General features: G+C 31.6%; 5 protein-coding genes across 6 annotated transcripts in view; 4 read left to right on the plus strand and 1 right to left on the minus strand.

Annotated features, from left to right (window-relative positions):
* Positions 1-4,929: 4,929 nt before the first annotated feature.
* LOC134687192 (E3 ubiquitin-protein ligase XIAP-like) lies at positions 4,930-15,096 on the plus strand. Of its 2 annotated transcripts, none has more exons than XM_063547285.1 (6): positions 4,930-5,082; positions 10,324-11,214; positions 11,523-11,683; positions 12,507-12,537; positions 13,408-13,515; positions 14,353-15,096. In XM_063547285.1, exons 2-6 carry the CDS (start codon positions 10,395-10,397, stop codon positions 14,454-14,456), a joined length of 1,224 nt encoding a protein of 407 aa, XP_063403355.1. In that variant the 5' UTR covers positions 4,930-5,082; positions 10,324-10,394; the 3' UTR covers positions 14,457-15,096. The 2 variants fall into 2 exon arrangements, with proteins under 2 accessions (XP_063403355.1, XP_063403356.1); XM_063547286.1 differs by lacking the exon at positions 4,930-5,082 and having other exon boundaries at positions 10,462-10,541; positions 11,027-11,214.
* A 3,814-nt stretch (positions 15,097-18,910) lies between these two features.
* On the plus strand, positions 18,911-23,563 carry LOC134687193 (uncharacterized). The gene is made up of 3 exons (XM_063547287.1): positions 18,911-19,175; positions 20,671-20,743; positions 21,417-23,563. Exons 2-3 carry the CDS (start codon positions 20,682-20,684, stop codon positions 22,525-22,527), a joined length of 1,173 nt encoding a protein of 390 aa, XP_063403357.1. The 5' UTR covers positions 18,911-19,175; positions 20,671-20,681; the 3' UTR covers positions 22,528-23,563.
* Positions 23,564-35,437: 11,874 nt separating this feature from the next.
* On the plus strand, positions 35,438-42,865 carry LOC134687804 (uncharacterized). The gene is made up of 4 exons (XM_063548260.1): positions 35,438-35,501; positions 40,124-41,274; positions 41,893-42,047; positions 42,830-42,865. Exons 2-4 carry the CDS (start codon positions 40,659-40,661, stop codon positions 42,863-42,865), a joined length of 807 nt encoding a protein of 268 aa, XP_063404330.1. The 5' UTR covers positions 35,438-35,501; positions 40,124-40,658.
* Positions 42,866-47,857: 4,992 nt separating this feature from the next.
* On the minus strand, positions 47,858-50,598 carry LOC134686159 (uncharacterized). Its single transcript, XM_063545832.1, has 2 exons — positions 50,076-50,598; positions 47,858-48,313 (listed from the first exon to the last, which is right to left on the minus strand). The coding sequence occupies exons 1-2, from the start codon at positions 50,494-50,496 to the stop codon at positions 47,907-47,909; spliced, it is 828 nt and encodes a 275-aa protein (XP_063401902.1). The 5' UTR covers positions 50,497-50,598; the 3' UTR covers positions 47,858-47,906.
* A 16,559-nt stretch (positions 50,599-67,157) lies between these two features.
* Positions 67,158-72,089, plus strand: part of LOC134687805 (baculoviral IAP repeat-containing protein 3-like) — a 5,122-nt gene continuing 190 nt past the window's right edge. Inside the window, exons 1-5 of the mRNA XM_063548261.1 lie at positions 67,158-67,164; positions 67,332-67,489; positions 68,653-68,683; positions 70,642-70,752; positions 71,212-72,089. The exon at positions 71,212-72,089 is cut by the window's right edge and continues 190 nt beyond it. Of these exons, the coding sequence (XP_063404331.1) occupies positions 67,158-67,164; positions 67,332-67,489; positions 68,653-68,683; positions 70,642-70,752; positions 71,212-71,282 (378 nt within the window). The 3' untranslated portion in view covers positions 71,283-72,089. The remainder of the gene's footprint in view (positions 67,165-67,331; positions 67,490-68,652; positions 68,684-70,641; positions 70,753-71,211) is intronic.

The following is a 72,089-nucleotide window of genomic DNA, read 5'->3' on the forward strand; positions in this document are numbered from 1 at the left end:
GATCCTTAACATCGCAATTCTATTTCTTCTTCTGGTCTGTACGCAAGCTGATGCAGCCTACGTTTTTAATGCGTAATCGAGACATCTGAGTCAATTTTTTTCCGGCGAAAGTTTATATTTATTTATTTTTTCTATGGTACCGATTGAATATTTGACACTATAATGTATGTGCAAACTTTGGATTCAGAACATTTGTTCATTTTAATCATCTGTATGACCCGATTATTTTTAAAAATCAAATTGTGGTAAAATCACCCCCCCCCCCCTTTTTTAAGTCAAATGGTCGTTCCATAACTGCTAGAAAAGTTGTTCGAAAATTTGAATTCTGTTCTACGTAATGAACATTACGGCGAGGGAAGAACCAAACATTTGCGAAAGCAAATTTAAAGATCTAACATTGTTGGGTTGATGTTTAGACGAGTTGTATATAAATATATATATATATATATATATATATATATAAGTGTCTAAGAATGTAACTTTAACACACTAATGAGTGTTATAAAATTAGGTGTTATATTTTATATATTATTCACGCAATATTTCGCTAAACAAATTAGCTTCATCGGGCGTGTGCATCTATCAAGGTGAAATCGGATGCATGACAAAAAATATCTTTGTAGCTTGAGCTACACAAAAGTTTAACATATTGATTAATGATCTGTATAAAACAAATTTTTGCCGTTTATTGTACATAAACATTTTTTTCAAAAATTAAAACATCTTAGGTCCGAGTACACAGTTATTTCGTAGTGCATTTCTTTTAGACAATAAATGTAAATAAAAAAAATCCCACCTGCGCTTTCTCAATAATATTTTTACAGTGTGTTGTACTACTTTTGGGACAAATTATATCAAAATTATAGAAAACTTCATCAGCTCTAACTCAAAATATGGACAATTTTGTGTTAAGGGGGCCATGAAATCTTTTGACAGCTTCCAAAGTGCTAATTTTTGACCTTTTTCAGCTGGACCTAATCACTACTTTACCTAAATATTTATGACCCAAATTTTTTTACAGTGTCATTTCATCCCCCAACTTGCTATATGAGGCATAAAACATGGAGAATTAAATTTGGAAGGCGTATAACAAAAATTGGCAAGTAACACACTGTCCAAACTAAGGACTATATTCGTGGACAACGAAAATCAAAGGACGATAACTGTGTACTCGGACCTAATAGGATAGAAAAAGTTGACCAATCTTTATAAAACTTGGTATGACAAAAGCCTAATATATTATAAGACTGCTTACAAAGTTTCATAGCAATAGGATATATATTATAGACACTATGATTAATTCTATATTCAACTTTATGTGTTAAATTTGGACGTTAAAATTGAGAAATTTCAATTATCAACATTTGGGGCTTTTAAAATTAAAATATTGCAAAAAAATACTTTTAAAATGCCTTAATATATAATACATCATGTATTTAAAGCAATTGAGTACTCATTTGATATATCAGACTTAGCATAATTTTTCAAAAGTCAAATTTATATGAGCCTGTACCTAAAAATGGAGGTTTTCCAATGAAGGGGAGCCTTACATGAAGATGTAATATTTTCCAGCAATTTTAAATTTGTGAAGCTTTTTGATTATAAACAATCCTTACATATGTACTTAATGTACTTTAAATGGAAAGAAAACTTACAAATAACATATCATATTAGTTTAAAAGGGTCTTAGGCCAAGTATGACTAAAACAAATTTTGGGTTAATTTAGGCCGTAGCACATATTTACATTTAAAAATGCATATTGAAGCTATAGGAAATAAAAAATTGTGTTTTTTCTATCATTTCTATACTCAGGTGACATAATACAATAAATCTGAGCACAAAAAGGCTCTTACATTCAACTTTTTGAGCAGACAGTATGGTCTGATACAAAGATTTTTCACTTTTTAGTGAAAAACTTGCATGCAATTTTAGTCTCATCAGGCTTATATTCGAACCACATGGTATCCTACAGAGGTAAAGAAAGATATTATGAAATTAAACAGGTACAAAAGACATTGTTAAATGCTTTTTACACAAATTTAGTGAGGTCTTTATTATGGACTTCAACTTTTATGTGCCATGCTCCTCATATTTGACTTGATCCAAACAGGGCGTTAGATGAGGGTCATTTATACAACACACTTTGCTCATATTGTCTGAGATAATCTTCTTTTCTGTAGATTCAGAGTTCACAAATGAGTAATACAACTGGATTAAAGCATAGAAACACAAAAATTGACACATGAAAACATGTCAGATAGAAAGTCAAAATGCCACTTATGCATCAAAATTGAAAAAGCTATGAAATGCTTATTTTGACCATATAATGCCAAAATTGGTCATTTTTGCAGAAATTCTATCAAATAAAAGTTTAAATCCTTTAGTTTTATCCTATATGACAAATTGATGCCATCAAATCATTCAGGGAAGTTTCCAAAGTACAGATTCTATATTTCCTGGTTTCACCTCTTAGGTCCGAGTACACAGTTATTTCGTAGTGCATTTCTTTTAGACAATAAATGTAAATAAAAAAAATCCCGCTTTCTCAATAATATTTTTACAGTGTGTTGTACTACTTTTGGGACAAATTATATCAAAATTATAGAAAACTTCATCAGCTCTAACTCAAAATATGGACAATTTTATGTTAAGGGGGCCATGAAATCTTTTGACAGCTTCCAAAGTGCTAATTTTTGACCTTTTTCAGCTGGACCTAATCACTACTTTACCTAAATATTTATGACCCAAATTTTTTTACAGTGTCATTTCATCCCCCAACTTGCTATATGAGGCATAAAACATGGAGAATTAAATTTGGAAGGCGTATAACAAAAATTGGCAAGTAACACACTGTCCAAACTAAGGACTATATTCGTGGACAACGAAAATCAAAGGACGATAACTGTGTACTCGGACCAAATAGTTGTTTTAGTTAAATAGAAGTAAAATTTATGAGTTATTCCTTTGCTTTCGGGTAGAACTGTTTTTCATCCCTCTCATTAAGTCCATCAGGTTCAAGAGTACGTAGCTGATGCATCCAGAACCTTTCTCTCTTTTTTTCTCATTTCTGAGTCCCAATTTTGGTTTACCTCAATTATTTGAAAGGTGATATTTTCAAAAGTATGTCCTGTTCTTAAGAGGTGTCTCGTAATTGGACAGTTTCTTCCTTTTGTATAAAACGACCGATGATTGTTTAGTCTGATGTTAAATGTGGTTTCTGTTTCACCAACATACTTCAGCTTCCAAGTTCCACAAGTAAGAATATAAATACTATTTTCCGTTTTGCAATTAGATGTAACATAGATGTTGTATCGCTGCTTTGTTACTGTCCTGCTGAAGGAGTGGTCAGTGTTGGCGGCTTTACAGCACTTACAGTTCCTTCTACCGCATTGTTTGTAACACCCAAATTTTGAAGTTTCTTGTTTCTTGTTTCTTAATTCAATTTAGTAACTGCATCAGTTTATTTACAAACTGATCCACACCTAGATAGATTGAATGTTGATTGTTGCTATTTTTAGACACTATATATATATATATATATATATATTAGTTGATACAAAATAACAAACAAACTGACACAAATTTTTCAAACAATTTACTAAAGAATTTCTTTAAAAAAAATAGTTATCTTTCTTTGTATAGAAATAAGGCTTAACATAGTACTCTAACATTAGATATGAATTTTTTTATGGACCATAACTCTAGACTAAATCATCAGAATGGAGTAAAATTCGAAATGGATCTATAATTTGTCATGATAAAACCATATAATAAATACTAAATCAATATCTTAAAGAACGAAGAAAAAAGTGTGGAAAGCTGATTTGCCGGACTGATGGATGGACAGACAGACAGACGGACGGAGTGCAAACCTAAAGTCCCCTTCGAAATCGTCTGTAGGGGACTAAAAATTATATGTATATCCCCACCAGCAGTTCAAATTTTTAAATTATAAAAGTGGATGTTTGATATATGTTGGTCGGAATGGACCTTTAAAGGGAAAAAATCATGGGCACAAAAAAATATAGAAAAGAGAATAAAATGGTGCTTACGTATAAAGAATAGAGAAAAATAGGCATATCATATTATGCATCGGACAAAATGCCTTAAAATAAAGAATACAGAAATAAGGCCGACCCGTCCAGAGTAAGACCTTAATAGGTACGGAAAATATTATTACGTTAGACCCATCACTTAAACATGTAAGCTTCGTACTAAATATGTTATAATTTTGTTCAGCAATCATGGCAATACTAAAAAATATGATACGAAGTATTTTAAGTGCATTTAACATTTAACAGGAAATATTATATGTCGACATTTTGGACAAAAATGTTGAAACTACATCTTATCGTTGTGAAACGGCTGACCAGGTATCAGATCTGTTAACTTTAAAAATTACTAAAACAGTCTAAACGTATCAAAATATAAGAAAACAGAAAGCTACATAGAGGCGGATTCAGAACTTTTGATAAGGGAGAATGGCTGACTGACCCAAAAGGGGGCGATCCAGTCATGCTCCAGTGATTCCCTATATTATCAACCAAATTTTCCCCACAAAAAGATATAAAGTAAGTGTGATTATACCATGACATAGAATAAAGGAAAGAACAGTTAACTTCAGGGAAATGACTCAGACAAAAGACCATATCCCCTCCCTCTTACAAATTAAAAAGTTGCTGTCTAGAAAACATATTAATGTTTAAAAAAATCATTTAAATACTACATGTATGTCTGTAGTATTCATTGAAGTCAGATTAAAATGTAAGTTGTTATTCCTCTTTTTGAATTTGCCTTGTACTTTATAATTTTACATACATTTCATTACACTGTGTCTATATATAATAAACCAATGAAAAATCAGTTGAAAAATGTCATGGTGTTAGTTTTAGTTTATTTTTAAAGTCCTATAATCAACATGTGACAGACTAGTATCTTCTCGAATGTTCCAATCTATGACGTAAACTTCTAGAAGATTCACATTGTTTGTAAACATTATGAATAAGTCAACGATTGAAACTTATAATATGTATTATCCTGAACGAGAAGGTCCTGGATCATTCTTGAAATACACGAAAGAGGTAAGTTTCAATATAAATGGAAAATCGTGTTAAATTTGATCTTAAAATGTTTGTTTATTAAACATATTAAATATAAACCGAAAACAGTTTATAACTATTGTTAAATGCCTTATTTAATGTCACTATGTAGTATTTTGTTTTCATTTCTTGTGTATTAAACATGCCGTTGAATTGTTTCATGTTGTCATATCGGTACCTCATAAAGCTGACTGTATGGTATGGAATTTGTGCATTGTTGAAGATTGTACGGTGACCTATATAATAGATTACACCACATTTATTTGGATACCAAATATTTTATTTATATAAATATATTTAAATCAGAAAAGAATATCTAAGTTTATTGTCAGGTCAGTTGATCTGAAGAAAATGTCGATGTTGCATCCATTGGTTTAGGCAATAGACCGACAAATGTACATTATTGTTACGCGTCTATTTTTAGTTATAAAATCAAAATATTGATATTCATTGATAAATTTCAAGCTTATATCTAAAGTATTTGATTAAAAATGGGTCGGTTAAGATTGTGGGTGACCTCAATTTGAATACACGAAATTTAAAATCAATAATTTTAACTTGAATTAATTTTGTATGTGGAAAATAAAAGTTGGTTTACGTCTGTCAATTAAAAAGCTAATAGGGAAGTGATTTAAAGCATCTACTGTTAATTATATGGTTTATTGTGAGTTGGGACGTTACCCTATGTTTATAGAAAGATATTGTCGAATGTTAAAATATTGGTTAAGCTATTATGTTCTGATAACTGTATTCTTAAATGTTGTTATGAAGAAATGCTCGAGAGATGTATTAAAAAACCAAACGACAAATATAACTGGGCCTGTCGAATTAGAGACATATTATACATGTATGGGTTCCAGGATGTATGGTTATATCAGGGTGTAATAAATGTGGATTTGTTTTTAAGTGAATTCAAAGATAGAGTAAAGGGTAGCTTTCATAGCTTTCATAGTGAAATGAACTCATTTTTTGAAGACTCACCAAAATGTATGTTGTATAGATATGTATTTGACCCCAACATGTTACAATTTTATTTAGATCATGCTGTAAATTATATTTATAAACCATTTATTTGTAAATATCGCATATCTGCTCACTGTTTGAATATAGAGACTGGTCGATTTTATAATATTGAGAGACATCTGAGATTTTGTAATATGTGTGATAAACAAGAAGTTGAAGATGAGTATCATTTTATTTTAGTTTGTGAAAAGTACAATGAACTTCGAATGAAATTTATAAAACCTTATTATTGGAGAAAACCTTCTAATTTTAAACTCATACAACTGCTATCTGTTTGTAATGTAAAGGAACTTAACAATTTAGGGAAGTTTTTATTTCTTGCCGAGAAGGCACGTAATTAATTTAATCATTATAAATGCTTAATATGTGTTCTGTTTTATCATACTCTGCTGTACTGTTATATGGGTATACTTACTTATATGATTATTTGTCTAATTGTTTAAATGTAAATATATTTCATTGATGTAATTGAATACTTGTAATATTTATATTCTATAAGCTGTATTGCTTTCGAATAAAGATTATTATTCTAGATTGATAATACAATAAGGATTTCATGGTCGTATGCACCTTTTTGGATAAATTCATCTGATCCTAACTTTAATACTGCCTTGAATAAATAAGAAGTTTGAGCTTGCACACAGTCTTGTCGATAAGAAAGCTTGCATATAACATACATAAAATCTTTAAAAACAAATCTGGTTTTGAATAGAGGACATTCTTGTACATATACCCTAACCAAAAAAAGTAAAACCATAAAATTAATACTCATTCTAAGTTGTTGATGGTTTCGAAATTCTATTTAATTTGTTCTAAAATTGTTTGGAATTGCTAACTTTTTGTCTTTTAAATCTTCGATGGTAGATTTATTGTTTGTTGCTTAGCGTTAAGTGTTTAGCTTTTCGTGAATATTTAGCACGATGTAGAGGCTGTTTTTTTGGCTAATGAGTCGACTTAACATTACCAATGTCCTCCCACAATTACACGTCTTACAAAGGAAAAAGAAAAACTCACCAACAGGTTGCATTTATGTAGATATTGACAATGCAATGGCTAAATCTGTACTACTTTTACTATGATGTTTTGAAAAAAATGTTATCCTAGAATTGAAAGTTCATATGCGCTACAATTGTTTTTCAAAGGTCAAAATATAGGGCTGTGCGGCATATTTTCAACGTGTATATGCCCTGAACTTTTCAGAGTTTAAACTACAGTTAACTATTAATTTTCTTAACAACCCCTACCTCGAATGAGAATTACCACAGATTTCAAAGTAAACAATATGCACATATATGTTTTCTGGTAACATTCCTTAGAGATTCGAACACACGGAGCATAACTGGGAATTAATTTTCTATGAATATTCTAAACCACCCTAAAAGAGACGTGGTTTAAGAAACAGCTGTATATACAAAGTGCAACCTAAAACGCAAACAACATTGTATTTAGATTTTGTAGTTAAATAATTGACCAATTAAAGTATACAAAACAACATCTTAAGCCTTTTATTCATCGTTTTATAGTAATTGCACAACTTTGTGTCGGTTAATTTTTAAAAATAACTTCGTCACACATACTGAACTTTATATAATAAGATTTGTGATTCATGATATTACTGTATATTATCATCTCAAGAATCATACACAATCGAAGGGCCGTTATAATCGGAAGTGCACGTAGGTAATTTCGTCTACGGGAAAAGGAAAGCAGGTTTTTGTTGTGTTAACTGTGAGTTGATACTATAAGTAATTTAGACATTTATTTGGTACACCAGATCTAGATTTCGACAATATATGTCTCTTCAGTGATGTTAGGGATCGAAACGGTATTTGGAAGGCCATATAATTTACTCTCAATTTAAGATTGACTATTGAATTTAAGAGTCAATATAGGATGAACGGATCATATAAACCGGAGGGAAAATATGATACATGCCCAAACAAAATATATATATAAACGAGTCTAAATTGAAAACTACGTTCAAACCTATGATTGCGTTGGATAAAAACCGCAATTTTTATACGTGTGCATGTCAAACAAATTTCGTTGTAGAAGGGTCTAAAAACAGCACAAACAACATTTTCCAAAAGACCAACAAAGTGAAAAAAAGTATATTTAAACAAAACGCATTTGACTAACAGGTCGAACAACTGATGTTCTTTAACCCTGCTGACTGCCATTCGCGACTGCCAAATAAAATTGGTCACAAGATGTAACAAACTGGATCTTAATATAAATTTAATACGTCATAGAAAAAAAAAATTGTTAACTTGTGGCCACGATGTTGCGCCGCAAACATTCGGTGTCAATATTTCTTTAGTACACCAGATCTAGATTTCGACAATATATGTCTCTTCAGTGATGTTAGGGATCAAAACGGTATTTGGAAGGCCATATAATTTACTCTCAATTTAAGATTGACTATTGAATTTAAGAGTCAATATAGGATGAACAGATCATATAAACCGGAGTGAAAATATAATACATGCCCAAACAAAAAATATATATAAACGAGTCTCAATTGAAAACTACGTTCAAACCTATGATTGCGTTGGATAAAAACCGCAATTGTTATACGTGTGCATGTCAAACAAATTTCGTTGTAGAAGGGTCAAAACAGCACAAACAACATTTTCCAAAAGACCAACAAAGTGAAAAAAGTATATTTAAACAAAACGCATTTGACTAACAGGTCGAACAACTGATGTTCTTTAACCCATATATATATATAAATCGTCTAAACATCAACCCAACAATGTTAGATCTGTAAATTTGCTTTCGAAATTTTTTTGTTCTTCCCTCGACGGGATTCAAACCCATGCTACTATGATATCGTGACACCAAATCGTCTGCACTGTAGCCGTCCCGCTAGACCACACGACCACCTGGGCTTCACAAAAGTAAAGCTTTCGGTGGTCGTGTGTTACCTTTCCTCGTCAGTTTTAATCTAGCGTCGTACTACAGTACATGATATATAAGGCAGGGAGATGTTATTGTTACAGATCAGCTCAATTATCTATAGTAAAGGATCCTACAAATCAATGGAAGATACAGTCACAGAAAATCATTATATTTATAAGTACGTCTGAGTCAGTGACAACTCTACAACAGATTTATCCATCGGATCACCAGCAATGATGGTGATACATGGCTATGTACATTATGTATATACAACTCGTCTAAACATCAACCCAACAATGTTAGATCTGTAAATTTGCTTTCGCGTCTAGCGGGACGGCTACAGTGCAGGCGATTTGGTGTCACGATTTCTCAGTAGAATGGGTTTCGAATCCCGGTGAGGGAAGAACAAAAAATTTGCGAAAGCAAATTTACAGATCTAACATTGGTGGGTTGATGTTTAGACGAGTTGTATATAGTATTGACAATTGCAAAAGTTTTTATATCCTAGGCATCTGTTCAAATTCATTTTTTGACCGTGTTCAGATTAGGAGTGACTATTTTGGTATGGGTTCTAGTCATTTTATTTGGCGGTAGCCTATTGTTCTTAATTTCTGTGTCATTGGGTCACTCATGGAGAGTTTTCTAATTGGCAATAATACTACATCTTGTTTTGATCTTACTTTGATTTTTAATGACGAATAACATATTTGCATTGGCAAATAACCAATCAAAGAACAATTCATATTACAAGTACATTTACTGAAGTTTTTTTTTTTACTGACAGTGCTAATTAAGATTTGTAGAATAAAATGTGATTCCTTGTAATATAGAAATTATTGATAAAGACGTATGGATATGGAAGTTAAAAGCCCTATGTGTGAATCGTTTTATACAGATGTCAACACACTTACTATCAACTAATATCTAATGACTTTGACTGGCTCTCTTGTATATGTTTATCTACTTTTATAAGTTAGATTTATATTTGGGAATTGTGAATATCTGAGATAAATGAGACTGAGAGGGGCCCTCAAACTCATAAGCAATAAACTGGATGACTTATTTGCACAAATAGAGACAGAATAGTTTAGTAGTTTGTTTGCTTTTCTTTTCATCTGAGTTTTGATATATAGATTGCTGCAAAACTGCAAAATACAACACCAATACTATGTTCCCTTTAGAGGCTTCTTCTTTGCTAAAGTATGTCACTGTATTTTTTTTAAAGTTTTTTTCACAATATGTATGAATTAGTATATTAATGAAGAACCATAAGCTAATGTTCTTCTTTATTCTTTTCAGTTAAAACATATCGTAAGAAACTGGTTTAACCACATTTCAGTCTGCAGTTTTCATCTTTTTTGGTTTTTGAAATGACGGATATCAATACATTTGAAACAACCCAGAGACTTGCGTCATTCCACAACTGGCCACATTCTCCATATTCACCTGTCATAATTGTTAGAACGGGATTCTCATACACCGGCAATGGATTCGTAGTAGAATGCAAGTTTTGCAAGGTAAAAGTAGACATGAGTCGGGTGGACAATGTTATTTCACTCGCTGATGAGCATGACAATAGTTGTAGAAGAAAAGCAAATCCGAAAGATAACGTTGAAATTCCAGTAACGTTACACAATACAACTGTTCAGGCAGAAGAGGGGACCAACAATCAGAATAATCATTCGTCAGTTTCATCTTTTAATGATGATGCCAATTTTGATAGTAGAAACACAACTGAACATAGAGCGAATGAAAGATCAGAACATAATAGCGTTGAAACTTCATCAGTAGGTACAACAAGCATTGCACAATCATGCATGTTATCCCAACCTACGAATGCAATACCAGAACCAGGAAAACCTCAAACAATCGTGCAATCAAATAAACGTATTTGTAGTGATTTATCTATATATTCTAATTATCAGTCAATCAAATCGGCTCCATGTTGTTATTGTCCCTGCAGGCTCTGCAGATACAACAACACTATTCCTATATTTTGCAGTAAAAATAAAACTTGTATGTATGGATTCTCGAAAATGAATGTTGGAACTCTGATGCTACGTCTACGAGAAAGAGTGTCGAGTGGCCCACTTCATCCAGACTTTAAAACATTAGAAGCAAGGAAAAGAAATCTTAATGGAATTATTGACCCATATTCAAGCGTAGCAGAAGCAGGTTTCTTTGCTGATAGTAAGTAAAATTCTTTGTGTACATGTTGGTATATACGAATATAATAGTTATATCAAAACAACATCGATGTAATCGTTAAAACTTTTTAAAAAAGATTTGCATCCTTCTGTCTTCGAATAAATAAACATTTATAAAGAAACAATGTTTGTTATAAGAAAATAAAAAATAAATATCATTATAAGATAAGCTTTTGAATTTGATAGCCTATTTGGCGTTTTGTTGTGTGTAGAAATAAAGACAAATTGTTTTAGTTATAACACACGATACTTATATACTTTTTAAAACATATCTCCGAAAACTTTTCATAGGTTCCTGTGGAAAAGAAAGAATATGTTGCTTTTACTGTGATGGCAATCTAAGAAACCAACTGTTGAGTTATAATCCATTTAGAGAACACTCACGCTGGTTTCCTGTATGTCCATTCATCTTACAACAGAAAGGAGAAAAATATATTCACACCGTGTCACAGGTTTATTTTCCTTTCATTTTCTTTGTCGTCAATAGTATGAGCCTAATATTTTCTGGTATAAGTGTCCGTCTGTTCGTTCCAATGGGCATGAAAATGCATAATGCAAAGGGTGTCAAATTTATATATTATCTTATAATTACATTAGATGTATGTTTCATTATAATGCTTTATTTTGATTGGCTAATTGCACATCCATTGTTATTCTGTAAGCAATTGCATCACTCAATAAAACTTTTCATTCATGATTACACGTGGTCCCACAATAAAGTGCACAGGTAAATAAAATACAAAAATTGTAAAATTCGTGTTTTCATGATCAGATGCTAAAAACTGAAATTATAAGTATTGAATGCTTCTTTTTGTAACTTTATAGGGTTGTAAAAGCGTTGACTGTGCGCACATTTTTAGTATGAAGCGCTTCCGCGCTTCATACAAAATGTACTTCGGTCAACGCTTTTACACCCCAATAAATTTACGAAAAGAAGCATTCAATTCTTAAATGAGTTTATTTCGTTATCTTCACTGTTTGTTTATTCATGAATATATCCCTTACACTTATCTGTCAATCGTATCCGTTACTTTATTGAGAACATGAATAATATAATCAAGAAGACGGCAATATTTGTTTTTTTCTGTCTTTATTTATATTTTCGTATAATTTTTAGTAACTGGACCGAGTTGTAGAATGAAGTTATCACCATTGACCAACTAATCGTTTTAAAGTATAATATGAACTTTTATCACATCTGTTAGATGTAGAATTGGTATTCATGTCCTCCTATTTATACCCTTCGTCTAATCTACTTTCACGTTTTTTTTGCAGGATACGAATATTCTCAAGACTTTCCTGAAAAGTGAGTTAACGTATTTTTAATAAGAATTTTGAAAAATCTTAAAGGTTTATACAGTTCATTTGTTCTTGTCTCTGTTTGTTTTGAATTCATTTATGTAAATTATTTTGATTTGTTGTTATCCCATGTGTCTCCATTTCATGTATTGATTAGTGAGATTTAAAACATGCATACTACATTGTTTGTACAAAGGAATCAAACCATAAATGATGCGAGAACAAGTAATTCATTTTTTTACATAAATAAGGCTGTTAGTTTTCTCGTTTGAACTGATCTACATTGTCTAATCGGGGCCTTTTATAGCTGCCTATATGCGGTATTGGCTTTGCTCATTGTTGAAGGCCGTACGGTGACCTATAATTGTTATGTTTGTGTCCCCATTAACGAAATATTGATTAAGTAACCAACCATATCTTTTCCTTCTACTTTTAAATATTGAATAGACATGGATTTTTTTATATCAAATTATTTCCACTACACTTTTATGCTCCACCTACGTTGGTAGAGGGGCATAATGTTTTCTGGTATGTTGGTCCGTTAGTTCGTCCGTGCGTCCGTCAGTTCGTTCGTCAGTTTGTCAGTTTGTTCTTCCGTCTATCCCGCTTCAGAGATTCGTTTTGGGTCAAAGTAGTTTGTGATAAAGTTAAAGTCCACAACTTTTTACACATGTTCCCTATCATATGATCTTTCTAATTATAATGACAAAATAAGAGATTTTTTTCTCATTTTCATGGTCCACTGAACATAGAAAATGATAATGCGAGTGGGGCATCCGTGAATTATGGGAACATTCTTGTTTTGTATAGGGTCGTCACATCTCTTAATCACTTGATTTGAAATGTAAAACATATATCTAACTTTCTCTTGTTTCAGATAAAATGAGAACGTCTTGCATGGACACAAACGTTGTGGTAGAAGCTATGCAGGTATATCCACAGTATGCAATAGGCAAAATTGTAGAGGAATACTTTATAGACAATGGTAATGAATGTTATATTTTTACCTTAAACGTGTGAAAAAAATGTATTTACAATACACGATTTACGGTTTATCTTACATTTATGTATATGATACGGATTAGGTTCTCATATATTTTAGGACATTATTATACGAAACCCCTAACGGGAGGGAGTGTGCTTGATTTGCAATCCGGGTGTGTAATGGACACATAATCTTTCAATCTGTTTAAAGAGAGACGGTCATACTCATAGATGAAAAAACTGACAAAGCCATGGCCAAAAGTAAAAAGACATTTTCATTTCAGTTGCAACAACAGAAATGTCAATCTCAAAAGTCTGACATAAATCATTTTTTTCCAATTTAACAAGAGAAAATAATTCGATTATGCAACAATGTATGGTGAAAAAGTAAAAAAAACTTATTTTAACAATAATTAAGAACTATGATTTTTGAGACGTTAAAAATTTAAATTCAGCATATTTTCATTTTCTGATAATTTAATGTTTATGGATTCAGACAAGATATGACAAAATTTTGACTCATTTCTTTCATCTTTTCCTGTCAAACAATTTCATTTCTATTATACATATTTTGTTCATATTTATTCAAAATATCAATGCATTTTTATTTTAAATTTCTGTGAATGTAATATGAATGATAATCATTTCTACAGTTTTGTAATTTTGCACCCGTGAGAGGGTCGACTTATTAAAGTAAGTAAAATTAATATAACTGTTTGAGAGGAATAATACACAAAAAACGTAATGTAAAAACGCTCACAGAATTCACATCAAATGTCTTCTGTAGGCAGCAAACGCAAACGGAATAATGTGAATATGTTTTGTTTTGTTTATCTAGGTTACTTTCCGTGTCGTGAAGATCTCTTTGAATCTCTTGAAAATTTACAACTATGGAAGACTTCTGAAACATATGATTACTGCCGAGTCGAAAACAGAAGATGATGTTGAAGTACAATGCTATATGTGCCTATCTTTCCAAAATATCCAGAACTAATTAAAAATGATTAACACTCATGAAAAGAAGACATGGATACTATTTGCCAACGTTTGAATTTTAGTTTTTTCTTAGAGGGAATAATACATATGCAGTTGCGTTGAATCGAAAAGGGGACGTTTAATCTGAGAGCGCCATGCTCTATGTACTTTCAAGAACAACACTTTGCTACATCTCTTTGAGAGATCAATAGAAACCGTGTATATTGTATGCCCATATTGAATATATTCTAATTTACATTGGCCATGCAAATATCAATTCCTTAACGTTGATCAACAAGTGAGAACCTATCTAGTGCTTTAATTGTTAATTGTTTCTCGTCTTGAATAGGCATTAATTATTTGCCATTTGCCATTCAAAGTTCGCAACAGTCGACAAATATTTGTGTATAATTATAGCGATCAATATCAAAGTTCAGTTTCCAAAAGAACCGATCAATTCATATACTATTTTGCTTTAAATTTTAAAAACATTATCTGAGCAATGTGCAATGTGCATAGCAAAAAGTAAAATTACAAAAATGCTGAAGCAATTGTACACATTAGAATTACATGAAAATCAAAATAATTTCTCAATTTCAGTATTATCTATTTGTTAGTTTTTCTATATGTATGTATTCATCATGATGTCAGCATTACGTTAATTTAATACTGGTGTGTAGTTGTTAAGTTTTTTTTTCTATTTACTGTTTCCTTTTTTATTTTATGTTCCCTTCGCCTCTCCATTTTAGACCGTAAAGTAAGGTGAAAACATAAGTCCCTGTAATACAGGATGTGACAGAGTTGGCAAAGTAAACTACTGAACACCAATTTTATTCTTTTCTAAAAGAAAATCATTAAAAACTGGTAATTTACCGGGAATTGCAGGTTGCAGCAGTTATTAAAATGGCTTTGAACTAGCTGTCAGTAACGATTAGTGCTCTCAGATCTTTATTTCGTGTCTTTTTTGTAGTTTTGATGTCCAATACCTGGTCACATCCTTTCTGTGTTGTATTGTCAAATGTATTTCTATGTGTATCGATATGATGTATAGATTAGTTAATCTTTTTCAAATGAGTTTTACAGTTTGTTTTTATTTTGTACTGCCACACCACTGTCCCAGATTAAGTAAGGGGATGGAATCCCGCGAACATATTTAACATCGCCACATTATGTGTATACATTATGTATAAGTACGTCTGAGCCAGTGACAACTCTTCAACAGATTTATCCATCGGATCACCAGCAGTAATGGTGATACATGGCTGTGTACATAATGTATATACTACTCGTCAAAACATCAACCCAACAATGTTAGATCTGTAAATTTTCTTTCGCAAATTTTTCTGTTCTTCCCTCGCCGAGATTCGAACCCATGCTTCTGAGATATCGTGACACCATATCGCCTGCACTGTAGCCGTCCCGCTAGACCACACGAGTATATATACATACATGTGCCTGTCCAAAGTCAGAAGCCTGTTATTCGGTGGTTTCCGTTTGCTGGTGTGTTACATATTTGGCTGTGTTTCATTTTTTGTACATAAATTAGACCGTTAGTTTTCTCATTTGAATTGCGTTACGTTTGTCACTTCGGGGCTTTCATAGCTGACAATACGATAATAGCTTTGATCATTGTTAAAGCATATACGATGACCTACAGTTGAAAATATCTGTGAAAAGTTGTCTCATTCGCAATTACAAATCATGTTTTTAAAAATCATAAGAGACACGAACTTTCTTTACCATATATTTGATATAAGAAAATGATGTCACAAATCGTAAAGTTGAAATAAGGTATAAAGTAATTATTTCAACTGGAATGTCCTATAAAATACCAGAGCTTTCATATACATGTAGTAACTTATTACTTAATTATGAAAAAATACAATTTTACAAATCATTTTTTTTTTATTTGAGGTATTCATAGATTCAATTATTGGCTATATATATTCTGAAATGAGTGGCGGGGTGAATCAAATGCATGTATGCAGCCGCCGATCCTTCTCTTTACTCCCCTATGTCCCAATCTGTGAACTGTGATCTTGTCTTACACAAAAACAAAATATGTGAAGATGTAAAAAATATAAAAACCAGCAAAAATCGACAACCACGCAATTACAGAGCCCTAAATTAGGACAGGCATGTATGAAATGTTGCAGCGTATTCATGTTCTTTTTCTTGTGACCAACCCTTCCCTAAATGGAAAAGGGGTGTAAGAGTACAACGTAAGATAAAATCATTTGAAAAGGACTTAACTTATCCGATAGATTAAACGCTCGAAAACAATTTTTTAACTGTGGACTAGACGAGGAAGGCAATGTATACACCCCACAACGAAAAAAGAGCGGATCTAAGAAGACTATATGCAGTTTCTGCCAGCTAGATGAAATATATAAGAAAACAACTACTAAAAAACATTCATTAGTTGTCATGCAACATCCAGTGAGTTTGTTGTAAATCATTAAAAGACAAAAACGTTACATTTAGCTATGCCGAAATATTGGTAACGGATTGTACTTGATTGTCATATGATGAAGATAAAATCCATCAGTATGTTTTATTTATGTCTGGTGCTGGCATGTCAGTAACAGCTAGTAGACCTTCGATAATTTTTGCATCTATTTCATTTTGCTTATTTTCTTTTGTTACAATGTACAGTTTAGTATGACATTCATTTTCAATGATATAGTTCAAATTTGTATGTTGGAGTCAGTAGAAGCACGCCTCCGGGTGCTGGACTTCCCGTTCTGTGTTGAAGACCCACTGTTGGCCTTCGGCTGTTTTCTTTTCTTTGGTCGGGTTGTTGTCTCTTTGACATATTTCCCATTTCCATTCTCAATTTTACTAATTATTTGTTTAAGAATGTGTGTAAGCTGTCGCTATAACTCATGATTTAAATAAGAGTACAAATCAAGGTAAAACATAAGACGAGCGGTTATCAATCTCTATTATGAACCTGACCTGGTGCTCTTTGGATTTAAATTCATTTCTGTCTGATACCACTTCAAAAAACAAATACCGCACCACATATTTACAAACGAGAGACGAAAGATATCAAAACGTGAGTCAAACTCATAATAAATAATTGACAACGCCATGGCTGAAAAAGAACAAGACAAACAGACATAAATAGTACGCAAGAGAAATGCAGTGAAATATTCATTTGCGAGGCGACAACGGAAATGATAATGTCAAAAGAAAAGAAAATTCAAAAGTCTCACATAAGTAATTTTCTAATTCAACAAGAGAAAAGAATTCGATTATGAAACATTTTCAGTTTGAAAGGTACACACGACATATTTGAACAATAATTTGGCTATTTTTGAGATATCAAAAATTCTTAATCAGCATGTTTTCATTTCACAGAAGACTTAAAGGGCCACTTGCTACGAGATGTATAAAAAATCAAATAAACTATTTTTGCTAAATCAATAGAAAAGTAGTGATACATTAATTCGCTTTTAGCCGCCAGTATATGTAGTTCAATTTTGTCAAAATAAGCTATACACATTGATTATGACTCATTGAACCCGTATCCATGTGAACTTCAATTAAATCTTTTAGCTTTTTCATTCTTATACAGGTAAAAACGATGATAAACATTTATTTTTCATCTATAATATGAAATTAAATAGACCTAGAGTAATCTCATAGCACGAGTTTGCTTAGTCTATTTATATCTATATTTATGTTTACATCGCTTATATGGTCATCGGATGACTTTAGAGGTCAACTCGATAATTAATTAGATGGTGTCTTGAATAAAATACACACGAAACGAAGCTACATATTTGCATGTCCGTCTCCTGTTAATTGTTTATTTTTAGACTTTTAATAGTTTCGATAAATGTTTTACATTGTTATAAATCAAATATGAGAATGTGATTAAATTCGGTGAACATTGTTATATGTAAGCTCATCGTTTTAGGAAGAGTATAATCAGGACATTACGAATATTTGTAGCCATGGTTTAAGATTTTTTATTGACCTCTAGTTATTTTAATAATGTTATTGCTGTTACAGTGTTTTCGCAATAACACAAAACATCCCCTCATTTTTACAATATTTAGCTCATATTTTACTCATCAGAGGAGTTGTGGTACTATTGCCAAGTTCAAATGAAAAGGATATGCAAGCTTGCAGGTGATCATATCAACCCTTTGAATATAAAATCAGACAGACAAAGAATATATGTAGCCAAATTTTTGTTGGAAACGAAATAATCGTATTGTATATTAAAACGAATTAACACGGGATAAATCACGATTTATATTTTCAAATTATTTGACATGTTATAGTAAATCAAATATTTACTCCAAATTTTCTTTCACACACACACATTTTAATCATTTCATTTTGATTAATGTATTGATTATAAAAAAATATACAAGGATACATAATTATAAAGAAGACATATGTGTGATAACATTTTTTCTATACCGAAGCCGATTAAACATGTTAAACACAAAATGAAATAACGGTATTCAAATTGAAAGAAAGGTCTTTTAGTGCAATTTTATCTTTTATCATTAATGCATATCATTATTCACACTACTTTCATAAAATGATACAAGTGCTGTTCCATGGAAGTTGAGCGCCTTGCAATTTTCGCAAAATTGCCTGGTTAACCTGGATCTAAATATAGACAAACTGATTGCCACGTATATGTTGTTACAAGATTTACTAACGGTAAGTGCATATCTCTCTGCAAAAACTATACTTTACATGGCAGATAAGTAATGAACACATTAAACATGTTTAATTTCAGAAAATTTATAAGTAATTAAATGTTTAACAATACCTAGTTTATTTAAACTTAAAAAAATAAGAAGAAATTATGTCAAGAGGGTAGACAAGGTCGTAATACATAAACACACTAAACTCATTGGATGTTAGATGTGTATTGCATGTTATTTAAGTGTATACTATCAAATCTTTTTTCCAGTGTTATTCATGTTATTTGCTTTGTACTAGCTTCCCATAACTGCAAGCACTGTGAGATCTGTCTGCTGTGTTCTTTTGGGCTTTATAAAAATTTGATAAAACACTTGAGCTAAGCTGGTTTAAACTGATTGTATGGTTTGTTTTTATGTTACACCACTATCCTAGGTTTGTTTGGCGTTTGGTGTCTGTATGTCCAACCTCACCATATTCAGTATGTACGGTCCCAACTCAGGAAACGGTAATTGTTTGTTGGTTTTTGCTGATGTCTATCATTTTTTATTACAATCATATTTGTGTACAGTTTTTTTCTTGGATTGTGCTGTTACACCACTGTCCTATGTTCGGGATTGGCTAAGCACAAACAAATATGTTTAACACTTCCACATTCTGTATGTGCTTGTCTTTAATTCATGAGCCTACCAGCATCCAGTACTTGTAAGTTGATGTTGTTTATCATTTTTGATTTTCATTTATTATTTTGTACATATACTTTGGCGTTAGTTGTTCTCGTTAGAGATGCTTTACCATGTTAACAGCAGGCCTGTTGTGTCATTTATAGTTGACTCAGTGCTATGGGTGTTGCTTATTATTGAATGTCGTACATAGACCTATTGTTGTTAAAGTCATTTGAGTTCTGGATGAGAGTTTTCTCTGACAAAATACACAGAAGGTAGCCGAAAGATTCGTGCGCCTTAGGCAGTTTGCGTGTTTCAGGAATGTTCAAACCTGAACAATTGAATGCCAATTAAGGATGCAAGAATACCTGAATAATTAAATAAAAAAGACTATGATTATGACACTATACCATGTATAAACATCTCTTCCCTTATCTGATTTTTGTGTCGATACCAGTTTTTAAGAATAATTTCATTGGCAGAGAGACATTGGTTAAACCTTCTTGTTAAATATCATTTTCAAAAAACGTGTAAAGCATAATCCCAGAGAAAAATGACCTACTGATGGCAAAAGGTGCATTTATGTTATTACTTGGGTGTTTTGGGGGTATTTTGTCGGTATTTTATCATTATGATAATGTGTCCCATTTAACACTAATGTTATCTAACCTAAACACATTATGTATTATAAGTATTTTGTTTTCGGCATGTAACTGTGTACCTATGATTGTATTGTTTTTAGAGAAAACAGTTGTTGAAAAACGTCGTTGATACTAAGCATATGATTCTCCTATTAAAATATCCACAATTATAATATGTACAACATGTTTAATTTTATTTTGAAGACGTATACAAAATGAAGGTATTCAGTGGTAGTTGTCGTCCTGCGTGTGTTATCATTTTAACATGTATTCTCAGGTAAGTTGAATTTCTTATGTTGCAAGAAAATTGGTACCGTTAATCTTATTGCAATGTATATTGAAAACAAAATTATTCTTATACCGAATTGGGAACACCCTTTGACATTCACACATGTGATATTCATTAGTGTGTGCTTTAAACGTTTAAAACAAAACAAGTAACATATCACCTATATTCATATTTCATTATAAGGGTACTTTAAGGCTTTTTTTTCGAATTCTTACATTAAAGATTTACATTAATTAACAAACTAAAATATGGTCCAATTGAAATGCCTTATTTATAATTTGTCATCATGAGTAGGTGTGTTTCAAATTTCAAAATATTTGGTAAAGGGCGTGTTAATTTCAAAAGTTTTCTAATAAATACCTCAACGCAAAATCTGACATCTCGATCAACACATCATATTTTAAAGGGGCACTAGCAACGAAATAAATATGAAAAACCTATTTATTTTTTTGATCAATCAGTTATGGAAAAAAAAATAGTGAAAGAATAATTAATCAAATATGAGAATATGATTAGAATCGGTGAACATAAATTTGACAGCTAGTGCCCCTTTAATGAAAATTAGTTTTAAATCAAATAAAAGCAATAAATATTTACTACGAAGCTGGTATTTGGCTAAATTTCATGATTATTATAAAAACAGATATTTCATGTGTTCTAGGACGTTTGAAGCAGGAATGGAAACGAAAGATATGTCTAGGCTCAACTTTATAGAGAGAGCTAAAAAGATAGCTGACACAGAAATCGCACCTTACACGCGCTTGACCACTCTGTTAACCTCACCTCCTCAGGCAATAGCTTTGATGGGCCATTTATTGCTTATAGCAACTGGAAATGACTTCACACTTAAAACGAAATCTTTCAAAAACCAGTTTGAATATTTGAAATACCCCGATTCATTCCGTGCATCAATGGTGCAATTAACAAATATTGAATGGAATGCATTTAATGAGGCGCATATAAGTATGGACTCAATGAAGTTGCATATGAAAAATATTGATAGACATTTGAAATTACTAGTTAATGTCATGAAAGAGGGCACAAATGATGAAGTGCAATATTTCAGTACAAAAACTCTGAAGAAAATTGGATTAATCTCAGATGAGTGTCTCAAGCTGTCTCTCGATGTTGAAGCGCGTTTTCTTCTCTTCATGAATGTTACAACTGAACTTCTAGAAGCTAGCACAGTGGCAAAAAGCTTTTATGAGGAGAAGGCTAAAGATACAAAAATGGCTATTCGAGCCGCGAAGGAAGAGGTAAATAAATCAAAAGAAGAAAAAGAGAGATTGGCTAAAAGATTTGAGGAAATCGAGGAGGAGATTAAAAGTGCATCAGAAGATTTTAAAAAAGCACTTGATGATATACCGTCTTTGATTAAGCTGATGGCGCTTTCCATAGTTGATGGATCTTTTGGAGTTGTAAACAAATTACTATTTAGAAGAGGTCATTCAATGTACGATCAATCTCATGACACAAGAAAAACAGAATCAGCAGAGGACAAGGGAAAAAATCGTGCATTCAGATTTGCAGAAGATCTAAACCTAGCAGTTGATCAATTGGTTGAAATAGCCACTGCTGGTAGTAAAAATGGACAAAAAGAACCCGACTGGATTCAAATAGATGACGTAAGAGGTTTAAAACATACTTTCTCATATATTGACAAAAAGCTTAAGAAGGATTCAGAACATACAGATGCTCATCATCAGGGTATAAAGATAATCAAGAATGCATTCGAATGTAGCGATAAATTAATTGAACTTGAAAAGAGATGATGAGAGATGACGATGAAGTGAAACAAGTAGTCATAAACATTGAAGATATTCATCTTGACGTTCAACAATTTTTGGCAGATGCAAAAGAACATATGTATAAAACTCGAGCTGGACTTTGGCAAACAATATTAAGCTCGGACACATTGGTTCAGCATGAAATAACGAGATCAAATATAAAAGTCGAAAGTTCAAGAGATGCATTAAAAGACTCCAGACGTAGTAAAGAGGAAACTTTCCAAAACATATTTAAAACTAACGAGAGGATAACAGATACTTTGAAAGAATTAGAGAGCTTCAAAATAGAAGAAGTTAATTTTGACGACATACGCAAAATGTTAGCTAAAGGTTTGAATTCAATATCAGAAGTTCGCTCTGAATGGGGAAATATGGTTAGGGTTTTCCAAACTATTTCTAGAATAATAAAAATGAAATTTCACGAGAACGTGCACAGTTTAGTAGATGATATGACATTTGCAGTTGATTCAAAGTTGAAACAAGGAAAAATAAACGAAATTGTAAATAAACTTATATTTGAAGAACTGTTCGAGGTTAGCACTATGACGTATGCTATTCATGCCATAACATCCACATACGTTGAAGTATCAGACAAGCATTTATTGGACCAAGTTAACAGATTGGGTAGTCTTGTCGCACTAGATCCAACCACGGATAAAGAAGAAATTGAACGTCGTCGAGCAGAATTGAATGAACAAAGTAAAAAAGCAAGTGACGATATTGGTCTCCTTGTTCTGAAAAAACACAAAGAATATTTTGAAAAAGTTGAAGAAAATATACGTGAGATAGATTATCACAAATCGAATGGAAATTGACTTGCTTGAGTTAATGTGTTTTTGTGTGTGTGTGTGTGTGACTAGATGCATCGCTTGTTAAATCGAAGGCTTCACATATGATTCATCCCGCCACTCATTTCAGTATGCAAAAAGCCAACAATTGCATCTGGCTATACCATTTAAATCATATTTTTAATTGAATTTCAATCTTGTATATGCGCATGAATGTATAGGTTCTTCAAATAAAAAATTGTAACGTAAATTTGTGTTTATCTTAACATGTTCAACCCAGTTTGATACATGTAGTAAATCAAGAAGATTAAAGTCATGGAAAGAGCAAAGCAGCTATAAATAAATTAAATTGCTTAAGGATGTTTCTGTTAAAACAATAATTTACTGCATCTAAAAGCTCAGGCAATTTATAGTATGATTTAATTGAAATTACTACTTTATACTGTGTATACTGTGTTTAACTTTACGATCTACGACTTCATTTTCCTATTTCAAATAAACGGTAAAGAAAATTCTGATCACTTCCAGATGATTCTAAAAAAGGAGATATGATGCGATTGCCACAAAAAAAAGTCTTCAAAAAAGACCAAAATGACACACAAATTAACAATTATTGGTCACTGTATGTCTTTCAATATAGTCAGCTATGAAAGGCCCCGAAATGATATGTAAAACTATTGAAACAAAAAACTAACGGCATCATTTATGTACACAAACTTTTTAAAAAATTACATGCTCATGACTTGGAACAGGCACATGTATACAAATAGAATATGGCGGGGTTAAACTTTTTAGCGGGATACCAACCGTCTTCCTAACCTAGGACGACGGTGTAACAGTACCACATGAAAGTGAACTGTAGAAATCAGTTGAAAAAAGGCTTTACTCATCTTTTCTTCATATCATGAATGGTAAAAAAGGTAAATTACCAAGGGACAAACAACAGCATGCAACGCACAGTATACAAAACTAAAGACTGAGCAATACAAAACCCACCAAAAGGCTGGAGTAATCTCATGTCACTTTCCGAAGGGTAAGCAGAACCTATCGCATATGTGGCACAAGTCGAGCTGTCATTGTTAGTACAATCCCGGTGAAAATTTTAAACCACTAGGTCAATTCTTGGAAATTTTTAAAGATTGTGGTTACGACGATTGGACCATATATATCATAATCTGTGAATCTTTTGAGACTTTTCGAATTATTGAATGTTGCGTACGTTGTTAATATATTTATCCTTTATTAGTTATTGATACCAATATTTATCGTTTTTTCACAAACAGTTTCTTTGATCTTGATGGCTGGTACTTTTTTTTCTCAGCGCAGTCGAGTGAAATAAAAAAAATTGAAAAACTATCGCTAGAAATTAAGGGTACACGTGGAGTTGCTAATGAAATTGACATGAAATGGACAACGGCGTTCTATGGGGACGAAGTCCCCTATTAAAGTAAAAAAATCAATAAAAAAAGAAAGAAAAAAAAATCGGGAAAATTTCCCGAATTTTTATTTGAACTAATAGACTCAAAATCGTTAATTATTTTTTTTTGCGCTTTTTGAATTTCAAGATCTGCGCTGAAATCTACTTCCGCTTCCGGTCTTTTTTACATGAGACTTTGAATAAAATGTATATTTATCAGTCTAAGAAAAGAACTAAATACTTAATTCATTTTAAAAATAATGTTTGTGATTAAAAAACCGTTACATAATGACAGCTTTTTTTTGTTTACATTGCATATGACGTCATAACTTAAATGACGTCACAACAACTAAAAATCCCCAACAACAGAACCAAATTCGGAAACGTTACAGTATTTCCGTTTCTCTTTATAACATTGTTGATTTAAACAAAAATCATAGACTTCGTCTCCATTCACAGGTAATGCCTGCCTCATATTAGGTTTAAAAGCAATAAACAGTTATCATTGGTCATCTCAACTCATTGAGATAACTGGCGAAGTGAGAAAAGCAATCGAGTGGAGATGATCGACGATTTTCCATAACTATCTCTCTCCTCGTTTGTTTCGTGTGTTTGTTTTCATCGATATCGGGAAGTCGTTGGTTCACGCCTCGACCTAGTCTAACACAGACGTAAACAATATATTGGCTGTTTTTGTTAGATACCCGGCCGTAATTTCAATTGTTGACATTATTTGTATATTCCGAAGGCATACTGGAAATTTTTCGGGCGAATCAAGCTATTGCTGTTTCAATGCTTTACTAGCGGTATTTAACAGTCAGGGAAAATAAATTGAACAAAGATACGAGGATTTTAATTAAATATAAGAGCAAAGACTTGTCTGTTTGGAGCCAGAAATGTTTCCTGGTAGGGTGACCATTCGTCCTGCGAACTGATATCGTCATGTGATCTTATGCATATACAAAATGGCACAGCGCGTCAATCTAGTACAAAGTAGGAAAAATACTCATATTATATTTATATATAATTGTCCTGAATATTTATTTAATATGTTCATTATCATAATTTATTTTACCATTATCCTATACAGTGAAGTGTGTTTTCTTCTACTGGTTTAAACTACATCTCCTTTGATTTCCATCGATCGAAATTCTTTTTAAAAAATGGCAGGTGATGGTTTTTTTTCCAAACACTAGTCAAGCTATCTTTAACGGTAAGTTGTATAAAACAAATGTCCCTGTTGTAATAAATATTGGTATATTAACTCCGTAATTTATAGTCAGGTGACAGTTTTGAGCTTATTCTGTATACGCATCTTTCTATAACAAAACACTAAGTTGACTCCTCGTGTTTTGATTTGTTTGTGTCGTTGGGTAGCTGCAACATTAATGTATATCATTTTATTCAAATCTATTTAGTGCTTGGGTACAGAAATGTTGACATCCCTGGATCTCTCTAGTCGGACAGTATACCCTTGCTAAAGGGGTGTGTCAGTTTGGCTGTTCGGCTGCTTTTATAACAACTTATATACTAGACATGAAAAAAGACTTGAAATAGCAAATTTTGTTCCTGAGACCCCGTTTTCACTCGGTTCACTTAAGAAAGAACTAAAGCTGAAATCAAGGCTAAAAAATCAAATTTATAAATACATGTATTGGTAAACTGCCTTACATAATTTATCAACTGAAGAAATTTGGTTTTACAGCACGTAATGGTGCTGTTTGATAAATAACTCCCTTGATTGGTATCCAGTGGCAAATTTGTCATGCCACGGTAAATGAGTGAGATACATGCATGGATTTATTTCAAAATAAATTCCTTTTGAAGCCTGCATTTCTCGGTTTCGGACATATTAATGTACTTTCCCTCGAATACCGTTTGGTTATTGACCTGAGATATTGTAAAAAGCTACCAAAATTACTCTGATTCCATGAATAATGTTTTTTCATTTTTTTACTCGATCCTATGTTGGACCCCTCAATTCCAAGAGACCGTGTCTAATTAGACATGTACGATTGAATTTTAGTTAAAAAAAACAGGAACTTAAACACCAGGTTTATAAGTTCGAAATGCAATAAGTAAAAAAATAGATCTTTTGTATAGTGTGATCGTCCCAGTGGCTTAAATAATTATTTGCTTTAAATAACAGTTGTTGCTGCCTTTCATACCAATTGCATACCGGGTTGTTAGAAAGCAAGTAAGAATAACAATGGAACAGCACGTGTTTATATATCTCAACTTGTACGATTCGCTCGTGAATGTAGCAATGGTTTAGATTTTAACGAGAGAAATTTATGTATTACTGAAAAATTATTACACCAGGGTTTTCGATATCACAAACTAGTCAACACATTTACTAAATTTTATCATCGGTATAAAGACATCATTCGTAAATATAGCTCAACATGCAGACTTCTAATACGTTCAGGTATTTCACATCCAATTTTTTATGGAAATATTCTTTATAAAGCACAAAGGTATTCACCTCAGAAACTTACAAAACCTTTGAATAGACTTATTAAGGTGTAATACCACAATTGATTTTCCCCTATTAGTCTTTGTTAAATTTGCACTTTTCAAAAAGTTGTGCAGAATTTATCTTTGTTTCAAATAAAGAAATACTTGGCATGAGTAAAGCTTTATCCTGTCCAGTTCTATAGAAAAAGTTTCACATAACATTTCATTTCATATAAGTTAATAACCATCATTGGAAGTTAACCAATCAAATTTCTCCCCTTATTCCATCTGTGTACAAGGTTTAGTCACCATGTTACCTCAAGATTAAAAAAAATTCTATAGAAATCACAAATAAAAAATAATGGTGTTTTGAAATACCCAAGACATATGTTTATGACACAGAAATAGTTTAACTGCAATAAAATGTAGGATTAATTACCTACAACGGTTAAATTCAAGGGAATATTTTTTTAGACCTACTTTTGTATGCAACCGGATGTGACGTACCATGATTTGGTGGTATAACACCTTAAGAAGGGATATAATTACCATACTGTTGTCAAGTCATATTTTGGCGTTAATATTGAGTCACTGATAAGGTCTTTGCATCGGAACTAAACACATTTATTCTAAAAACAGTTGTTGGCATGACACGGGTTATATTCTTCTAATATATGTTATGATGGTATGATACTGAACCCCTAACGGGAAGGATTGTGCCTGATGTTCATATGATGAAATCATAATCTTTCAGTCAGTTAAATTGAAGTCTGGAGCTGGCATGTCAGTTAACTGCTAGTAGTCTGTTGTTATTTATGTATTATTGTCATTTTTTTTTCTTGGTTACATCTTCTGACATCAGACTCGGACTTCTCTTGAACTAAATTTTAATGTGCGTATTGTTATGCGTTTACTTTTCTACATTGGTTAGAGGTATAGGGGGATAGTTTAGATCTCACAAACATGTTTAACTCCGCCGCATTTTTGCGCCTGTCCCAAGTCAGGAGCCTCTGGCCTTTGTTAGACTTGTACTATTTTAATTTTAGTTTCTTGTGTACAATTTGGAAATTTGTATGGCGTTCATTATCACTGGACTAGAATATATTTGTTTAGGAGCCAGCTGAAGGACGCCTCCGGGTATGGGAATTTTCACTACATTGAAGACCTGTTGGTGACCTTCTGTTGTTGTTTTTTATTTGGTCGGGTTGTTGTCTCTTTGACACATTCCCCATAGAAACAAAATGACGTAGAAGAAATATTTTGGTCACGAGCATCCCTGAAAAACATGTATTGTCGAAATGCGCATCTGGTGAAAGAAAATTGGTACCTTTAATTCTATTACTACTACTGGGTCAATGCCTCTGCTGGTTGACTATTAGTCCCCGAGGGTATCACCAGCCCAGTAGCCAGTATTTAGGTACTGGCATGAAAATACGGATTTTTGTGTTATTTAAATTTGCTATTACAAAATATTAGAAATTATCATAAATTAAGGAATGTATCTCCCTCATGCAAATCTCTGATTCCTTTCACGGATTTGGCTACACTTTTTGGGCCTTTTGGATTATAGCTCTTCATCTTTTATATAAGCTTTGGGTTTCAAATATTTTGGCCACGAGCATCACTGAAGAGACATGTATTGTCGAAATGCGCATCTGGTGCAAGAAAATTGGTACCCTTAATTTTATTTTTAAATCTAAGTCCCCGAATGCACGATATTCGATAAGGACAACCCGCACCGTCTTTGTCACGGTTATTTGTAGGATTTTATTTTAGTCAGATGTGTTTGCTATGAACATATATGTGTGTGGTGTGACCAAAGTAGTGTCAGGAAAGCAAATTATGACTGTTTGGCTTGCTACTATAGAAATAAGAAGATGTGGCATGTTTGCAAATAATCAATCATTCCATCAGAGACCAAATGACAACCCATTTAACAACAATAGGTATATGCAAAACCTTCAACAATGACCTTCACACATATCGCTTAGCAAGCTATAAAAAGATCCAGAAATAAAAAGTCTCAATAATTGAAATGAGAAAAACTAGCAGCCTCATTCATGTACAAAACAATAAACGAAAAACGAAAATATTTGTCAATATGATGGAACTATGAAGAATTGTCATACAAGTGAGAGGTTAAAATTCAGTTTTGTTATACAATAGAATTGAGAAACAAAATTGGTCATGTGACTTCTTGTTTTTTTCCTCGACATATATACAAATAGAAAAAAAGTATTGCAACACCTTGATTTTTTAAAACTTGAAAAATCAGCCTCTTATTTTCGAAGGAATATGATAAAATATTTGTAAAATAATATTGAAACATAGTTTATGATAACATTGGTATTTGAACGGGCACAAGCTACGAGATATATAAAAAATCTAAAGTTTGATTTTCGTTTGTTCAATAAAAAATGAAAGTGAAATAGTGAAATAACAATTCGTTTTTTGCAGCCGAAAAGGTTCAATTTTGTCAAATTACGCTAAGAAACATTGATTATTAGGTTTTCACTTGCAAGTGAATGAGTCGACCTCTTATAATCCGTATTCATGCGAACTTCAATTCAACCCCTAGTTAGAGATTTACAACGCATGCATTGTACGGGTACAGGTTACTTAAAGAAAATGAATATCAACAATGAAAGTGAAACTACGGTAAATCATTTGATTACTAATCCGATGCACTTAAAATTTTTCTTATACGGTTAAAAGCAATGAAAAACATCTCTTTTTAATCTATAAAATAAAATCAAACAGACCTATCAAAATCCAATTGCACGTGTTGGGGTTTAATCTATTCATATCTTCACTTATGTTTACATCTCTTATATGGTCATCTGAGGTCAAATCGATAGTTAATTAGTCTGGACTAAATTACACACGAAACGAACATATAATTTATTTACCCCATGCTCTGTAAACTGATTATTTTAGACTTTTGATAGTATGGATAAATGTTTTACATTGTTATAAATCAAATATGAGAATTTGAGTCAAATCAGTGACTATGAATTTGACAGCTAGTGCCAGTTTAAACGAACAAAACATGTTTGCCAAAAAAATGATTTATCTACCCACAATTTTAATAACAAAATGAAGTGTTTTTTAGTACTAAAAAATGCATTTTACAACTTTAACTGTAGTTGAACTTTACAATATCACAAATTTCAAAACTAATTTTAAGATGATGGTTCACATCATGGTTGATCGTTATACGCCAAAGAATTCGTACTTTATGCTCAGCCTCCATTCAAACGGATGTATTCTTCTGACTTTTCAGTCTCGTGCAGTCTCGTTGAAATCTCGTCCTTGAATTATTTCCAAAATATGTGGAAAATATCAATGAATTTCTAAAATATTATAATCAAACATAAGTCTGCGAAAAAATTGTGTATTTACAATGAATAAATTTTGATTAATCAAGTTTTCAAATTCTACAACCAATCAAGTCAGTATTTTTAGCAAAAATTTCGAGAAAATGGGTGAGGGATACAACAAATGATTTTACAAGAATCATGTACATCCCATATCATTTTGGTCTTTTCAGATTTCTTAGATATGTCTTTTTTCAATCATTTATAACAAAAAAGTTGATATGATATGCATTTTGTTCTTAAAACTGACAAAAATCACAAAAATTACAAAATTGACAGCTCGATTAATTTACACAAAAAAGCGTCAAAATATGATAAAACTTTCTTATATTAACACCAACCTATATTTTTTGTAAGTAAAATTTATTCAGATTGGTCAATTTCATCTTTATAGCAAGTATGAAAAAAAGTTTAATTGTAGAACTGTTATTTTTTCACAATAATAGCCCAAAAATATGTAAAAATCGATGAAAAATGGGAAAATTATCAAATTGGGCATTTTAAAAGGACCGTAGCAAAAAAAAGAAGTGCACCACCATATGATTTTTCTTTACCAATTATTTTGTTACAGTCTTATAAACCCAAAAATCAGGTTAAGAAAAAAGTTTAATTCTAGAAATTGTGGGCTCCTCAGAACTGTACATCCTTATTGTCTTCTGATTCCTGACATAAATCGACTAGATTGTTGCTAAAGTAGCAGCAACCATATCTGATGAAGGGCATTGTTTTTTTCATGATGTGTTTAAACTGGGGTGTCTTTTCGCGCACTTTACGCCCAATAGTGTCCCATATATGCTCAATATGGGTCAAATCAGGGCTACGATCGGGCCAAGGAAGATGAACCGAATTCAATTAGAACAATCGATCTTCCTCTACAATGCTGATTTTAGCGAGTTCTTCACTACATTAAATACGGACATACATGTATGTGTGTCTGTTCGTAAGCAACGATTTTTACAGCGACATTCCTGATTCTCTCATGATGATAATGCTGTTTACGGGTACAGTAGCTGCATGTGCAGATAAAAACTTATCGAGTCGATATTTATTGATTAAACTCAGGTGATATTTAAATAATGTTTAACTAGTTTTATTTTAACAAATTATATCACAAAATAATAAAGAGTGTTTTTTTAATTTCAATTTCAATAAGGTGTTGCAATACTTTTTCCATGTGTATATTTTTGGTTTTCTTTTTGTATTATTCTATTTTTGACTCTATAGTAGGTATAGAGCAGTATCTGGGCTTCATATAACAAAACTACAATTTGAAACATGGGGATAAGAAAAAAAAAAGTACAGCTAAATTATCAGAAATGGACGAATCAATTAAATATGTGCAATGGACATGAGAGTACTGAAACTGCACTACTTCCTAATAACTCTATTACCAAATATTGTAAGAACACGATTTCTTACATTTTATTTATCTACTGAGAATTGTTGTCAGTCTGTGAAGCAAATAAAGATTGAGGTTTTCGTTGTAAAAAAGTTAAAGGCACCAGAAAAGTTGTCTGGTCTATAATTAGTTCCATTGTGGAATATTTTCTATTTGCTGTAGTGCCAGATGATGACATATGCATTGCCGTAAACATTTACTTAATTGACACACCGAGTCTTACACCGTTTGGAGTTCATTGATTGATTTCTAAAAATTGTCAAAAAACTACAAGACTAAAGTTTGTGTCATCATTATGCTTTTACAATTTAATAGCAAGTTTAAAAATAAGACAATATGTTTAATCCACCGCAAAAAAAACATGAACAAGAAGCTGTAATGTATGAAGTTAAGTAAAACTTTGAAGAATGGAAATGATCCTTGTGTAAAAGTGATTGACCGAATTTAGGAACTTCCACTTTCTTTTATACATTCTGCATATAATTTATTAATAAGTAACTAATTGACAGATGTATGTTTTCATTTTCCCCAGAAATATTGATAGGCATTTAAAAGGTCTTATCTATTTTCGCTATATTCTTGTTTGGGAAATTATGAAGTGGTTTGCAAACCTGTAATAGCAACTCCGGTAACGTGAAGTGATATTGACAACAGTCTAAAAATGCAGTATTCTGACCTGCATACACAATTTCTTCTTAGGGTCATTGTTTTGCTTTTCGATTTGCATCATGCCAAAAAGTTCATGTGAAGACAAAAGGAGTAGGTTCAGTAAGACTCCTTTTTAACCCCAAAATAAAGCAGTTTTAGAAAATTGTGAAAATGTGATCTTTGAGCTATATTTCGGGAAGTAAAATGCTTCTGCTACACATATATGAGCTGTTTTTGACAATACAATGCACAAATATTGCGTTCTAGCATCATCCTTAATTACTGAAATCTTCAAAATTTTAGAATTTTGGTTAATTTTAAGACGGTTTTCGTCTAAAATAAAAATGGCCGCATTCGTGTTCATTCATAATATTGCAATGTTAGTTGTATTTGATGATATTACAAACATATATAAAGGTTTAGAATGAACACGGATGCGGCCACTTTCATTTTTGACCAAAAACATCTGAAAATTGACGTTTTTTTTGCATATTTGATAGATTTTTCATATTAAAGCTTTAATCAGAGCGTTTTTTATGACAAAACCAGTAAAAGTCCGTCACATAAAATAATGGAATCAATTGAAAAAGACACTTAAGTCTTTAAAAAAAGTGTCCAAAACCTTTCGTTAGATGAACCTGAAATTTGAGGCAAAAATCGGCCTTTACAGGACCTACTCCTTTTCGATTGAACGTTTTAGTATAAACGAAAAAAGATATATCAATATAACACAATTGATTTATAATCTACTTTCTTTCACGGGTTTCAAATGTAAAGCACAACCTGCATTACCTTCCACATGTATATGGGGTCATCTCCATTTTTGTTCCGGTCCGTGTTAGTCTTTAAATTTTTTATATCTGTTTTCTTACATGTTTGTTAGCTATGGCGTTGTCAGTTTATACTCGACTTATAAGTTCTAATGTCTTATTGTTATATTTGACCTTCAATTTGTAGTTCTGGTTATATATTTTTGCACTGCGTTTAAATTTTTCTCTTTTGTTGCTCCCGTTTCCATTGTTATCACTCATTCATTTATTTTTCCTTGATCTCATACTAAGCTCATGAGAATTGCATTATATCCCATTTGTTGCTTATGTCCACTTAGACAATAATTAGTTTACATAAATAGACATTTAAATATAGCTGTATGACCTAGAGTTTAAGTTTATCGTCTAATCAAAATTATTATGCGTATTAATAGTCCAAACTCTCAGTTCGATTTGAAATACACTAACTAATTAACATTATATAAATAACACATAGCTGAGAGGGTGATAGAGCAGATTGGTACCCCGAGAAAACATTGTCAACCGCAACATATTGGATTGTGTTTTCTTTCAACGTCTGAAGAAAGACAGTTCGTTTACTGATTTAAAAAAAATTAAGTAAGATGAACAATGTTTAGTGACTGCATATAAACAGCTTATTCATCAATTTATGTCTATAGTCTGTACCATTGTGTATTAACTGAATTAAGTAATTTATAAAAATTGAACAGAATAATAATATTTTGTATAGTCACAATTAAACGAAATGTAGAAACTATGTTTTTAAAGTCTTGTTTTGATGTATCTGTGTCGGCGTAAACAAACGAACTGACTTTTGCTGTCACTGTTGTCTTAATCCAAAGATGTACATTTTTATTTGTCAATATAAATGTTATGACTATAATGATGAACAATATTATATTTACAGATTATGTTAATTTGATACAATATTGTAAGTTTAAATAACCTTAATCAAAAGACTATTTCCCAAATTAATATTTGTTTATACTTGATAAAACAAGAAGTTTTAAATGTACATGTAAATAAAATAATTCAGTGAAGTATCTTTTTCATGCATAAAAATGTGCAAAAAGAAAGTGTTATTTAGATATTTGTTAGCCTTTGTTTTCGTTTGTTACATGTAGTTAAATAAATTATCTTATATATTTTGAAATTTTACTATTTTCATGGATAACGTTTTTATAACAAATTTTTGTGAAGTCGTGTTTATTTTTTAAACAACACTAACACTTCTGGTTGGTACCAAGAAACAAATCATACTAGCTGGACATGTATGGTTTTTTTTACGTTTAGTGTGTTTTGGTTAAAAAAAAAATGCTACAAATATTTAATCCAACATTAATGTCAATCTTTCTTTTTTTTAATTACCAACCGCGATTGCTATCAACTTTCGAACCTCGAAACATACTTGAAGAAAATTTTGACGCAGTCTATAAATATATTTTCACATCTTAATATCAGTTATAATCACTAGCATACACAAGCGTATGGGTACAGCTTACACTTGAGATATTGAATTTGTTTATATCAAAGTTTATAGATTTGTACGTATTCATCGTAATTGTTATTTGCAAAAACATTTTCACATTTCAACTATAAAGTTTTAACGTTCCTTATTCTATTCATGTCAAAAGTCATATATGTGTTCTAGATCCTAGACAAACTAAATATTGTATTTGTTTGTAGTTGAAACTTTTTTTATCGTATTTATTTTGTTTTTAATAAAGTTTGTAGTTTGTCCTTATATATATCGCAAATTTCATTTATTTCACAATGCCACTAAAACAATCCCTATTCTATTTATGTCACAAGCTATATATGCGTCACAAACTAGGTATAGAATCATCTTCCTTCTTTTTTGTGACATTTTTTTAAAAGAAAACCTATTAATACGCATTTTTCACCATACACATGATACAAAATAAGTGTATTTAAATAAACAAACTTAGATATTCACTGTCCAATCAAATTTCATGTTTGATTCTTACATACTATATAGTCACATTACTCAGTTCGAAATAGAATATATTTTATACTGACATTCTATCATATATTGGACTGTGATTTCTTTTGAAGACTGAAGTAAGTAAGTTTTGATAATTTACTTAATTATTAGATTTTAATGTATGGGAACAGGTTTTAGTCATCAAATCATCTGAAGTATATATTTTGATTTCTTTTGCTTTCCTGGAATAACGCATTTTTTTGAAAATAATGACGTGAATACCCGCAACTAAATGAAAACATAGAAACAATGATTTTGAAGTCTAGGTTGAGTTACAATGTATCTTTGCTAGGTTTGACAATAACATTTGATATTGTCACGTTGTTATAGTTGAGCTTAAAAAATATTGCATATAGGTCAATATCAAATACAAAGGAAATGATAATCTATAACATATAACAATTTTGTAAATTTGATACACAACAGTGAGTTATAATAGTTGTAAGAAATATAGATTCTTACATTGATACCAGTGGATTATCGGATTTATCCAATCGAGATAGTTAAATTATCAATTTTAAAGACCGAGCCGACTCGGCGAGGACTTTAAAATTTATAATTTAACTATCGAGATTGGATAAATCCGATAATCCACGAGTAACTATGTAAGAATCTGTTTCTCTAATGATTAAAAAGATATTTTCTTTTTTTGTTAACCGAAAATCCCCTTCGAGTACCTTTCACATTGCACGTAGTTGTCAATTTCATTAACACTTTTTATCATATTTTGATTCATTCAGTTAGCTAAAAAGGTCATGACCCTTAAAATCATCCAATGATCTTTTGAGATCACCAGCAACCACACGTTGATTAAATTCTTTTATACAATGGGTTCGGAAAAGGATAAATTCCCATAGAGTTAGAGAAACTTGTTTACAACACAACCTTTCGAATATCCTTCTCCTATTGTTTTATGTATTATACGTAAATAAAAAAAGGATTCGGTGTTCTAAATTTATATCAAATAATTTATCCTAGTATATAATTATTTATAAATTTGACAGGAAAGTTTAGTTTAAAAATGTTATTTACATTTGTGTGCATCTTGTCTGATAAGCTATCTTTAATATCATTTTATAGAATAATATGATTAGTACGACTTATGTTTTGAAAGCATTCATGTCCAACTTTAAACCATGACACAACACCTTGGTTATTCCGAGAAACAAATTATATTATCATGAAATGTGTTAAAGCTTTGATCATTGGAGTGTTTGCTGAAGTATAAGTATACTCTATCTTATTCTTTTATCTCATTAAATAAGTTGGGATTTCAAGTTTAATGAAAATGAAGAAACAACACCTCATCTGTAACTAATTAATTATCGATAACAACTTCAACAAATTATATTTTCCCAAATAGTTGTTTATTATAGTTAAATAAATGAGGAAGTTTTTTTCTCAATGTTAATATAATAATACACTTGGGTATTTTGTATAAATCTATATATATAGATAACTATGCACAGAGAAATTTTGTTTACATAATATCTGTTTATTTAATCGTTGTTCTATCAGGGTTTATTTTTTTTATTCCTTAATTCTTTTTTTAAAGTTATATATATATATTTCTCTCTATGGGTTATGTTTAACTTCCAAATTGTTATGTCGTAACAACTATTTTTGAACAATGACACACACTGGACAGTATACATGGTTTATTCCAAGAAACTATTATTATTTTATTTTTCAAAAACAGAGTACATTTGTATTTCATTCACTATAAAGGTCTTTCATTTTGAATTGCGGTTGGTGTATCAATCATGATGTGTATAGGTCTTCAAAATTGCATATTCAAACCCAACACATAATTATTTGATCACTTTATACTCGACTTATTAATATGTTAATTGTAAATTTGAAACGTAAAAGTTGAATTTTACTAAACATTCTATTTAAATATATTTTATAACGGTCAAATCACTTGTGTTATGCATATTATGCAAACCAGTTTCGTAAATAGAATTGGATACAACGAAAATAATAGTTTTGTTAGAGCTGATCATTGAAAATATTTTATATATTTAGTGGACTATAAGCTATGGTCTTAAACATAGCCCTTGACGAAAGTAGTATGGGACTGAGCAAAACTTATTTAGTATTTCTAACTGAAGCTTGTGTCTTGATTGTAAATGTTTTGAAATACCAATGTGCTTAACAAAACAGATGTCCTGTCCCAATTCAAGAGCCTGTAATTCAGTAGTTGTCGATAGTTACATATTTGTTTTTCGTTCATTTTGTGTACATAAATAAGGCCGTTAGTTTACTCGTTTGTATTGTTTTACATTGTCATTTCGGGCAATTTTATAGCTGACTATGCAGTATGGGCTTTGCTCATTGTTAAAGGCCTTTTGGTGACCTATAGCTGTTAATTTCTGTGTTATGCTGGTCTCTTGTAGACAGTTGTCTCATTGGCAATTATACCTCATCTCCTTTTCTAAAGTTATAAAAAATGTGTTCAAAATATCAATTTGATCAAAACAAATATATATATCGTATATAACTATCCTTGAAAATATCTATTATTAGAAATAGGAATTTTCATTTTAATTTCAATTTGAATAGAATTCAAAATAGAAATAGATCATTCTTATTGTGACAGTCTTTACAGATATGGAATGACATGAAAAGATTTGTATTACTTTTATGTATACATGTATAGTGCATATGTGCAAGTTATTATTTTTGAATTATTTATTTGACTTTTTTGAAAAACACAATACACTATTCTGATAGAGAAATATATTGTTGTTTTAGTAGGAGGAAATTCGGAAAACAGATCTTCTTGTATACTTTTATTTTTCTTCTTAATGATTGAAAAGTTATCGGTAAATATGCTAGTATTCCGGTCAAGTAAATCTAGAAATACCAAATGCTGATCTACTACATAAAAAGAAACGCTATCTTTTAAATTAGCTGGAATTATTGCACTTAAATGAATCTTGTAATCAGCTTTGGGGAAATTTAAAAAAAAACCTCTTAAGTTTGAATGCGCGGAACCTCGTTTTGTCATTTGGAACTGTACCAGGTATGGGGAAGATTTACAAAATATTCTAACCTCGCCATATTCTGGACCTTCATATATTGTTCTTTTGTTGTGTCGTTACACAGCTGTCAAAGTTCAATTGAATGGTTAAGCGCTTCTAGTTTAACTCCGACACATTATGTATGTGCTTGTCCCAAGGCAGTAGCCTTTTATTCAGCGGTTGTCGTTTGTTACTGTATTTCATTTTTTTATTCATAATTTTGTAAATAAATGAAGCCGTCAGTTTTCTCGTTTGTATTTGTTGCCTTTGTAATATCTGAAACTTTGATAGGTGACTTTGCAGTATGGTTTTACTCATTGTTGAATGCACAATCATGTGCTATTTCATTTTGGTCTTTTGTGGAGAGTTTTTTAATTTGCGATCATACCATATCTTTTTATTTTTATATAATATAAACTTTTAAATATTTGGTTAGTTATCCAAACATAAAATGACACGGGTAGTTTCGTAAAGTTTTCGTACTTAATATATTTGATATATTAATTTCATTGTTAATTGTCCTACAAGACATACTTTTGATATACGTTTAATGCAGCATTGCCTAAATAATGTTAAAATACTGTTATTTGTTAATGCATGCTAAAGTTATTAAATTCGATTTCCAATTAATGGCAAAGCCAACCTCTTATATCTTCAGTCTACAAAATGTTATGCAAAACTAACATAAACAAATATTTCGACAGATATATATTTATAATTAGAATAAGAAATTATTGTCTTATTTTTAGATGAATATAAATAAAATCGAGTCAATCGAATTTTGTTTGTTTATCCAGGTATAACATTATTAATAATGAACAAAATGTTTAACTTAAATAACTTGAGAATAGAAATGTGAAATTTGATAAAGGAACATTGATTTTTAAATTGTTATTTGGATGGAGAGTTGTCTCATTGGCACTCACACCACATCTTCCTATATCTATTGAATCTACCAGTATTAATAAAAACCAACGGAATCTAAATGTGAAAGTTGATATAGGTATATTAAATCTACCAATATTTATAAAACTCGACGGACTGTCTGTACTGATACGTTGTGCTATATTTGAGCAGTTCAGGTTTTCGAAATAAAGATTCAGGTACACAATTAGGGTATCCCTTTTTTGTCTGTCCAATATAAATGAACATACAAAAGGGATAATTATTTTTTTGGTAAAAGACAAACTGTTCTGATGCGAAACTTAAAACGATCAAAAGACACCAAAAAGTCTTCGAATCACAGGTCAACATAGAAAACAAAACTTAGCAACACGAACCCTACAAGAAAATGTATTAATGCTATCGAAAACTTTAATGCAGATCTTGCTCTACATGAATACAAAAACGCACCATAAAAAGGACAACAGTAGTTTACCATAAGTTTATAATTAATTGATTAAGAGGACAAATCAGGGTTCCAAACTATCAAAACCAAGTGAAGTGAATCGGGAGACCTGAGACCGGGTACAATAAACTAGATTGAAACAGCTCATGGTACTAGGTAAGCCGGAATTACTTGTTGGATTCGATAACGCAAAAGAAAGAGTTATATTTTTTTCTTATTTATATTTTCTTACTTCTTGATACTTACAAGTATTGTTGTATCATATATATTTCATTGTGGACGTTATAAAATTGAATTAAAATAATTTCATCATTATATTTTGTAGATATTACTATTTTAAATGATCATGCATTCTATACAGTTTAGACCAGTTCGATACCAAGATGGAAATATGCATTGTACTTTAAAATTCGGAAGCTTCGTGTAGCCCCTGTTTCGAAATTCGAAATCCCATGATCGTCACCAAGTGATATAGAACACATATTTATAAAAAAGATAAATATTACTAACTTGTATACAATATTTAATAGAAGTTAAACAAATCAATTCACATGATTATAACAAATAAAATGGGAGTATTGGCTCAACAGCATGAAAATTATTGGATTATCAAGTCGTCTAAACTGATTTTGATGTGCAAAGAACAACATAAGAAAGTTAACGCCACAGGAAAACACAGATATTTATTTTTCAAAACATCATTTCATGCATGCAACGACATAGGGATGCTTGATGACCAAATACGAGATTAGTCTATTCGAATTTTAATATAATTTTTTGTCATTTTTTAAAATTCGAATTGACATATTTGGCAATACAAAAACAGTAATATAGTTTTGCGAACAGAAGTTGGTCAAAATATGGCTTTGAGTACTCTGAAAACGTTTAACGCGACTACAAAACTGGCCTCATATGCGAATTGGAAAGGACCCCATCTTCCAATTATCATGGCAGGAAAGGGATTTAGCTATAGTGGACATGATCTCATCGTTGAATGCGATGATTGTAAAGCTAAAGTGGATATGAAAACTGAAGACATTATTTCATTATCAGATAGCCATTCAGGGGGTTGTAGAATAAGTCAAATTTTACGAGAGAAGAAGGCAAATCCTATTGTAAGCCATCGGGGTCCTTTTTCTCAACAAATGCAATGTGAAAAATTCACATACGAACTTTTGTTGTATCCGTCCTTAGCTTCAATTATGCTAGCACCAAGCGATGAGTGTCCATGCAAAGTATGTTGCCGTGGAAACCATATACTTTCCACTGTGTTCCCATTTAGGCCCAACGATATGTATGGCTATCCAAGGCTCTTCGGGAAAAGACTTATAAATTCCATAAAGCAAAGATTAGAGGAGCACAATGGCCCAATACATCCACAGTTAACAGATGTAGAAGTACGCAAAAGAACTTTTGCATTGTACGAGTTGGATCAAAATATTGAAACTTTGGCTGAAGCAGGGTTTTACTTTGCAGGTAAACATGTTTAATGTTTTTCTTGAATTAAGTTGTTTTGCATGATAACTCACAGAACATATTCAATGATATACGTATAAGGTAAGGTTAAAGAATGTGTGTCAGATGTTTTGACTGTTTGGTTTTTCTTAATCAGTCAAGGGTGAAATATTTTACACCATAACACATATTTTTTTATAAGACTTCATTGACTCATAAAAATTCATTTACCAAACTTTAAACTGATTTTAGATTTCTTTTATTTCGATTTAAAAAAGAAATCTAATATCTCCTAAAGAACCCTCATAACCTATCAATATTTAAAGCTCTTATTGTTCCTCAACTTATGCTCTTTCGACTTATAGTATCAAATTTAAATTCTAGATTTTCTTTATTCAACTTAAGTTCATCCTTAACCATACCAGGTAAAATCTTGTCAAATCAGGAACATCCTAAATCTGTTTAACTGACAGTTGTCTTCCATGGTAGAAAACACAATATATTAACTTTTAATCTTGTGACTCGTATGAGTGATATTAGTCAAACCCTTGTAATCAAAAAACACATTTAAGAATTGTAAATCCACATAATATTGTACTTCTTTATATACATATCATTTTGAATTTTATTTTCTTATAGGTCAAAGAAAGGAAATTGTATGCTTTTATTGTGACGGTAGTCTTCGGCAAGAGGTACTTGCAACAAACCCATGGGAGGAACATTGTCGATGGTTCCCGGTCTGTCCTTATGTTCTGAAAACAAAGGGAGAGTCATTTGTACACGATACAATGATTGTAAGTTATTATCTCTAAAAACTATGTTTTTTTCCAAAAAGGACAAGCGTATACTATTATTCAAATATAAAAGTAAATACCACATAAATTAAAATGGGTAGTTGCACCTAAAGGAGTTTCAAGTACTAACCTTTGTTAATTTGATAAAGGACGTTGAATCGACTAAATCTAAATGTATATCTTTAAAAAGCATTTAATTCGTCTTAGAAAATCCTACCGTTTCGTTAAAGCGCTTTAAAAAGTCAGACATGTATCAACCCGTATATCACTAGGAACGAGAATTGCATATAGCATATGTAAAATTGAGAATTGAAATTGGGGACGTGTCAAAGGAACAACAACCCGACCAAAGAGCAGAAATCAATCAAAGTTCACCAATGGGTCTTCAATACAGCGAGAACATACCGCACCGGAGCCGTGCTTTAACAGACCCTTAAGCAAAAATGTGATATTTTTGCATTTCATATTGACAATCAATTGTTGTAAACTAAGTGTTGTTTCCCGCATTTTTATAAGTCGTATAAAACGAAACTTTCATCCGTTTTAGCTCATACCCATTAATCTGTTTTGTCTGAATTTCTATGTCTTGCTTATAATATTTCGTTGTATATCACGTACCCTAAGAAAACTTCAACGAAGTGGTGATTTGTTTTCTGTATAGACAGGAATTCATGTTGTGTATGTTGTGAAAAACTTTCTGTCTTACACAATTTTTGCATATTGGTATGTTTAAAAAAGCGACGTGTTTTGCCACACACAATAATTTTCTCTTACTTTTTCAGAACACTAAAGCACTAAAGACACATCTTAAAGGTTAGTATGAACAATTTCCTAAAAAAACTCAATATGCAAGTGAAATACAAACGAGAGGTTTACAAATCTTATATACCTATATGGAGTTATTTTCTTTCAGAACGACAGGTCATTCTTTTTCAGAATCAACCCGGACGATACCATGTTTCAATGAAATATGCTTAAAGGCATACAATAATGACCTGTGTGAGGTCATTATTTTCCTTGATAAAAATGCAATCTATAATTTACTTCAAAATTTTATTCGTCTGGTAGTTTTTTGTTGCCGATTTGGAAATTTATATTTTAAGGTTCAATCGACGATACATGTAAAAGAAATCGTCATTGCCCGCATTTAGTTTAAGAAAAAAATAACGCGTGAAGTTTTGTTAATTTGTCGCTACAATAAAGAAACATTATCAGATATGTGAGATGAATTTTAATATAAACATTTATAAAGAAAAAGCCAGATTTAACATATTCGTGTGTTAGATTTTGCAAATCTGATTGAGTCACACTGAATAGGTTGGTTGATTTTTGGTTGCTTGCTTAACGTCCAGTGGCAAATAGTTCATGCATGTTCAGGACGATAAACGCTGAATAGGAAATCATACTGTGACCTACATGTATTTGTATTCGTCTTTGTGTCAGTTCTTAATTATTTTTTTTAATTTATGTATACCTTTTAATTACCTTTTACTGTATCAAATGATCAACTAATAAGAAAATCTTATATTCTATTGAATAACATTAACGTAACTCGGAAAAGGGTCGGATGCGGAGGGTATATAATTATATCCTGATTATCTGTTTATAAAATGTATTGCTATTCAAAAGACAATCTTTCTGAATTTTTCATTCGATTCAATTAAAATTGTTAAAAAAAATTACCACATTTCCGCGATAGAAATGACATTACAAATAGAAAATGAACTAGACCAGGTAATTTCAATGGAAACGTTTTTTGTTAAAGATGACAAAAATTGTGAACAAAATATGAAAATATTATCATAAAGGGGTCAATTGACAATTTTGATCTCTTTACTTATTTGAAGATCTTAAACTGCTGAACAATTTTGTTATTTCCATTTTATCTCTATCTATTATAATATTCAAAATTATTACCAAAATCTGCAAAAATTCCGGAAAACTACCGATTCAGAGGTGGCAACCCAACAACGGGTTTTCTAATAAGTCTGCAAATTTCAGGTCACATATATCTTTTTCTTTAATGCATGTCAGATTCGGGCCAGACTACTGTACTTTTGTGTGTACCTAATTGAATGTTCACAGCATATGCAAAAATTTTTTAATTGCTGCAGATTTGATATTTTTGATATTAATCATTTCTAACTACTGTACTTTTGTGTGTACTTAATTGAATGTTCACAGCATATGCAATATTTTTTTAATTGCTGCAGATTTGATATTTTTTATATTAATCATTTCTAATGATATCTCACTTAGACTTAAATAACAAAAAAAGTAAATAACAAAAATAAAGAATTCCGAGGACAAGTCAGAACAGAAAGAAACTTATAAAAAAGCAAAATTAAACGCCCAAACACATCAAACGATTGATACAGAATAGGAAAATATAGTTTCAAATATCATTGATTATGATAAGGCAACACTGTATAAAAGAAAAACTGTTTACAATATCTGGCTTTTTTTAAAGTAGATTAAATCATTTCCTTTAAATATTGTCAGTTACGCTTACTCCTTGTTTTAAGTGCATTACATTTGTTGTTTTCAAGGTATTTGTTGGCATCATCGTAATATAATCAGATTGATGTGATAAAATCATCACATATGCCAGGCATATCATTTGAAACATTACACTCATGTATTGAACGTAGCGTTGACTAGTTACGTATCATATTATTTTATTTTTTGTTTTGTTTTATATTCTTGTTCATTAGCACAGATATTATTTATTTTGTTGTAATAGTCATTTTATTATAATTAATTATAAATGTTTCAATTTCTTTTTTTTTTATTTTTTCATTCATGGTTTTGTTTCAACTGAATAACGATTTTGTCGTCTTTTTCATTTTGATAACATATTTCATGTTTGAATCTGTGTTGATTTCTTTATTTTATATACCATGATTGCACATCTGCAGTTGTTGCACATGTTTTTGAAATAAACATCATATTCACTTATAGGGTCTTTGCATCGGAACTCAACACATTTATTTCTAAAAAAACAGTTGTTGGCATGACACGGGTTATGTTCTTCTCATATAATTAAGATAGTATGATACTAAACCCCTAACGGGAGGGATTGTGCCTGATATTCATATGATGAAATCATAATCTTTCAATCAGTTTTATTGAGGTCTGGATCTGGCATGTCAGTTAACTGCTAGTAGTCTGCTGTTATTTATGTATTATTGTCATTTTATTTATTTTCTTTTGTTACATCTTTTGACATCGGACTCGGACTTCTCTTGAACTGAATTTTAATGTGCGTATTGTTATGCGTTTACTTTTCTACATTGGCTAGAGGTGTAGGGGAAGGGTTGAGATCTCATAAACATGTTTAACCCCGCCGAAATTTTGCGCCTTTCCCAAGCCAGGAGCCTCTGTCCTTTGTTCGTCTTGTATGATTTTTAATTTTAGTTTCGTGTGAAAAATTCGGAGTTTGGTATGAGATCCATCATCACTGTACTAGTATGCATAATTTTTAGGGGCCAGCTGAAGGACACCTACGGGTGCGGGAATTCTCGCTATATGGAAGACCCATTGGTGGACTTCGGCTGTTGTTTGCTCTATGGTCGGGTGGTTGTCGCTTTGACACATTCACCATTTCCTTTCTCAATTTTAATACTGTTACGTATGTAAATGGTCGAAGCAGATATATTATCTTTCTTTCTTTTTTTTTGGGGGGGGAGGGGGGACGGTGATGTTTGATGATAATTATTTAAACAAGAGTGTGATGACTTTTGAATACGATATAACGATCCTTGTTGCCAATCAATATTATGCGTTAAGATGTCAATAGTTCAACTGCTGCATTTATTGTTATATATTACTAGTATAACGTCACCTTTTATTTGTCTTCATTTGGCATAGTGAAAATGTTTTGTACATTATGGATCATTGCAAGTGATTAGCTGAAACTTTTCTCTAGTGTCCTTTATGCGAGACTTGTCTTGTGCTTGTTGTTTATTCTGCAATTTAAGACAGGTACCATGCAATAATAGAATCTTCAACGAAATTTAAATCGTTTTCAATTAAATGCTTCATTTGAATCTTTTAAAAGTCCTTTATTTCATATTTGTATAATATGACAATATCATAAAAAATATCGTTTAAACGTACTAATGAGTTTTATACAAAAAAAACTCATCATAGATACCAGGACTTAAATTTATATATACGCCAGACGCCCGTTTCAGCTACAAAAGACTCATCAGTGACGCTCGAGTCCAAAAAGGTTATAAAAAGCCAAATAAAGTACGAAGTTGAAGAACATTGAGATCCGAAATTATTTATTTTTTAGGAATCGAGCGTCACTGATGAGTCTTTTGTAGACGAAACGCTCGTCTGGCGTAAATACAAAAATAAAATCCTTCTTGTATCTATGATGATATTATTTAAAACCACTGGGTCGATGCCACTGCGGGTGGAGTTTTATTCCTGGAGGGTATCACCAGCCCAGGAGTCAGCACTTATGTGTTGACATGAATTATCATTGATATGTTCATATATATAAATAAACTGTTTATAACTTTGAATTTTTGCATTACTAAGCCTTTTCTACCTAAAGAATAGATAACCTTAGCTGCATTTGGTACCACTTTTAGGAATTTTGGTCTTCAATGCTCTTCAACTTTGTACTTAAATGGCCTGTTTTACTATTTAGGAATCGAGCGTCACTGATGAGTCTTTTATAGACGAAACCCGCGTCTGAAGTAAATCCAAAATTTAAATCCTGGTATATATGATGAGTTTATTAACAAACAAATAACATAGCTGCATTTATGTATGTAAATACTTAATAATCCTTTCTTGCTTTGTTCTATTAACGACTTCCTCGGCCCAATTTGGGATAGCATGTTCTCTCATGTTTGTTTAAACAACACTGTTTTTGTAACATGATGTTCAATTTTATAAACAGATTTTTGACACAAATTTTGCTTCAATACCCCTAATTTTTTGGGTGTGTGGGCAGGTGACTCCAGTTGTTTGTGTAATAAATTTAATCACCTTCAACTGATTTTTTTTTAGATTTTAGTTCAAGTTTCCTATTCTGAAACAAGTCCTTTCCTGTTTTGTTTTTTTACTTTATATCGACCTTTGGAGTTCCACTATCTGCAACTGCTTTTTATAGTTTTTTCTTTTGTTATACTGATAAAACATTGTCCCGGATTAAGGGAAGGTTGAGCACTCACACCTGTTTAAATCTACTAGTCAGAAGTATGTAGTTTAGTGGTTATCATTGTTTCGCGGTCAGGATTACTTGGTTTTCGTGAAGTGTACTTTTACAAATTATTCCATTAGTTTTATTATTATATTTTTAGTGAGGGCCTTTAAAAACGGAATAAATGGTATGGGTTATTCTCATTGTAGAAGACCGTACTTTGACCCATATTAACATACATCCACGTCATCTATCTCTGGTGTCTAATTATCATATTGCTAATCATACCATTTATCCTTATGTGTATACAAAATCAACACACAAACAAACTGAACTCTGAAGAAAATTCAAAGGGAGAGTCCATAATCAAATAGCAAAATTAAAACTCTCAAGCACATCGAATGAATGGATAACAATTGCCATATTTATGACTTTGTACGTGCATTTTCTTATATAATCATGTAGAAGATGGTTGATTAAACCTGGTTTTAAAGCTATCTAAGCGTCTCACTTGTATGACAGTCGCATACAGCTAGTAATGGTTTTGGCTTGGAAGAGTAAATAAATAAAATAAAATTTGTATATAAATAATCCTTAAAACATAGATAAAATATACATATGAGTATTTGGATAATAATCGTTCCCAAAGTATAATAGAGGCTAAAAACCTAGAGTAGTACTTCATTTCTGATGTGGCGCTAAGCAACACTATGTCCAGAAAATGTGATGTACGTTCCGGTATCACTATAGATATTATAACCAGATTCTGCAATGTAAATTTCGTCTCCCATTTGCAGACTAAACACAACATCATATGTACCAGTCTTATGGCCGTCACCGCAAACATGACTTCCAGCGGTCGGTACTTTATTGAGATAAAGTCTAAGGTATAAAGTTTTTGCAGACGGTGACATAACTACAGCAGTTATGTGATAAAGACCTGCACGTGGAGCTGTGAAAATTCCAGTCAATGGATCATATCCATTTCCCTCATTGGTCCAGACTTTATCAAATCTAACTATCTCTTTGATTGCAGAAACTTGTGAACTTGTCCTGTAAGCCGAGAAAGCAACTGACTTATGATTCCTCATCATTTCAGCATTACCTGCAAAAAATAAGAGTGTAATTATTTCTTGTTGTTGAAAACATGTATTAGTCGATTGAATGTGGCTATTGATTGTAATTTATCTGCTTCAGTGATGCAAAATCTACTGTACACCTGCACATTGTATTTATCATACTATACAGGCCTTTTGATGCGTCTTAGTAATTTTCTCAAAACGATATTATGAATGTATTAATGTAAAATATCAAGTCTTACATTTTGTACCTGTTTTAACATTGACATTCAAATCACTCCGATTTAATTTGTTTTCTTCAAGAAGATAAACTACGTTCTTATGTCCAAATTGTAAAGAAATATGTTCTGTAGATTCCAAATGACCAACAACACCTCAATAATTTGTCTTTGTAAATTGTTACTTTTGTTGTTTAGTCTATTTTCAGTAATACTCATTTGACGAGACTGGATATTTTTACATCCTTGCATTGAGTCATTGTGCTATGGTAAATTTCGTATTCTTGTCTTTCGGGTTTTTTTTCTTCTGATAAGCTATATTGTTATGTTTTGTAACATTAACATTAACAACTGCACCCCTATATTTTACATTTTTACCTATTATGTCTGTTTGTTATGTTCTTAATTTTTATCTAAATAAAAACAAATACGCCAACAAAGAAAACACAATAACATACAGACACTCTATTAACAAAGAACATCAGCATAAGTCTTAGAATAGAAAAATGACAAGAACAAAATAATATAATAGCACAATAACACCATTTTAGTCAAATTTGAGTTATCGCAATACATTTAAATGATCACCTAGCTTATTTCATAATGAAAGTTCCGTGATTTATTATAGCTAAGGAGAAAAAAGTTAACGTGAGAATAAACTCATCATGGACACTAGAATTAAAGTTGGAAACGCCAGACAGACGCGTGTTTCGTCTACAAAATACTCATGATATTTGGAAAATTGCCTAGCTAGTATTTGTTTTAATATTAAAAAAGTAAACATTGCCAATAAACTGAACCAATTCCGGGCCTTTCTTATAACATTTATAAGAATATGAAAACCTGTTGTAAAACCTGATATACACATATTCAGTTTTTACTCTGTAAATAGCATCGGGGGTTAGAGAATATTATTTAATCATTTTCCTGTGAAAAAAAATCTTCTTATTCAAATTTTTTTTTCATGTTACACTTGATTAAAAGGCAATTAGAAGTATTCGTTTGAGACATAAGATTTTGACTTTAATCATCTAAAACAAACATTGTCATTTATTTATGATATAACTTATGCACACCTATTTATTTCACCAAAATATCAGCCTGCAGAGAGTCAATGCCGTTTCATAGAGTTACAAAAACATATTTCACCATCTGCCTATTATTCAAACTTATAAGACAAACTCACTGTACATCTATTATACAATCATCGCATTAAAAAAATGTTAAGCTCACATTCATGAAAGCAATGCGTTATGTGAGTATCATGCAGTTTTGGCAAATATATAAAATGTTTCTAATTATTCAGGGGGAAAATCGAATATAGGTATTATGACATTGGTATTATTGACCTTATCATAAGTAAGATAGTGAAGCACTTGTTATCTTAAAAAATGTAATGTTGCATTACTGTTAGATGGACAGGTTAACATCAATTGTTGATTCTTAAAATAGGCGTCTATATTTTTTTTAAAGAAACACGTTCAAGCCATGTAAATTGTTTAAAGTTCAAATTCGATAATTGTTGTTTTTCATTTAATAGTTCGCACTGGGAAAACTTTCTATTACCTACCTCTTTCTTGTTTTAGAATTAACTCCTGTAATGTGTTATTAAAGTTAACTTTAAATGTTTCCACAAGTTGGTCATATGATAGGTTGAATCTTTTCCATTCCTGGTGAATAGTAAACTGCATCAATTTTTGAACGCTCTCCCTTTTCTGTCCTGCTATACTAAGTACTTGCATTTTCGATGACAAAGATTCCAGTAAAGTGTCTATTTGGTCTCCATAAGATGAGGTTTCATTGTTTACCTTGGTGTTAAAACGTTCAACCAGTTCTCGGAAAGAGTTGTTAAATCTCGTTTGCTCTTGCACCTGTGCACCTTGTACTGATTCAACAAACGTCTCAGTTTCTTTTTTAATATTTCCTATTTCATCCAACGTAGAAGAAATAGACATTTCCCATACGTCCATCTTCTTCTCAAGTCTTTGCATCTTATGTTCCAGCCGCACAAGTTTTTCGAGTACTTTTTCCTCAAAATCAAACTTTGAACAGGTAACTGAAGATTCGAATTCTGACTTGATCGATTTTGATGAAGTCCGTACAACAAATAAGATAAATAAAATGATAAAATTTTGAACGATATTCATATCTTTCATTTTCTATTTCAAAATGTAAGCTGTAACCGCGGTTTCAACATACTTATAGCTGGAAGGCCTTTTTAATAATATCTTAAGCAATTACCGGGTATGTGCCAATGGTTCTTTTCTTCGTGTATAACGAAAGATCGACGGCAGCTGGTTTGGAAGAGTTAACACATCTTTTGCTTTTGTTTACTCTGTAGAATTTTAAAGCTGGTGCTTAAGATATTTTATCATAGACACATTGTAATTATAAAACCATTCAAACGGGAAAACCGTCGGTCTAATCTACAAAAAAAAAACATAAACACGACAACTACGGTACATCAGATTCCTAACGCATACATTTTCTTAACACTAAATAGAGGACCCCATGTAAGAAAAAGTATACAAATGTCTAAATTTATTTTGTGAATATGCAAAGTAAGCCAAAAATTTATGCGTAGACCATTATAAACGCAAACCTTCACGTTTCATTTATTTGTAGAAAACAAACGAGATACTTTCAATTATAATAGAAATGCAGAACATATTTGTTGTACTTAGACAGCCAATGTAAGTAAAAACGTAGATTTTAGACCAAGTCTATTTTTATTACTGAAGCCCAACAATTTGAAGAAGACAAGGAACAACTAATGAATTATAATTCATACAAACATAACCACATATAACAAAGACTTTTTTTTACAAATGATAGACTTAATTTCACATGATATAAATATTATAGTCAAATGACGTCGGCGGCATCACGATCATATCAAGTAAAATATACAACATGTATTTTAATTTAAATCAAGAGCAATGTGTGGACAAACTTATTACCATACTTACTTGTATCATTCATCGAAAAATTGATTAACGATCATATAAACTCAAAACATCACAATCTGCTCTCTGGCAACAATCAACTTATTGATGATAATTTAACAATTTGATTAACGTCCAACATAAATACAAGGTGATTAATGTTTCTGGTAATCTCTACCTGAAATATTACGATAAATAATTTACTTTCAAAAATGTCAAAATAAAAGATAAAATAGTGATGACAGTAAAATGGAAACATTTAACTATAATTTATTTTTCAGGAGAAGAAAAAAAAATTTTTGCAAATGGTATCATTTGTCAATACAGGTTCATACATGCACCTCGTGATAGTAATGCAAAAATTCAAATCGCAAAAGTACTGAACTCGTGGGTAAATTCAAACACAAAAGGCCCTAATCAAATGGAAAATTCTTGTAACAATTCGTAGTTGACACATTTGACAGGGACATGTCAATACAGTTGCACAAAAAAATCTTTACTAATAATGTTTTGTCGTCTTGAACCTTATTATACATTGTTATAGAAGACATCTTTTAGCAATATATCTTAAAAGAACAGAATGTGAAAGACGGAGCCAGATGTTAAGATGATAATCTTTCCTAAATTTTCAATGGCTATTATTTCGGTAACAAGGTCATATATGGTATTAAACCTTTTCAATATCTCTCGACACCGACTAATGACACCTACAGTTTACAGGTAAAATGGATGGGTCGTCTCAAAGACAAAAATATCACGATTCTCATTGCGTAACATATTGGATTGGCGGTTATATACTGAGTTAACTATATAGCTTCAGAATATATATTAACCAAATAAATAAATAAATATATATCTCTATCATATAATCTTCTTATTTTGTATATATTTAGAAGAAATTGCATGTTGAATTGATAAAAAAAAAATATACTGCAATCAGTATGCATCCCTTCAATTTAATGATTATGTGAGTCTTCACCAAATATTTGCCGCATGCTAGTAACGATCAATTTGTTGGTGTAATAGGTTTTATGAAATTTTTTAAAATTTGTAAAAAATAATTACTTTCAAGACTTTCCGTCCGTCCGTATCACACTTGTGAACACGACCAACTTGGTGTTTTTTCACCGATCTTCACCTTAGTTGATGCGTGTGAACATAAAAGTGAATTTCTGGAACGAAAATCACATAATGATTGTTAAATTTGAAGGAAAATATCACATCTATTTTTCATCGACGGACTTCTCCGCTTCAAGATATCTTGTGAGAGTTGATGTTTTTCCTTGATGAATTTTGAAAAAAAATATACAATTGACTTCTCGTTTCAAGGCTACAACATTTAAGAAGTGCATTTTTTTGGTACATAGTTGCGTATGATATTAAATTTATATTTTAAGTTGTTGGTTTATACTATAGAGTTTGTTTAAAACATTTCAAACTCTTTTTGGACAAGAAAACAACATACTTTGTCCCTTCGTCGTAGTGTTCTTCCCCCGTTCCTGAAAATGACCTTTTGGTTTTCTTACAAGAAGTTGATAAAATTGTGTTGATTTATTTTATACACTGCCATTGCTATATTTTGTTTTGTTTTCATCGGGTCAATTTTTTTTCTCTATGTTCAACTCCGGTATATAGTTTTGGTTATAGAATAAAAAAGAGAAATGTGCCAAAGAGACAACAACCCGACTATAGATTAGACAACAGCAAAAGGTCAAAAACTGGTCTTCAATTCAGCGGGAAATTTCCCCTACCGGGGGTGTCCTTCAGCTAGCCTCTAAACAAATATATATATACTAGTTCAGTGATAATGAACGACATACTTAACTCGAATTTGTACACAAGAAACTAAAACTAAAAACCATACAAGACCAGAGGCTCCTGACTTTGGACAGGCGCAAAAATGCAGAAAACTTAATCGAGTGATTGGTGAATACAGAATTGAAGTGGAACATCAAATTGGTGAATTGAAAAGATACAAAGTATTGAGTACATTATGGAGGCACTCAAGGCCAAAACTGACAGACATTGTGGATACATGTGCTGCCCTTGTCAACAGACATAAAACATTGTTTGATTAAATATTCACTAAAATAAAACATGCTTTGTTCTTTTCATTTTTCCAAATTTCAACAGGACAGCTAGAAGCTCAACGTCTTAAAACATGAAATGCGACTTAGATAAATTAAAAAATCTAGGTCATTTGGACTCTGTAGAAAAGTTGTATCATTGTCAATGAAAGCAATAAAATCAATAATGATCTTTCTTTTTTAATTTTTGAGACGACCCCTCACATTTTACCTGTCGTAGTCGTTCTCAACTGTAGGTATCGAGAGATATTGAAAAGGTCTATTAGGAACACACACATACAACAATACCGTACATATCAACCTGGTGGCTGGGTCATTCTTTTAAACATTGCATGTACACAAAGAAATTACAAAAAGAGGATTTTACCTGTTTTAGGTTCCGCCATGTTGGGATCACCGTAACTGCAAATACTATGTTCAGTTTAACACCAGTGCATATTAAAGATAATACAGTCATTTCAAAATAAAGTACAAATTCAGAATCTGATCTTTAAAAAAAAAGGAAAAATGAATTAAGATTAATTAAAAAAAAATTTATAGCATATTGCTTTGAAGACATTTTTTTTCAAAATATGCAATCTCACAAATACACAAAAACTATGTGTTTTGAATAGTGTTCCAGCTGTTCAATTTTGTCCATCCTATTGTTTTTTTTTAACTGACATCAAAAGTGTTTAGAGAAAAGAAAATATGCAATGAAAAGTGCAGCTCACACTTGTATTGCAGTGTTCATTTGAAATAAAATTTACATAATTTATCATTTATGTAGATAACCCCAAACAAATCTGCAGATAGTCTGTACGTTCAGAAAAATCATCACATTTTTTTTATTTTTCAAACGCTCTTAACAAAATTTTAAGAAGACAGTAGCAGCGGATATTTACTATTGTGTCCCTTTTCGATGTTACTGACTGGAAACATAGTCAATAGATATTGATTGTCAAATTCATTTTCACATTTTTTGGGGTAACAGAAACGAAAAAAGGCAGTAACATGGAGGACAAGTTGGTAACAGTAGAGACAAAATTTAATTAAGTCACCAAACATTTGTATTTGCTGTTTTTCGCCAAGTGTGAAGTAAGTTGTTGTTGCCGCAATTTGTAAAAATCAGTGTAAATAAGAGGACATACCTTTCTGTAAACTACCGCTTTAAGGATCTAGTTCAGCATGTTGGTTGTTTTTTAATTATCATATTGTTTTCTCGAATATGCCCTGAAGTGTCCAATGGAGGCTTATCAATCACCAATCACCAGAACAACCACATATCGTACCGTCTCAGAGAAGGGTAAAGATGTAGGCGTAAAAAGCAAAACTAATTTTATATGCTTTAAAACATGAAGACATGTTTGATCTCCAAATGGTGGAGTTGAAATCATCCCTTCGTAAATTTTACGGACGACATCACGAGTTGGTTGACCGTTATGGAATAACCGTTTTACAAATGATATCGGATAAGTTCCTTAGGTCGTTACTACAATCACCTCCCAGTTCATGAATGTGACCTACCGAATAAGACCATTTACCGGATTTGTTATCACATAAGCAACACGACGGGTGCCACATGTGAAGTAGAATCTGCTTACCCTTCCGGAGCACCTGATATCAGCCATAGTTTTTGGTGGGGTTCGTGTTTGTTCTTTAGTTTTCTATGTTGTGTCATGTGTACTATTGCTTGTCTGTTTGTCTTTCTCTTTTTTAGCCATTGCGTTGTTAGTTTATTTTCGATTTATAAGTTTGGCTGTCCCTTTGGTATCTTTCGTCCCCCTTTTAAAGATCACAGCAATACAATTGAACGAAAATTTAGATAAAACATTTTTTTATTGTCATTGATTCTGATTTGAACATCTAGTTCCTGGCACATTTTAACACTTAAGTTTTGTTATTCCTGGAGTTTTGGATCCGCTTCACGAAGAGCCTTTGCTTTTGTTTGGATTCGGAATAATAGCCAATTTTCTGGAAGTTGTAGCAGCTTCTGTCTTTCACTGATTTTTGGCAAATGAAAACATTGGGGAGTCCAAAAAATGATGGTCTGTCATTATAAAAATGTATGATAATCACAGATTTGCTTCTGGTATGGGTATTTATATATTGAATGGAAAATACAACAATGACCTGCAACTTTAAGGATGCAATATATCCAGGGGCGGATCCAGCCTTTTTCTAAAAGGGGGAGGGGTCCCAAACCAGGATGAAGGAGGGAGTTCCGACCATATGTCCCGTTCAAATGCATTGATCGTCCAACAAAAGGGGGTTTCAACACCCGGACCCCCACTCTTCTGGATCGCAACTGATATCAATAGGTAAAAATTCTTATATCAATTAATGTGTCATACGTACATGTTCACCGGCTGTAAATAAAATCTGTGTTCTAACCTTTTATCTCCTAATATCGTCACATTGAATAAGATCGTAATAGCTGTAAAATATATATGTGAATGAGGACAGGGGAGTTTAAACCACAACTGGATGTATATACATTGTACTCTCATTTATATGGTGTGCACCCTCCTCTTTCTTTGAATGAAAGACATTCGTTTGTGTCATAAGTGTTGATGTCGTCAAGCAAGGTCTGTATCTCTATTTGCATGTAACGAGAAAGTATCATGTCTCCAAATAAGGAGTACAAAAAATTGGCAAAATATGATAATATCAGAAAGCACAATGAAGTAGAATAGTTCTACAACCCAAGCAGAACAAAATAATAGATCAAGGAACCAAATGAACAAAACAAATAAGGTTCAGATACCAAATAAAACATTTAAGTACAAAACGCAAAGCTTTCAAAGAGTATTGAAAACAAACACTGCGTATTTTATATGACACGCTTGAATAATAGCTGTAAAGTAATAGCGTCCACTGAATTCAAAATAATAGTTGCACAAGTAATAATTTTGCCCATCCTGTTACAATGTACCAGTCAAAGTAACAATTGATTTGTTCTAGAAATACTTCAATATAAAAGTACACTTTATGAAATATTATTCCGTACGGTAAAACATATCTGAAATTGTAAACTGTAACAATTTGTGTGCGATAATGCAAGAGGCATTTTCAGTTTTCTTACAAAGTATGTCTATCCTGTTACCATTTTTGTCTCTCTACTGTCAAAAAAAACAAACTTTTGTTATTAAAGGGAGAAACTTTTTATTGCATAAACAAATAAAAAGTAACAGGAAGGACAAGTTTTCATGAAGAGACATTCCTGTGACTGTGGAATATTAGTGTTCATGATTTGAAACATGGAAAGTTATCTATTTTCAATTATGAGGTTATTAAATGAAAAACAAATCATTCTGTTTACATTTTAATGCAGTTGTATTTACAGATTAGTTGAATGAAAATGTTAGGTATCAAATACGAACGCCTGGAATTGGCTAATTTTCATTCTTCAACGAATACAAAAAAAATATGAAACTTTGTGCACCCTAAAACTTATAAAAAGAAGATATGGTATGATTGCCAATGAGACAATTCTCCACAAGAGAGTGCATGTACTATCTTGCACAATGTGTAGAGTATTATATAAAATTGAAAATTCATATCAGACTTACAAATAAAACAGACAATAGACAATATTGCATATCAACATGACTCAGAAACATGCATAAATAGAAGTGTTGCCTACTGACTACTGCATGGCCCGGTCGATACTGTGACATCGTTATTCCAAATTTCCTTTGAAATAGCAGGTTTATCTATAGTCCAAATAAGTATAACGTCTAGAAAGGCGTTGACATTTTTTTGCTTTCAACTTGACGCCTAACATCGTTTTCCATATAATTATAACGTCTTGAAAGCCTTTTTTTACCTCGAGTAAGGCGTCAAAGCAAAAAATGTAAAATAACCTTTCAAAACGTCATAATCATTTTAAGACTAGTCTATCTTTTATCAGGTAAATGAACTTTTTTGTCTTTTGTACAATAGAAATAGGAAGATGGGGTATGTGTTGGCCCTGGCTCACACCGAACAACAAGCTTTAAAGAGCCCCAAACATTACTAGTGTTAAACCATTCAAAAAACGTGAAATGAGAAACACTTATGAAACACATCAACACACCAACAAACGACAACTACTGAACATCAGATTTCTGACAGGTGCAAACAATTGCAGCTGGTTCAAACGTTTTAATGTACCATACCATAACCCTTACCTACCTGAAACAATAGTTTATCATCACAACATAGAAAGAAACACTATAAAATATCAATTGGAATGGCACTCAATCAAAAGACGTATGAAAACGAATGAAATGTTGGTAATATGACAATCATGTTGATTGGCTTACTGAGACACCAGTCATACAACCATGTGCTGTTTTCCGTATCTAATAACACGAATAATATAGTGTTGAACATAGGTTAAGGGATTTTCAAATATATTTACATTTTGTAACAACGCCCCCTGGAATATCGTTTTGAATATTCGCCAACAATCTATTCTCTTCGATATACACTGAACATATTTTTAATGTATACAGAAAAAACCCGATACGCATAATTACGTAATCTTTCTTAATCATTGACTTATGACTAGTAATGTAAACACTGCCTCCAAGATCTTTGTTTAAACGGATCGTTTGGTGCAGTTTTAAAGTAAGCTTTCAAATTATTAAACTAATCATATATGAAATGTACAGTTTAATGTTTAAAACTAACATGATGACACATATATTTATTAAGGTCTTTCCTTTTTCAAAAGGGAAAGACCTTACTGTATTTCTTCTGTTTATTATTATAATTCTTCCGCCAAACTTTGACAAATTTATCCGCGTTCACCGTAAGACGTGTCGCTTTCATGTTCACACTTTGTATTGGTGTCATGAATACCTAACCGGAACTCACCCTGTGAGTCGAAATATTTTGTCGGTTCGGAGTAATCCCTGCGAAACCCAAAAACCTTGTTATCGTTCCAACACCATAACCGTAATAGGTAGAAAAAAAACAAAGGGGGAAATTTGTTCACGACCAGACCCCTGTTCTTCGTTCAATTTGGTTCGAAAAGATTCAACGACTCATTGGTAGGGTTATGCCCCTATTAAAATTAACCAGTGTCGGTTGACCACCAAAACTCAGAAAACGTAAGTCGTAGACACCTATGATCTTCACCATTCTTCATTAATTCATGTGACTTTGAAATATACCTCGAGGTCAAATTAGTATGCTGACCTTGACCTTTGACCTAACACCTTGTTATCAGAACAGCTCAACAACCTTAATACTTTCAGAAGTGTATATAGTGGAAAATGTTTGGGTTATTGATGAGCAACTTTGTTACATTTTGACCGAAGAGATTTGACCTTTCTGTAAGGGGCATAACTCTTGTTTTATGTTTATGAAAAGGCAATATCAGCTTTTACTATATGACCAAAGGTCCTCGACCCATGGGGTCTTCAACAATGACATTGGGGACCAATGACCTTGACAAAGGTAAAAAAGTCAAAGGGTCAAAGGTAAGGTGATGTCACATATAGCGAATTATCTGTTTTTGACCTTATTTAATGGATTTTTAGTGTGTTTGAAAGCTTTTTAAGGTTGACCTTGACCTTTAAAATACATTCGACGTCTATTGGAACATATATTTTACATAAAGGAAAGACCTCTCAATTGTTCAAGAACAATTGACATTTTAATATCATTATTATTTCTCTTTGTAAATAGAGATAAGCCTTATTTCCTTCTGGAAGACACCGGCATAAATTGCTTCATTTGTTGGTAAAGGTCTATTCCTTCTTTCTTATGTTTTTTTCTGACCGTAAACAGAAAGAGAGAGGTAGATTAACCGTCGCATGGAACAATTTTGTTTGAAGCACATAAGAAATAGTTGATTCCGATCAGTGAATGATTGTATGGGTGAATATTGTGTTTGTTGACTATTTCATGTATTTATTTCGCGGGGCTTTATATATTTATAGATATATGAAAACATTGACATTAAGTTTGTCACAAACTATTTTTAGTTCGCATTAGTATACTTATAAATTGTCCTTTAAGCAAATACGTTTGATATTATAATCTGATATTTGCTTCGAAAGATATAAATGTAATTTTAAGTACAATGTTAGTTTTTTTGTAATTTCGATAGCAAAACATGAAAAATACAAAAGTAAGTGTATCTGTATATCTCATTATACATGGTATATATTTTCAAAAGGTACTTAGGGAAAGGATAGTACATTATTAGCTTTTCTCAAAATCAGTCATATTTTAGGTTTTCTATTAATTTCAATTGTGTTCGCATTAAGTGTACTGTATGAGTCAACATAAATATACTAGAAATAACTTGTTAGAATAAACATGATAATTATACCAGAAAAAAAAACTTGTTTTTTACTCTTTACTTTAAATTTCAAGTTTACTTTCCACAGCGGTCAACTCCTTTAGGAGTTATTACACTTTATAGTCAATTTTTAACCATTTATTCGTAAATCGTAGTAATCTTTTACAAAAATCTTCTCCTCTGAAACTTCTGGATTAAATTAATCCAAACTGGGCCACAATCATCTTTGGGGTATTCAGTTTTAAAAATGTGTGGCGTGACCCGGCTAACCATCCAAGATGTCTGCAACGGCTAAAAATAGAACATAGGGGTAAAATGTAGTTTTTGGCTCTAACTAGAAAAACAATTCAATTAGAGCAAATCTGACCGACTTTTAAATTGTTTATAGTCAATTTTTAACAATTTTCATAAAATTTGTAAATTGTTACTAACATTTTCCACTGAAACTACTGGGCCAAGTTCATTATAGATAGAAATAATTGTAAGCAGCAAGAATGTTCAGTAAAGTAAGATGTGCAAACACATCACCATCACCTAAACACAATTTTGTCATGAATCCATTTGGGTCCTTTGTTTAATATCCACATAGACCAAGGTGAGCGACACAGGCTGGCTCTTTTGAGCCTCTTGTTTAATTGCAGCACACAATGACTTTATATTATTTCATTTGACATATTTTAATTATTAATCAAAGTTGGACAATGTTTTGGGTAGCATTTTATGACATCTTAGATGGAGGGGGATAATGTTATGAATTGTGTAATTTATTTTACTGTTCTAAGTGGTAGGGTATCTCTAATAAGAAGGGGGAAGCAAAGGCCCAGTAACCTATGCACTTAAAATTAATTTTGGACGGGCTCACAAAACTTTAATTAGATTACACTTAGTGCTTTTGTTAATTTTCAAATTATTAGTTTAGTTTAAACATATTTATTTATAGTGGATTAGGAAACAAGTGTTGCAACTTATGTTAATTCCTTTCCACTTTGTTCAAATTGTTGTAGGTTTAGTTCCTAGTTAAAAAAAAAATGTATGTCTTATTCCCGGCAAAATATGCTAGAATCTAACAGAGGATAAAAAATCATCTTGTGATAAAGAAAAAAAGTATTATTTTTTTTGTTATCAATGGACTACTGACATAATAAAATTAAATTGTCAATCAACGTTCACTTTGATTTTATCTTACATGTTAATTTAATGACTGTACTTTTCCAAATAGTGTGTTTCTCCCAATTAAAAAAAGATAAGGAACACATATGTAGCAACCATTGCTTGTCCATAGAATCCATTAAACTGTCATTATTATAACCGCAGAAACTAAATAACTTTAATAGATTAGGTTTTTTTTTATTATTCATTTGACAAAATAAACAGATGTTAAATCAGTACAAACCACATTTATATGTTCTGCATATTATGAAAACAAGACAGATATAAGTAATATATACAATGAAAATATTTTCAACAAATTTTATTGTTAAATGAAGACTATATCTATTGTACTAAACATTTAATGTTGAATTCCGAGTAATTCTAGTAAATCCCCATCTGATAAACTTTGCTTCATTTCATTAACGATTAAAAAATCTTTGAAAGCAAACTGAGTTACCCTTTTTCTTGCAGAGTCACCATTTAAATAAAAATTAGGTGTTTTGTAGAGAAACAGATTGTTTCAAGATTTTAGATCTTGGACTTAAAAATACATTCTATAATCATATCTTTTAAACATACGATACATTTCAATGCTTATCTGAAAATTATTATCCACAGCCGAAACATTTTCTTATTATTCCAGTTATGAAATTAAGATGGAATGGTTGTTTAGTTAAATCATGTCTTTGAACTTCAGTGTCTTGTCTTAAAAATATTTACAATAGAATGTTGTTAACTAAGGTAAAATTGCTGAAAGACCCCCTCCTAAATTAAACAAATCTATTATTTAACATTAATCTTATTTTTTTTTAATATTGTTTGGAGATATAACATTACAAAATGCCCATGACACATTCAAGGTGAATAATATTGGTATAATGAACATGAATGCAGTTGGATATTGTTGAAACATTTATTTTATGAATTTTATAGCTACACATGTATACAAAAATATCTTATGAATTGATATTGATTTTTGGATATGTTAAGTAAGTTTCACTCCATGACTCCATTCCAACACTCCACTCCAAGACTCCACTCCAAGATTCCACTCCACTCCACCTTTTAGTACATGCCACATCAACAAACGACACATACTGAACATCAGATTCCTGACTTTGAACAGGTGCAAACAATTTTATTGTTTTAATGATACCAAATTATTTGGACTATTCCATCTATTGTCAGGTAAATGAGCTACTAAATATTATCTTTTTTGTACAATAGATATAAGGAGATGTGGTAGGAGTTGCAATGAGACAACTCTCCATTCATCACCCTCTCTGAAACACTAGTGTAATATCTCAACATAGGTAGACACACTATAAAATATGGATTGAAATGGCTTAACTCAATCTAATTACATATGAACGCGAGTAAAATGGTGGTGATATAACAATCATATTGATTTGATTACTGAGAAACCAGTTAAAATAACCATATGGTGCTTTCCGTATCTATTAATACATTGCTAAAAATAAGTTAGAGGATTTTCAGCTATATCGTCTAGAATCACCGAGAACAATCCATTGTCTTCGATATACACGGAACCTATTGTTGATGTTTACAGAAAAGAGCCGATACGCATTATTACGTCATCTTTGATAATCATTTACTGATAATGTGAACAACGCCTTCATGGTCTTTGTTTAAACGGATCGTTTTGTACAATTTTAAAGTAAGCTTTCGAATTATATATATTAATCTAATCATATATTGAATGTACAGTTCAATGATAACTAACACTATGAACAAATATATTTATTTTTAGTATTCTTAGAGCCACGCCTTATTTCCTACTGGAAGACACTGGTATATAAATGCTTCATGCTTTGGTTAAGGTCGGTCCCTTCCCACTTTCTTTGAAATGTAACCTTAAAAGAAAAGGCGAAGAGTAGATTTACCATTGCAAAAACATAAGAAATAGTAGCTTCCAATCAGTGTACCACTTTTTGTATATATAGTGTTTGCTGGCTATTTATTTCGCGGGGCTTTATATAAAATGTATGAATAGATTTTCTATATTAACATGATAAATGACATATACATTTTGTCACAAACTATGTTTAGTTCGCTATAGTATACTTATAAATTGTCCATTAAGCAATTACGTTCAATATTATAATCTGATATTTGCTTCGAATGAAGATATTAATGTAGTTTTAAAGTGCAATGTTATTTTTTTGTAATTTCGTTACAAAAACATGAAAAATACAATAATAAGTGTATCTATTTAAGTTTTACTAACTCGGAGTTTACACATGGTATATTTACAAATTTTAAGGTACCTGGGGAAAGGACAGTACATTATTTGTCTTCTCCTTTTTATCTCCAAACTACGGTATTTGTATGCCCTGTTATGAGCATTAAGTTTTCTAATATGTGCCCCCGTTCCTTCGTTCGTTCGTCCGATTGTCCCGCCTCATGTTAAAGTATTTATCAAGGTTACTGTAGTTATTGATAAAGTTCAAGTCCAATCAACTCGAAACTTAGTACACATGTTTTCTATGATATGATCTTTCTAATCCAAATGCCAAATAAAGGTTTTAAACCCAAATTTCACAGTACTCTGAAAATTGAAAATAATAGGGCGAGTGGGGCATCCGTGTACTGTGAACACATTCTTGTTTTCGGTTTTTCTATTAATTTCAATTATTTTTGCGTTAAGTGTACGTATTACTAGAATTAACATAAATATACTTGAATTTACTATTTACCATCAATTCCAAGTTAACTTTCTATAGCGGTCAATAATATATTATCAGTTATTATCTGTTATAGCAAAAATAATAAAAATCAATGGAAAACCAAAAAATACTTTTTTGAGAGGAAAACAAAAGAGTGAGTTTAAAAAAAAGTAATTCCCCGTATTCACATGTATTTGCATATTGATTTACGTCCAGTGGTAAATATTTCTAGCATGTTTCTGTCTTCTTTAAATAACTATGACGTCTTAAAAGGCTTGTTTTTTTGTTCTCTTATGCCTTCCTTAGCGTCACAGAAAATAATGAAATAGTCTTGAAAGACGTCATAATTATCTGGACTAGTTTAGGCCGAACAAATAAACTGTAATACAGGAAGTAGGTATCGTTTGATCGAATTTGAATTGTCACTGGACAATATGGGAATATTGGATAGCAAAATAATGTCTACTTGTAACAGGCCACATATGAACCCCTTAGAGAGTTAAAATTGTTACATGCGTTATTTCGTTAATGTACAGAGAGCGTGGTACTGTCTCTCAGACGGCATTATATAACGTCGCATTTCCAACCTTACGATGCTGCAAATTTATACATCCCACACTCTTATAACAGAAGGGCGAAAGTTACTGATGGGACAGTCAAACTCAGATCGAAAATAAACTGACATCGTCATGGCTAAAAAATAAAAAGACAAGCAGACAAATACTAGTTCAAAATACACAACATCGAAAACTAAAGAATAAGCAACACGAACTCCAACAAAAACTGGGGTGATCTCAGGGTTTTACTGATAGAACGGGAGTATTTCGAGATCATTATTATTCACTTCGGAAAATAATCCCTTTTTTCTATATGTATTTATGTTCCTGTGTTTTAACATATTTTAATCATAATTATTCTGTGATATTTTCACTTATATTCATATATTTAATGTGGGTTTTTTTCTCTTATCCATACGATATTACAATAACAGTAGTTAATTTTGACCCTATTACAATTTACCACATACATCACACAAAAACATAACATTCACTCAAATATATACAAATACAAGATGCTTTCTTTGGTTCCCCACTTTGGAGCGGGCGGCATATACAGAGATTTGGGAGTCCGTCATTCTGTTTCTTGATCCTTCTGTTCAATTTCTGTGTTTGCAACTGCTTGCCACTTGAAAAAAAATGCGACGAAACTTTCATAGAATCTTACTCACGTTTTGTACTTCATTTGTACTTATTCATTCCTCTATCATTTCTTTATCTGAATAACTTTTGATGTTTACTTTTACAAACCGTCAAAAGATTGGCAAGTTTTGCAAGGAACGTTGCTCGAGATAACAAATTAAAATCTTATTGGAAAGGGGCAGAATTTCTACCGAAAATCTACGGACCCATCAAGGAAGTCTTACTTAACATCGAATTTCGCATCGAATTTAACGGGGGTCTATAATAAAAGCATAAACTTTGTCATTGCTATTTATTTTTTGGGGATGCATCTGTTACCCCCTCAAACTCTTATAATTATATAATAAAACGTCTTTTATCAAAGAATAGACAACCCTGCTACTTTATCTAAGTATGTGCCTGTCCCAAATCAGGAGCTTGTAATTCTGTGGTTGTCGCGGATCGTTTGTTTTAAGTGTTACATATTTGTTTTGTTCATTTTTTTTTTTTATATAAATAAGGCCGTTAGTCTTCTCGTTTGAATTGTTTTACATTGTATTATCGGGGCCGTTCATAGCTGACTATGTGGTATAGGCTTCGCTCATTGTTGAAGGCCGTACGGTGACCTATAGTTGTTAAAATATCTGTATCATGTTGGTCTCTTTTGGGTAGTTTGTTTCATTGGCAATCATACCACATCTTCTTTTTATATTTAACGGAAATTCTAAGTAGATCAATCTGTAATGCCCAACTGAACTTAACAACTTTGTTGATTAAATTCTGATTTCGAGTTACCATGATAATCCTTGAACTAAACTACATCCCGCATAGTCAAACAAAAACCCTTAATTGGTTAATATGATGAATCATTTACCTCCTTGTTTATTTTTGATTTGATTGCTGTTTAATTTAACTTCAATAAAGAAAGTTTTGAAATTTCTACATATTTTAATCTTGTAAGTTTTACCAACAAAAGCTATTTCATGTATATGGTCTACACATATATAGAAGTTATTCGGAAACTATTTAATTTCATGCAACATTCAATTTATCAGTTTTATTAATTTTTTTATCACATTAAATATTTTACTCATTTATTTTTTCATTTTTTTTTTTACATATGAAGACTTTTTTTACACGTGAAATACATGAGTTGTGTTATTTAAATTTATCTATGTTTACACATTGAACATAACTATATCACAGATATTTACCTTTGTAAATAAACCATTTTTGTAGACACATTCAACTTTGATTCATTTTCTTTGTAGCTAAACTTTTTTTGTAGACACCTCAAACCTTAAGTCATTTCCTTTGTAGCTTAACCATTTTTTTTTAGACACACTAAACTTTAATTCGCTTCCTTTATAGCTTAACCATGTTTGTAGGCACGCCAAACTTTAATTGTTTTCCTTTGTGGCTTAAACTATTTTTTTGAGAGACGCGTCAAGTTTTATTTGTTTTCCCTTGTAGTGAAACCATTTTGAGAAATGAATGTTTATGTCGTAGACAAACTTTAATTCTATAGTAATTGTAGGTGAATCTGTTCAAACCTTTTGTGAGAGAAATGGGAGTTGCTACTTCAGAACATGAAAATTACTGGACCTCCAAGTTATTAAAACGTATTTTGGTCTACAAAGAGCAAAAGAAAAAAGTAAACGCTACCGGAGAGCACAGATGCTTATTTTATAAAATATCATTCCATGCGTGTAACGACAAAAGAATTATCTATGACCAGATGAGATTGTGAATTGAAAGCATTCTTTTGAAATCAATCGAAAATCAAGAAAAAAAAGTATTGTTGCCAAAGTAAATACATGTCACTGTGTCCAAACTTGCTATCCGCAAAATAACAAAGATTAATTTCAAAATTGTTAAAGCCATGAGTATATCAAATCAATTTGCGAATATTAGCAAACTTGCAACTTATTCAACCTGGAAGGGCCAACAATCTTCAATTGTGCTAGCTCGGAAAGGGTTTAGCTATAGTGGTCAGGATTATGTAGTTAAATGTGATGATTGCGATGCTGCAGTAGATATGGAGCATGCAAATGTTATAAACTTGACAAATGAACATGCTGAAAGTTGCAGGATAAGGCAATTCATTCAACCGAAACAATCAAATCAGTCCGAACAAGCTCGGAAAGTTTTATCATCTCGCCAAACTCAACATTTATCAGAGTACAGTCTGCAAATTTATTCCGATGCGCATTTCGACAATAAAGGTATCTTCGTTGATGCTCCAGGAAACAATATACTTCAGCCAAAGTTCGACATAGCCTGGACGATTATGTTGTACCTTTTATACTTAATTGTTTTAAAATTTATGCTAGGTATTTCCAATAATTATTATAATCCTCACTTGACAGAGATTATTCTAGAAACTCGACAATAATAGTAATTATGAATGCACACCACCAAATCAAAACAAACAAACGTTTGGTTTTTTTTAAATTTTCGGCAATATACTATAATCGTTAACCATTTCCTTTGTTTTTAGAAGAGAAAAGTGAAGATAGAGTATGCTTCTATTGTGATGGTTGCCTTAGAAAAGAAGTCCTTACTTTAAATCCGTGGAGGGAACATGCTCGTTGGTTTCCCGTTTGCCCACATGTTCTACAAAGGAAAGGGGAAAGATTCGTTCATGATGTGTTATATGTAAGTTCAAGAATATCTATCAGTTTACAGTATTTGGTTACCCTTCCGGAGCACCTGAAATCTCCCCCAGCTTTTGGTGCGGTTTTTGGTGCTTACTCTTTAGTTTTCTACATGTTCTATGGTGTGTCTTGTGTACTATTATTTGTCTCTTTGTCAATTTCATTTTTAGCCATGGCGTTGTATGTTTATTTTCGATTTATGCGTTTTACTGTCCCTCTCGTATCTTTCACCCCTCTTTTACAGTAAAGTAGTTCGTGATGTACTATACAGTTGCTAATTATAAACCATTTAACAATTACAGTGAATTTGTTTATTAGGCGTACTTCTATATAGTTATCAAAGGTATCAGAGTTATAATTTAGTACGCCAGACGCGCGATTCGTCTACATAAGACTCATCAGTGACGCTCATATCAAAATATTTATAAAGCCAAACAAGTACAAAGTTGAAGAGCATTGAGGATCCAAAATTCCAAAACGTTTTGCCAAATGCGGGTAAGGTAATCTATGCCTGGGATAAGAAAATTCTATAATTGCTTTCTGCTTTAATTTGAGATGCAACTAGTGAATGCACAATGCTTTTCGTAATAGAATAAATATATGAAACTGAAGGACCGTTTTTTGTATAAATTTATAGATAATAAACCCATTTCAGTTGTTCACATTTGATGATAGAATGTGTAATGTCTTGTTTTTCCTATAGAGTATAGATTGGTTCCCAGCTACACACACCGTTAGGACGTTTTACAACAGTTATAACTGACCATTTGCATGTTATACTTACAAATTACAAAAAATGGATAAAATATTTACAAAACATCAGTCCAATTAAATACAACGCATAAAAAGAAAAGGATAGGAGAAACACAAATGAAGCGCCACAATTTCTTTTGGCATACTCTCATTTTTAATATCCGACGTAGTTAATTGTGGTACGGATACTTGCTCAAACAAAAGCATAGAAATAAAACACAATAGAAGTGTGAGCAACACAACAAAGGTAATTATACATAAACATTACTAACTTTTATTTTTTAATTTGTGGCATGCTTAAAAAAATGCCTTTCACATCGAATTATGCCAAGTATGTTTAAACTTAAAATTTCTGTTAAGAGGCAAATCGAATAGTCTGTATTTATTAAAATCTGATGCCATCTATTATAGGAAACTAGGATTCTCAAAAGACATCTGAAAGGTAAGCATACGAAAAGTATTTATAATATGAGAACACACGCAAAATTGTTTATTATAGGACACTTAAATTCTCAAAATACAACTTTAAGGGCATACGATACAGTTTTAAACCTGTATTTAAAAGTTGATGAAAATTTGCATATAGGCATAAAAAATATACCTTCGTGTGCCACTTTTTGAGTAAATTGAGGTCGAAATTTTGTATATTTTTCTCAAAATTCAGATTTGTGTCCGTATTTTCTTTTTCGAAAGAAAGACATAACTTTTTTGTTTTAAAAGATAAACACAAATTGCTTTTTGTTAAATTAAATAATCGGTAATTTCTGAATTTTGTAAGTAGCATTAAAAATTATGCAATTTTTATTTAGAAACAACTCATATTTATCAAATGTTCATGAATAGAGGAAAAAAAAACGTTATTTTTTGCTGCATGTTTATCAAAATTTAAAAAAATGCGCTATTTACAGTTTTATAAAATTTAGGTCTGATAATCTCCTTGCAAAATGAAACAAATTGCCGTTTTAAAAAATAGGGGTTTATGCACTCGTTTTCAAATTAAATCAGTCGAAAAATGCATGTTTTCCCGATATGTCATAGTTTGACGTCGCGAAAATAACAAGTTACGTTAGCAACGTCATTACATCCCCTGTAACTGTATCGTATGCCCTTATGGTATGCATGGAATAAGAAAATAACATTTCAAAAGCAGACACCTGCTGTTGTCTGCTCTATGGTCGGAATGTTGTCGCGTTGACACATTCCCCATTTCCATTCTCAATTTAACCTACGATAGCTCGAAATTGTACTGTACCTTGGAGTTATCAATTATATGTTAGTTTGATAAATATATAACACCATGTACTTCTGATTACTAGTCAAACTTGATGCTGTGTACGTGTCTTTATGATAATGATCATTAGTGATCAGTAGTGATTTAAACATAATCAATTTGAAGATTAACTGCACGATTATATGCTAATTTGATAAACAATTCTATATTTTTCGTGTTGAATCAAAACATAGTTTGTAACACATATTTTCAATGTAGTTTTATCAAAAATGTGTTTAATATTTTTCGCCGTATGCCATTATGGATACAACTTAAAAATATCAATTCAGTCGGATCATTTTATCTTAAACCTTACTTATAACGTATACTGATACCATTACATTGGCGTTAATATTGACTCACTTATAAGGTCTTTGCATCGGAACTAAACACATTTATTCAAAAAACAGTTGTTGACATGACACGGGTTATGTTCTTCTCATATATGTTATGATGGTATGATAATAAACCCCTAACGGGTAGGATTGTGCCTGATGTACATATGATGAAATCATAATCTTTCAGTCAGTTTAATTAAAGCTTGGAGCTGGCATGTCAGTTAACTGCTAGTAGTCTGTTGTTATTTATGTATTACTAGTATTGTCATTTTGTTTATTTTCTTTGGTTACATCTTCTGACATCAGACTCGGACTTCTCTTGAACTGAATTTTAATGTGCGTATTGTTATGCGTTTACTTTTCTACATTGGCTAGAGGTATAAGGGGAGGGTTGAGATCTCACAAACATGTTTAACCCCGCCGCATTTTTGCGCCTGTCCCAGGTCAGGAGCCTCTGGCCTTTGTTAGTCTTGTATTATTTTAATTTTAGTTTCTTGTGTACAATTTGGATATTAGTATGGCGTTCATTATCACTGAACTAGCATATATTTGTTTAGGGGCCAGCTGGAGGACGCCTCCGTGTGCGGGAATTCCTCACTACATTGAAGACCTGTTGGTGACCTTATGCTGTTGTTTTTTCTATGGTCGGGTTGTTGTCTCTTTGACACATTCCCCATTTCCATTCTCAATTTTATTTTTAAGATCCATTAGAATTTACACCAAACGGGTTTGGTAAAGCGATTATCAAGTATATCAACAATAATGGGAAAATTTGATATATTTTTCATTTAGGTCTCAATAGACCAGCAAAGATGGAAACATGTATAGTTGTAGACGCTCTAGATGCTGGGTATTCTAGATGTCTTATCGAAGAAACAATACAGGGATTTTTTCAAGAATACGGTAAGAGTAGATAATATCGTTATATTTTGACATGAAAAGAATTGATACAATTAAATTTATGTATAAATATCTTTTCACGGATTCCAAAGAAGATGTATTCTAATTCAGACATCAACCTCACTATGTATAATAAACGTAATCAACATTGAAAGGTTACATGTAGTCTTCACCGATTGACAGACATCTACAAAACCCTACATTTTTTTTATTACCCCCGAGTGATGTATTTAGCTATTGCAAATCTCACATCCGGTGCATAGGCCTGCCACTAAATGAAAAAAACTCGTTGGTCTTATATATTTTCTAAATGTTTGTTTGGATTGTCATTTAGAAAACTTAGTGTTGATTTCAAGTATTTGATAGTTTGTAAAATGTGTTAACAATATTTATTCCTTAGAAACTTATTACTTGGCAAATTTTTCTTGTGTTTTACGACTAACAGAAATTTTATTATTGCAGGAAGTTTTCCATATAGCGAAGAGATGTTTGGTTTATTAAAAAGCATCAAAGATTGGAAAACATTCCCATAGCCCAGTTACAGTTTGTGTGGATGTCGAGGGAAAAAACGATTAAGGTTACTATTAGATTTTGAACCACTGGTACAATACAAGTTTTTAGATATTCTATTTAAACAAACAAAACATTTGTTGCACCGACAATACTTTGATTTGCATGTTCACAGGTGCTAGAACATACTTCTTTTTGGAAGATATTACTAACTTGTATAGTTCTCAAATTTGAGTTAACAATTATCTTATCATAACATAAGATGAAGCCTTGAAATAAAAAAAAAACCAACAGAATGGAAAGGAAGATTGCATCTTGACCTCAGAAAAAAGTGGATACTTCGTTTGTGTTGTGTTTATATTGTTCAAAGGGAAATAATCCTAATTTTACCACGGTTTTAATTGTTGAACACAACTATTGTTGATAGAGTTTAATGATTTATTTGTATGTACTGTTATGTTTTGTTTTGTAAACATTTGTTGATACAATAAAATATTTTATACAAAAAGAATATAAGAAGAAGGCCATTTGTTGTAGATATGTTCACTTAAAACACAGTGAATAATTATTTGTGTGACAAATCAAATGTTTTCAAACTATGTGTTTGTATAATTACAAGACAAGGGCAGTGGCGGACCCAGACATTTAATAAATGTGGGGGGAGGGGCACTGACTGCCTAAGAGGGGGCCTGATCTGGTCTTGCTTCAATGGTTCCTTATATAATCAACCGAATTTTCATCAGAAAAAATCTAAATCTGCCTCTAATGGGTGTCGTGTAATATCATTATTTAAGAAATTATTAAGAAGTATAGCTTTTGAATAAAAAGGT

Source organism: Mytilus trossulus, chromosome 10 (assembly GCF_036588685.1).
Source record: "Mytilus trossulus isolate FHL-02 chromosome 10, PNRI_Mtr1.1.1.hap1, whole genome shotgun sequence".
In the NCBI taxonomy this organism is placed as follows: Eukaryota; Metazoa; Mollusca; class Bivalvia; order Mytilida; family Mytilidae; genus Mytilus; species Mytilus trossulus.

What these genes read in the sequence shown, in the direction of transcription:
- LOC134687192 (XM_063547285.1), top strand. Translation starts at nt 10,395, where the DNA reads ATGACGGATATCAATACATTTGAAACAACCCAGAGACTTGCGTCATTC. An exon ending in AGCAGGTTTCTTTGCTGATA is followed by an intron (nt 11,215 to 11,522) that starts GTAAGTAAAATT and finishes AACTTTTCATAG; the next exon opens with GTTCCTGTGGAAAAGAAAGA. An exon ending in ATATTCACACCGTGTCACAG is followed by an intron (nt 11,684 to 12,506) that starts GTTTATTTTCCT and finishes TTTTTTTTGCAG; the next exon opens with GATACGAATATTCTCAAGAC.
- LOC134687193 (XM_063547287.1), top strand. Translation starts at nt 20,682, where the DNA reads ATGAAGGTATTCAGTGGTAGTTGTCGTCCTGCGTGTGTTATCATTTTA. An exon ending in ATTTTAACATGTATTCTCAG is followed by an intron (nt 20,744 to 21,416) that starts GTAAGTTGAATT and finishes CATGTGTTCTAG; the next exon opens with GACGTTTGAAGCAGGAATGG.
- LOC134686159 (XM_063545832.1), bottom strand. Translation starts at nt 50,496, where the DNA reads ATGCAAAGACTTGAGAAGAAGATGGACGTATGGGAAATGTCTATTTCT. An exon ending in AATTCTAAAACAAGAAAGAG is followed by an intron (nt 48,314 to 50,075) that starts GTAGGTAATAGA and finishes TATTTTTTGCAG; the next exon opens with GTAATGCTGAAATGATGAGG.
- LOC134687804 (XM_063548260.1), top strand. Translation starts at nt 40,659, where the DNA reads ATGGCTTTGAGTACTCTGAAAACGTTTAACGCGACTACAAAACTGGCC. An exon ending in AGCAGGGTTTTACTTTGCAG is followed by an intron (nt 41,275 to 41,892) that starts GTAAACATGTTT and finishes ATTTTCTTATAG; the next exon opens with GTCAAAGAAAGGAAATTGTA. An exon ending in TTGTACACGATACAATGATT is followed by an intron (nt 42,048 to 42,829) that starts GTAAGTTATTAT and finishes TTACTTTTTCAG; the next exon opens with AACACTAAAGCACTAAAGAC.